The 60,948-nt window shown below is 38.2% G+C and overlaps 1 protein-coding gene across 1 annotated transcript; it reads right to left on the bottom strand.

Annotated features, from left to right (window-relative positions):
* Positions 1-560: 560 nt before the first annotated feature.
* RP2 (RP2 activator of ARL3 GTPase) lies at positions 561-45,726 on the bottom strand. The gene is made up of 5 exons (XM_082610013.1): positions 45,427-45,726; positions 24,304-24,969; positions 19,806-19,920; positions 2,460-2,545; positions 561-1,084 (listed from the first exon to the last, which is right to left on the bottom strand). Exons 1-5 carry the CDS (start codon positions 45,526-45,528, stop codon positions 1,001-1,003), a joined length of 1,053 nt encoding a protein of 350 aa, XP_082466139.1. The 5' UTR covers positions 45,529-45,726; the 3' UTR covers positions 561-1,000.
* Between the last annotated feature and the right edge of the window lie 15,222 nt (positions 45,727-60,948).

Below are 60,948 nucleotides of genomic sequence, written 5' to 3'. Positions count from 1 at the left end.
CTCCCCTGGTCCCTGGTAAATTATTATGGTCAGGTTGATCTGGAAAATAATGTTTTAAAGCAACCAAAATAATTTTATCATACTTGAACATTGATGGATAGAAGTGGCATATCTAATGAAAATCAAGTTTATCTAGCTTGTTAATAATATGCATAGCTTATCACTATGCTTAAGTATTTCTTACCTAAATGTTGCAAGGCTTTGTTTTAATTCTAATAGCTCATAAGAGCTGATAAAACAATGATCACTTTTTTGAACTGCTGGTGATTGGGCTTCTATAGTTTCAGTGTTGCATATACCTTTTCTTACCAGGAAGCAGAAGAGTCATCTAACAGTTGTATTCAAAAACTAAACAATGTGGAATTTATTCAAATAATCATACTACTCACAAAGTAGTCTTTAAACAGCTATACCAACATCAGTTAGTAGAGTTACTTGCAAAACTGGTTATCAAATACCTATTAATTTAAAAATCTTAATTTACGAAGTATTATGTCAACTCTGTATACAAAATTTCATTTGCCATATTATGCAACTAGGAAACAAATATTTAACTGGATGTATATACATGAAAAAAATGCACATAGGTTCATTCTAACTGATCTGCTAGTAACGAATCCTTCTAAATTAAAAAAGAAAATAAGCAATGGAATATATTCTCAAATATCATGGAGTACTGAGGAAAGTGTAAATTAGAGATTTGAAAGAACGTTTAATTAGGACTAAAATCATGAACTGTTAGCCACTTCTATTTTCTAATAACAGTATCATATGCAGAGAAACAAAACCTACAAGCTCACTGAACTGGGTTAAATGGTTTTTAAGCTGATTAAAACTACTTAATTTAAAATGAACTCTTTTTGAACCTCAAGTAAATGATGCAGTATTCAACAATTTATTTTAAAAATGACTTTAACAATTTTAGCATCAGTAAAAAAAACATTGCTAATACACAAATTGAAAAGGGCTTAAAATCAAGTCCTTGGTTCCACATTGCATTTCATATTCCCATTTGTATATCAGCAAAGTTGTAGAAGCTGTCTATATCTCCAGATGCCGCATCCTTGCTTTCTGACACAAACATCTATGTTAAACATAAAAGAGACAAAAAATACATGCTAGTAATCCCCAAATTCCAAAGCCCACATTCTTCACAGAACAGTCACAGGCTTGCTATTTAAAAGAAATTCAAGTACATCATTTATAATATTTGTGGATTTTCTGTAGAATTCATGCAATATAGTTTCAAAAGCTATGATGTAATTGAGCTCTTTTAAAAGCACTTAAGATATAATTAAGATCTTTACTTTCATAATACTTAAGTTGTATTTTATTACACTTGGAATTTCAGTTTTTAAAATATGTAGCAGTCAATATTATGAAAGCTACGAATAAAGAGGTTTATTTAAAGAACTCTTAATTTCTTCTATTTTCTAAATAAGAATCTCAATAGGCTGAGAAGGAAAACTTGAGATTATCTTTTTCAAAGCTGCTAAAGATATATTACTAATTTTAAATTAACTATTTTCCAAACATCAACAAAGTAGTACTCAATAGAACCCTTCAAAAACAGCTTTTATAAATGTCAGCCAGAAATTAGAGGAGACCTGGGTTCTATTTAGCTTTATCATAAACTAGCTGTATGAGGCTGACAATTTAATAAACCTCTCTGGGCTCAGTTTCCACATATGTAAAATCAGAAAGTTGGATTAGATAATCTTTAACTCATTCAGATCTAAAAACTCCAAATCATATAATCATTTTCTCTCTGTTTCCTTTTCTATTCAATCTGATTTGCCTTCTCCCTTAGTACTGTTGAGATGATAAAATGAGACAAAAGACAAAGTACTTTAAATTATGCAAATTCAAGGGACCATAAGCCAAATCAGACTACAGAATCAAAAATTTCCTCTCAGATAGTTATCAAAAAACCCCAGTTATATATACTCATGTAGTCCTCTTATAATGTTTGGTTTTTAAGCTATATTAAGTTGTTTAAGTTTGAAATTTTCAGATACAGCAACCTCATCAACCATATCTAGAAAATACCTACATGTAGTGATTTCTAGATATAGCTCAACTTCAAGTTTTGACCAAGTATTACTGAAGCAAATGAAAATGAACACTGGGCAATAGGATTGTCCATCTAAAGTATACAGTCTTAGAGATATAACATTTTCAACATATCACTACTTTTAAAAAAGGAAGAACTTGAAGAGACATTTGGGTGAGACATTTTACTTTAGAAACATGTATTATTGAAGGTTTTTAATAAGTAGATACTTTGTAAATTTTTAACCTATTAAAATTTTAGTTTGGCAAGGAAAAACCAAAGCTTAGCTCCCAATTATTTACCATAAATTCTAAAAATCATGATGTGCTGAAAATACTATTTAATTGTAAGGAAAAGGAAAGGAAAGGAAAGGTTTGAATGAAATATAGTCAATAAAATCTTGTACCTTGGTCCCACTGAATATCTCGTTGACAATAAGTTGACATCCTTCTACAGCACCATCTCCATTGAACTCCAAGGCAATAACAGGACCTATAAGCAAACCCAAGAAGTGTTGTCTTAACATGAATATAAATCTATTCTCAAATTAATCTTTTTATTCTTCCCTGAAGAATCTTCAGCATCTTCTTTGGGGGTAAGAGAAAAGAAAGAAGGGAATAGACAGATGGGACACGTCACTTCAGCTACTTCCTACTCTAATCATAAAACGAATTAACATAGAGTCTCATCACATAACAAGTAGCTTCAGTGCCATTATAGGACTAGTGTCACACTTTTAAGTGTTGTAAATAGTCTGGCTTTTCTGGTATTCATACTTCTACGAAAACCATAAAAAGTACAAAAAATAGTTGATAAAATAACAAATAAGATCAGAAGCTATTCAAATCATTTTGCTAGGCAGCCAGTCTTGCTTCCAACTCTCCTACTTACCAGCCAAGTTCTGGGCCACGAATAATGAAGCTAAGCCAAGTAGGAATTGAGGCCAGGCACCAAAAGTAATGACCATCTGAAAGTATTTTTCTTGAATGTGCCATAATACTATATTCTAGAATCAACGACCAAGTTTTTATTTTTTAATTCTCCAAATAGGATATTTGTGCCTCCTTTCCCATATTTATTTGATTACTTATAAACCACCTGTACTTTAAATTCTGATACAAAGATTCATGATTCAGTTTGGCTTGGATTTAAATGTAGCATTGGAACTACTGGTGTCAAACTGTTGGCAAACATGGCTGTAAGTGAGCCAAACAAAACAAGCCTTTCAATTCAATTAAATTTTTTCCACTATCACTATATTCCTAATAGATTTGCTTTTTATCTCCTTCAGTAATGGAGAAGTCCTGACCTCCAGGAAATTACAAATTTCTTTAAAAAGACATAAATCTACAATCCTGCAGCCTCTGGAACAAAAACCACATTCACAGAAAGACAGACAAGATGAAAAGGCAGAGGGCTATGTACCAGATGAAGGAAAAGATAAAACCCCAGAAAAACAACTAAATGAAGTGGAGATAGGCAACCTTCGAGAAAAAGAATTCAGAATAATGATAATGAAGATGATCCAGGACCTCAGAAAAAGAATGGAGGCAAAGACTAAGAAGATGAAAGAAATGTTTAACAAAGACCTAGAAGAATTAAAGAACAAACAAACAGAGATGAACAATACAATAACTGAAAAGAAAACTACACTAGAAGGAATCAATAGCAGAATAACTGAGGCAGAAGAACAGATAGGTGACCCGGAAGACAGAATGGTGGAATTCACTGCTGCAGAACAGAATAAAGAAAAAAGAATGAAAAGAAATGAAGACAGCCTAAGAGACCTCTGGGACAACATTAAAAGCAACAACATTTGCATTATAGGGGTCCCAGAAGGAGAAGAGAGAGAGAAAGGACCTGAGAAAATCTTTGAAGAGATTATAGTCGAAAACTTCCCTAACATGGGAAAGGAAAAAGCCACCCAAGTCCAGGAAGCGCAGAGAGTCCCAGGCAGGATAAAACCAAGGGGAAACACGCCGGGACACACAGTAATCAAATTGGCAAAAATTAAAGAAAAACAAAAATTATTGAAAGCAGCAAGGGAAAAATGACAAATAACATATAAGGGAACTCCCATAAGGTTAACAGCTGATTTCTCAGCAAAAACTCTACAAGCCAGAAGGGAGTGGCAGGATATACTTAAAGTGATGTAAGGGAAGAACCTAAAACCAAGATTACTCTACCCAGCAAGGATCTCATTCAGACTCGATGGAGAAATCAAAAGCTTTACAAACAAGCAAAAGCTAAGAGAATTCAGCACCACCAAACCAGCTCTACAACAAATGCTAAAGGAACTTCTCTAAGTGGGAAACACAAGAGAAGAAAAGGACCTACAAAAACAAACCCAAAACAATTAAGAAAATGGTAATAGGAATATACATATTGATAATTACCTTAAGCATGAATGGATTAAATGCTCCAACCAAAAGACACAGGCTTGCTGAATGGATACAAAAACAAGACCCATATATATGCTGTCTACAAGAGATGTACTTCAGACCTAGGAACACATACAGACTGAAAGTGAGGGGATGGAAAAAGATATTCCATGCAAATGGAAATCAAAAGAAAGCTGGAGTAGCAATACTCATAACAGATAAAATAGACTTTAAAACAAAGAATGTTACAAGAGACAAGGAAGGACACTACATAATGATCAAGGGATTAATCCAAGAAGAAGATATAACAATTATAAATATATATGCACCCAACATGGGGGAACCTCAATACCTAAGGCAACTGCTAACAGCTGTAAAAGAGGAAATCAACAGGAACACAATAATAGTGGGGGACTCTAACACCTCACTTACACCAATGGACAGATCATCCAAAATGAAAACAAATAAGGAAACACAAGCTTTAAATGACACAATAGACCACATAGATTTAATTGCTATTTATAGGACATTCCATCCAAAAACAGCAGATTACACTTTCTTCTCAGATGCACACGGAACATTCTCCAGGATAGAACACATCTTGTGTCACAAATCAAGACTCAGAAAATTTAAGAAAATTGAAATCATATCAAGCATCTTTTCTGACCACAACGCTATGAGATTAGAAATCAATTACAGGGAAAAAAAGTAAAAAACACAAACACATGGAGGCTAAACAATACGTTACTAAATAACCAAGAGATCACTGAAGAAATAAAAGAGGAAATCAAAAAATACCTAGAGACAAATGACAACAAAAACACGATGATACAAAACCTGTGGGATGCAGCAAAAGCAGTTCTAACAGGGAAGTTTATAGCAATACAAGCCTACCTAAAGAAACAAGAAAAATCTCAAATAAACAATATAACCTTACACCTAAAGGAACTAGAGAAAGAAGAACAAACAAAACCCAAAGTTAGTAGAAGGAAAGAAATCATAAAGATCAGAGCAGAAATAAATGAACTAGAAACAAAGAAAATAATAGCAAAGATCAATAAACCTAAAAGCTGGTTCTTTGAGAAGATAAACAAAACTGATAAACCATTGGCCAGACTCAGGAAGAAAAAGAGGGAGAGGACTCAAATCAATAAAATTACAAATGAAAAATGGGAAGTTACAACAGACACCACAGAAATATAAAGCATCCTAAGAGACTACTACAAGCAACTCTATGCCAATAAAATGGAGAAGCTGGAAGAAATGGACACATTCTTAGAAAGGAATAACCTTCCAAGACTGAACCAGGAAGAAATAGAAAATATGAACAGACCAATCACAAGCACTGAAATCGAAACTGTGATTAAAAATATTCCAACAAACAAAAGTCCAGGACCAAATGGCTTCACAGGTGAATTCTATCAAACATTTAGAGAAGAGCTAACACCCATCCTTCTCAAACTCTTCCAAAAAACTGAGGAGGAAGGAACACTCCCAAACTCATTCTACGAGGCCACCATCACCCTGATACCAAAACCAGACAAAGATACTACAAAAGAAGAAAATTACAGACCAATATCACTGATGAATATAGATGCAAAAATTCTCAACAAAATACTAGCAAATAGAATCCAACAACACATTAAAAGGATCATACACCAGGATCAAGTGGGATTTATCCCAGGGATGCAAGGATTCTTCAATATACGCAATATATGCAAATCAATCAATGTGATGCACCATATTAACAAACTGAAGAATAAAAACCATATGATCATCTCAATAGATGCAGAAAAAGCTTTTGACAAAATTCAACACCCATTTATGATAAAAACTCTCCAGAAAGTGGGCATAGAGGGAACCTACCTCAGCATAATAAAGGCCATATACAACAAACCCACAGCAAACATCATTGTCAATGGTGAAAAACTGAAAGCATTTCCTCTAAGATCAGGAACTAGACAGTCTCAGCACTACTATTCAACATAGTTTTGGAAGTCCTAGCCACGGCAATCAGAGAAGAAAAAGAAATAAAAGGAATACAAATTGGAAAAGAAGAAGTAAAGCTGTCACTGTTTGCAGATGACATGATACTACACATAGAGAATCCTAAAGATGCCACCAGAAAACTACTAGAGCTAATCAATGAATTTGGTAAAGTAGCAGGATACAAAATTAATGCACAGAAATCTCTGGCATTCCTATACACTAATGATGAAAAATCTGAAAGAGAAATTAAGGAAACACTCCCATTTACCACTGCAACAAAAAGAATAAAATACCCAGGAATAAACCTACCTAGGGAGACAAAAGACCTGTATGCAGAAAACTGTAAGACACTGATGAAAGAAATTAAAGATGATACCAACAGATGGAGAGATATACCATGTTCCTGGATTGGAAGAGTCCATATTGTGAAAATGACTCTACTACCCAAAGCAATCTACAGATTCAATGCAATCCCTATCAAATTACCAATGGCATTTTTTTTTTTGGAACTAGAACAAAAAATCTAAAAATTTGTATGGAGACACAAGAGACCCCGAATAGCCAAAGCACTCTTGAGGGAAAAAAAACAGAGCTGGAGTAATCAGACTCCCTGACTTCAGACTATACTACAAAGCTACAGTAATCAAGACAATATGGTACTGGCACAAAAACAGAAAGATAGATCAATGGAACAAGATAGAAAGCCCAGAGATAAACCCATGCACCTATGGTCAACTAATCTACGACAAAGGAAGCAAGGAAATACAATGGAGAAAAGACAGTCTCTTCAGTAAGTGGTGCTGGGAAAACTGGACAGCTACATGTAAAAGAATGAAATTAGAACACTCCCTAACACCATACACAAAAGTAAGATCAAAATGGATTAGAGACCTAAATGTAAGACTGGACACTATAAAACTCTTAGAGGAAAACATAGGAAGAACACTCTTTGACATAAATCACAGCAAGATCTTTTTTGATCCACCTCCTAGAGTAATGGAAATAAAAACAAAAATAAACAAATGGGACCTAACGAAACTTCAAAGCTTTTGCACAGCAAAGGAAACCATAAACAAGACCAAAAGACAACCCTCAGAATGGGAGAAAATATTTGCAAATGAATCAATGGACAAAGGATTAATCTCCAAAACATATAAACAGCTCATGCAGCTCAATATCAAAAAAACAAACAACCCAATCCAAAAATGAGCAGAAGACCTGTATAGACATTTCTCCAAAGAAGACATACAGATGGCCGAGAAGCACTTGAAAAGCTGCTCAACATCCCTAATTATTAGAGAAATGCAAATCAAAACTACAATGAGGTATCACCGCACACCAGGTAGAATGGGCATTATCAGAAAATCTACAAACAACAAATGCTGGAGAGGGTGTGGAGAAAAGGGAACCCTCTTGCACTGTTGGTGGGAATGTAAGTTGATACAGCCACTATGGAGAACAGTATGGAGGTTCCTTAAAAAACTAAAAATAGAATTACCATATGATCCAGCGATCCCACTACTGGTCATATACCCAGAGAAAACCATAATTCAAAAAGACACATGCACCCCAATGTTCACTGCAGCACTATTTACAATAGCCAGGTCATGGAAGCAACCTAAATGCCCATCGAGCAACGAATGGATAAAGAAGATGTGGTCCAAAAAAAAAAAAAAGATGTGGTACATATATACAATGGAATATTACTCAGCCATAAAAAGGAACAAAATTGAGTCATTTGTTGAGACGTGGATGGATCTAGAGACTGTCATACAAAGTGAAGTAAGTCAGAAAGAGAAAAACAAATATCGTATATTAACGCATATATGTGGAACCTAGAAAAATGGTACAGATGAGCCAGTTTGCAGGGCAGAAATTGAGACACAGATGTGGAGAAGAAACGTATGGACACCAAGGAGGGAAAGCGGTGGGGTGGTGGTGGTGGTGGTGGTGGTGTGATGAATTGGGCGATTGGGATTGACATGTGTACACTGTCATAAAATTGATGACTAATAAGAACCTGCTGTATAAAAAAATAAATAAAATAAAATTTAAAAATTCAAGAAAAAGACATAAATCTATTGAACAATATGGAACAAGTGAGAAAAATGAAGTATTAAGGAATGAAATACTAAGGTGAATGTAGTCATGTGCCACAGAACAAGGCACAAGAAGGAGAGAAAAGGCTTGTGATTTAATACAGACAACAAATATAGAAAAGGCAGGATATATCACAGTCAACTGTACAATTAGATACAGAGAACGAGTTAAGGTATGAGTTTTGCAGTATCACAGTATATAGATCAAGATGGGTACTGAGTAAAGAAAAGAAGGGAACTGGGGAATATTTTCTCAGAAGAATGGATGATTCTATGTCTGGGGCAAGAAATGCATAAGATCAACCTCAAATATCATGTTGAGCCAAAAAGCAATGAGGCTATCAAAAGGCCAATAGGGTTTTATCAAAAGGATACAGGAGCCAGCTTGAAGAGGCTCCTAATGACCAAAGATGAGACATGGTGAGATCAGAAGGAATAATGCCTGCAATTTATCAAAACATACGGAATATATAAAGTCATGAGCTCATAATGATATTCAGAAGAGACACAAACAAAATTCACTGAACACCACTATAGGTTGCTAGGGCACTGACTTTTTACTCTGAAAATCGATGCTTAATTATTTCTCCTTTATTTACTCTGCTTTTCTGATATGAAGCATATTTCAAGTTAGCCAAACAGCTCAGTGTACAAGAAGTTCTGTTAACATCCATTAATAAATGCAGAGGTAATGACACAATTAGAAAATGATCATTTTGAAACTCCTAATAAAATAACTGGATCAGGCAACAATCATCAATGGCTTTAGCATCTCATAGGGAAGACTGACAGGAAACTCTACAATAAAAAGACTGTCACCACCTGAGCCTAACAATATTGGCATCACTAGAAGTACAACAATCAAATATTATGTGCCATCTCATTATAGGAAATAGTACCACCTGTGAAATATTCCCCCCAAAAAACTAAACCTGAGTGTAAACAAGGCTTTGATTTAACTTCTAAGCTACAAGAACTATAGAGGAACAAATTAAACAAACCCATGCATACTACAGGACAACTGACCACATTTCTTTTACAAGACGAAGGCACGAAACAAACAGGGGAGGGGGAACACCTGTTTCTGGTTAAGAGCGATATAAGATACAAAATAACCACATACAGTGAGTGAGTGTGCCAGTTTTAGATCTGGATCAAATTAACTGTAAAAATACATAAAGAATGTTTTAGACAATTAGGGAAATTTGAACATGGACTAGTTAGTTGATGATATTAAGACACTGTTAACCATGTTAGATGTGATAATACACCCCACTTAAGAAAACATTTGTGTAGCTGTCAAATTGTTAATGGTATAAATCTTATGGTATATAAAATATATCTGAATAAAACTGTTATTAGAAAGCATTCATTTTTAACTTCACTTTGTTTAAGACACATACTGAAATATTTAGGGATGAAATGACAAGACGTCAAAATTTGATTAAAATATTTTAGCAAAAAGGAGAATATATAGATTATTTTTTAAAGTATGGCAAAAGGTTGATAAAACTGGGGGATGGGTACACATGGGGTCACTGGAAGCGACTTCTGAGTAGAAACAGTACATTTGGAAATTTGCAAAAAAGAGTTTAAAAAGCATTTCAAACCGAATAAATATTGAACTAAAAAGAAAAATTTGATAATGTAGGGTTTCCAGTTTTGCAGAGAGTAGAAAGTTTGAATTAAGGTAGAATGGAATATGCTTTTATTCAGGATCACTAAAAGAAATACAGTAGATATATCTTTTAAAGTCAGACATTTATTACTGAAAGTTCCTGTATTCTACAAAGACAGTATAATCTAGAATTCAGAAATACAATTTTGGTAGAATTACCCAAGTATGTAACTTGGTTGCTATCCTTTGAATAGGATATGAAGAACTTCCAATAAGTGACTTAATTTGCCAACAAAGAAACATCAACAGGGCTTCCCTGGTGGTGCAGTGGTTGAGAGTCCGCCTGCCAATGCAGGGGACATGGGTTTGTGCCCCGGTCTGGGAAGATCCCACATGCCGTGGAGCGGCTGGGCCCGTGAGCCATGGCTGTTGAGCCTGCGCGTCCAGAGCCTGTGCTCTGCAATGGGAGAGGCCACAACAGTGAGAGTTCCACGTGCCGCAAAAAAAAAAAAAGAAAGAAAGAAACATCAACAAAAAAGGTGGACAAGTGCATCAGTTTTGATTAACATGTGTGGACCCTAAATTAAAAAAAAACTACACCACCAACAATGTGCTTTTTAAGCAGTTCTATTTGTCTCTCTATCTAATGATAAGGACTACAATTACTTCAAAGTGCTTACTTCAAGTGACTATTTCAAACTGAATTATGAGGTCAACAAGATCACTGGTCATGTTTTTACTGTTTTAATGTGATTGTCTTATCAAATAGCTTGCAGTAGCTTTAAATCTAAATATTTGAACTGTCATGAAAAAATTGTGAGACTTTGAAGTAAACAAAAAAGATTTCTGGATATCCTATCTAATGAACTCTTCTGTGTTATTTAACATGACCTTGGAACAAGTCACTGTCACGTCTCAATTAGGTTACAGCAACAGCCTCCCAGCTGGTCTCTCTGTTTCTCCCTTAGAGTAACCAGAATGATAAAAGCTACATTTTAAAGGGACCATGGCATTCATATGCTCTAAAACCTCCAGTAATATGTCTGTATTTTTCTTATTTTTAATTGTTCTAAAAATAACTGACAGTTTAAAGTAATAATGTGAACAATGCATTAGGTGTTTATAGCATATGTAATAGTAAAATATATAACAGTGACACAAGGATGGGAAGGAAGATTTGAGAATATGATGTTATTAGGTCCTTATATACTACAGGTGATGTGTATAATATTATTATAAGGTGGACTCAAATTATTTACATATGTATACTGTAAAACCAAAGGTGACCATTAAATAAGATTTAGGAAAAGTGGTATAAATAGTAAGTCACTACGGGAGGTAAAATGGAATCATTACACAATACCCAATTAAACAGAAAAAGAGGTAACAAAAAACAAAGAACAAATGGAACAGAAAGCAGCTAGCAAGATTGTAGATATTGATCCAATGATATCAATCCCTTTCAATATGAATGGTGCAAACACACCAGTTAAAGACAGACTTCCCTGGTGGTGCAGTGGTTAAGAATCTGCCTACCAATGCAGGGGGTACGGGTTCGAGCCCTGCTCCGGGAAGATCCCACATGCCGTGGAGCAACTAAGCCCGTGTGCCACAACTACTGAGCCTGCGCTCTAGAGCCCACAAGCCACAACTACTGAGCCTGCGAGCCACAACTACTGAAGCCCGTGTGCCTAGAGCCCTGCTCGGCAACAAGAGAAGCCACTGCAATGAGAAGCCCATGCACCACAACAAAGAGTAGCCCCTGCTCACTGCAACTAGAGCAAGCTCGGGGGCAGCAACGAAGACCCAAGGCAGCCAAAAAAAAAAAAAAAGACAGAGACTGTCAAATTGGATTGAAAAGCAAGAACCAACTATATGCTGTCTACAAAAAATTCACTTTAGATACACAGACTTTGATAAGTTAAAAGAAAAGGGATAAAGTTTTATGATGAAACACTAACAACCAAACAAAAGCTGGAGTAGCTGTATTTCAGGCAAAGCAGATTTCAGAACAAGGAAGATTATCAGAGACAAAGAGGGACATTACATAATAATAAAGGATTCTTCAAGAAGACATAATCCTAGATGTGTATGCACCTAACGACAGAGTTTCAAAATTCACAAGGCAAAATCTGATAGAGTCTGAGAAAAGAAATAGACGAATCTACAATTACAGTTGAAGACTTTGACACTCCTCTCTTTAATTCATAGAGCAAGTAGGCAGAAAATCAGTAAGGACATAGATGACTTGAATAGCGCTATCAACCAAACCGACCTAGTGGACATTTATAGAACATTTCAGCAAACAAAAGCAGATTATATATTCTTCTCACCTGCGCATAGATTATTCACCAAGATAGACTATATTCTGTACCAGAAAACAAGCCTTAACTTATTAAAGAAAATAGAAATCATACAATGTGTGTTTTCAGACCATAACAGCATTAATCTAGAAATCAGTAATAGAAACACATCTGGACAATCTCCCAAATGTTTGGAAATTAAACATTATACTTCTAAATTATCCATGGATCAAGTGAAAAGTCTCAAGGGAAACTACTACATCAGGGGTCAGCACACTTTTTCTGTAAAGGGCCAGATGGGAAATATTTTAGGCTTAGTGAGCCATACAATGTCTGTCACAACTAATCACCTCTGCTGTTACAGTGCAATAGCAGCAAAACATAATAAATAAAAGAATGAGTGTGGCTATGCTCCGATAAAACTTCATTTAAAAAACGTACAGTAGGCCATACTTTGCCAAACCCTGAATTGAATGAAAATACATCATATCAAAACTGGCAGAATGCAGCTAAAGCAGCACTTAAAGGAAAATTTCTAACACAAAATACATATACAGTCAATCCTCATTATTTGTGGATTCCTTATTTGCTAATTGCTTACTTGGTAAAATTTATTTGACCAAATAGGTAAAATATTTTACTCAAAATCAATACTTGTCTTTTCATGGTCATTCATGGACACACACAAAGTGGCAAAAAATATGAGCTGCCTGACATGCATGTTTCCAGGTAAATTTGAACAAAGTGATGCTCTGCCTCCTTGTTTCAGCATTCATTCTGTAAACAAGTGGCCTTTTCACAGTCCATCTAGTGCCACATTTTTATACTTTTTGTTGGTAATATCAGTGTTTAAAATGGCCTTCAAATGTAGTGCTCAAGTACAATCTAATGTTCCTAAGCTTAGGAAACCTGTGATGTGCCTTACAAAGAAAATGTCTGTTAGATAAGCTTCATTCAGGCACAAGTTACAGTGCTGCTGGCTGTGCGTTCAATGTTAATGAATCAAAAACATATCTAAATGAGGTGTCTTTAAAGAGAAGCACACATACAACAAGGTTATACTGATTGGTTGAAAGAAATGTTGTGACCAGAGACTTGCAGGAACCTAGCCCTGCATTTCTCCTAGGAGTAGCAATTCAGTACTCACTGATTCAGTGTTCACAGCAACTTTATAGACTAGACCTACTGTGAATAACGAGAATCATTCTATTAGAAAAGAAGAAATCAGTAACCCAAACTTAAACCTTAAGAAACTAGCGAAAGAAGAGCAAATTAAACCCAAAGCAAATGAAAGGAAGGAAATAAATATTAGAGCAGAAACCAATGAAACTGAAAAGAGAAAAACAATAGAGAAAATCAATAAAACAAAAATCTGCTTCTTTGAAATTATCAATAAAGTGATAAACCTCTGTCGAGGCTAATGGGAGAGGGAGAGGCCTCAAATCACCAACAGGAATATAAGAAGGACATCACTACTGATCCTACATACATTAATAATAAGGAAATACTATAAACTCTACACCTATAAATTTGATAACTCAGATGAAATGAAACAATTTCCCAAAAGACAAAAATTATCAAAATTCACCCAAGAGGACAAATATATCTTGAAGAGCTCTCTATGTAATAAATAAATAAAATGTATGGCTAAAAATCTTCCCCCCAAGTCTTCAGGCCCAGATGGGTTTCACTGGCAAATTCTACCAGATATTTAAGGAAGAAATGATACTAATTCTCTATAATCTCTCCAAGATCACAGAAGAAGAAGGATACTTCTCAACTCATAAAATGAGGCCAGCATTACACTAATATCAAAGCCAGAGAAAGATACTACAAGAAAAGAAAACCACAAACCAATACACTTCATGGACAAAGATGTAAAAATCTACAATAAAATATTAGCAAATTGAATCCAGCAATATATTAAAGGGATAAAACTTCATGATCAATGGGGTGCATCTCAGGAATACAAGGTTGGTTCAACATTCAAAATTAACAAAAGTCACTCACCAGATTAAATGACTCAATAATAAAAAAATGACCATCTCAATAAATACAGAAAAAGCATTCAACAAAATTCAACATCATGTGTGATAAGAAATCAACAGGGACTTCCCTGGTGGTCCAGTAGTTAAGAATCCACCTTTCAGTGCAAGTGATGCGGGTTCAACCCCTGGTCAGGGAACTAAGATCCCACATGCTGCGGGGCAACTAAGCCTGAGCGCCACAACTACTGAGCCTGCATGACACAACTACTGAGCCTGCATGCTCTGGAGCCCACATGCCACAACTAGAGAGAAGCCCATGCGCTGCAATGAAGAGCCCGTGCACCGCAACGAAAAGATCCCACGTGCTGCAACTAAGAACTGACACAGCCAAAAAAACCCAAAAAACCAAAAAAGCCCCTCAACAAACCATGAATAGAATGAAACTCCCTCAGTCTAATAAAAGGTATGTATGAAAAATTTACAACTACCATCATTCTTAATGGTGAAACTGAACACTTTCACTCTGAGGTCAGAAACAGGGCAAGGATGTCCTCTTCTCACTATTCTACATAGCATAATAGTGGAAGTCCTAGCCAACATAATAATGCAAGAAAAAGAAATAAAAGGCATGTCAAAGAGACAGAGGAACTAACCTAAAAGAGCTCCCAAAGGCTAAACTGGAACAATTTGATAGTATTGGACTATAACCCAAAGAATAAAATACATATCTATGAGTCCCTACTGATAGACATAAATGACTGAATAAATAAATGGGAGAGAAGGGACAAATCTTTCTTACAGAATTCCAAATAATGTATGTAGATACTCCCCTCTCTAGGAGGTGGAGCTTAATTCCCTCTCCTTGAGTGTAGACTGGTCTTAGTGACTCAACTTCCAAAGATCATAGAAGGAACTTCCAAAGAGTATAGAAAGGGGAAAAAAGGAAATTTACAGTGTTCAAGAAACCTGGCAGATACCACCTGAACCAAGTCACTAAGGTCAACATCACCAGCATTAAGTCATGTTGCTATCACGTGCCCTATGATGTTATGTGATGTGACGTGATGAGAAGGGCACTTCGCCTCTTCTCCAAAACCCATAACCCCAGTCTAACCAGAGAAAACACCAGACAAACGCAAACTGAGGGACATTCTACAAAATAACTTACCAATACTGCTCGAATATTTCAAGGTTATGAAAAACAAGGAAAGACTAAGGAACTGTCACAGATTAGAAGAGATTAAGGAGATATGATGACTAAATGCAATGTGGGATCGTGGATTGAATTCTGGAACAGAAAAAGGACATAAGTGAAAAATACCTGGTGAAATTTGAAGAGAGTTTATAGTTTGAGTAAATAGTATTTTACCCATGTAAATTTCTTAGTTTCAACAAATGTATCATGCTTATGTTAACATAAGTGGAAGGTGAGTTTCAAAACTCTCTGTACTACCTTTGCAATTTTTCTGAAAATCTAAAATTATTCCAATGTAAAGAGTTTATTTTAAAACAAAAATGTCTAGTAGATTCTCATCTCACTCAAACTAGAAGCCACAGTCTCTACAGTGGCCTACAAGGCCCTATATAATGATTCCTCCTTTACTACTTCTCAGATCTCATCTATGTTTGTAGAATAAATGAATATGACCCTCTAAAACAAAGGAACCCAAATCTGACTAATCATCAGAACCATCTGGGGAACTTCTTTTTTTTTTTTTTTTTTTTTTTTTTTTTTGCGGTATGGGGCCTCTCACTGTTGTGGCCTCTCCCATTACGGAGCACAGGCTCCGGACATGCAGGCTCAGCGGCCATGGCTCATGGGCCTAGCCGCTCCGTGGCATGTGGGATCTTCCCGGACCGGGGCATGAACCCGTGTTGCCTGCAACAGTAGGTGGACTCTCAACCACTGCGCCACCAGGGAAGCCCTGGGGAACTTTTTAAAATGCAGATTCCAAGGGAATCTCTCAGAGATATTTGAATCAGTCTTTCTGGGGTGGGAGGTGGAAATTTAAATCTTTAACAGCACCCCAGACGGTTCTGAGAATCAGTCAGATTTGGAAGATTCTCAAGATGAAAAACACAAGGAATTCTCTCATTAGGTTGTCAAATAGCTTCATTAATTGAAGGGAAATAATTATGACTACTTTAACTGAAGAGGAAAACTTAGAGACTCTAAAGTATAAACTATTTGAAATAAAAGTGAATTTTCAAATGAATAAGTCCATCCCCCTGCTAAGAACAGTGGTTTGCAACTGGGAGCAATTTTGTCCCCCACAGAGCATTTGGCAATGTCTAGAAACATTTTTGGTTGCCATAACTGGGGCAGTGTGCTATTGGTACCTAGTCAGTAGAGGCCAGAGATGCTGCTAAACATCCTATAATGTACAAGACAGCCCACCACAGCAAAGAATTATCTAAAATGTCAACAGTGCTGAGGCTGAGAAACTCTCCTCAGAATGACTGATGGCCACTTTTACATAAGGACACAATCCATCCAACACCTGCTGGAATATCTCCACAGACAGCCTGCTCATTATTCTACATCCATCAATGCACTATTGGGCAGCTTAAAATTTTCCCCCAACTTTTCTTTTGAAAAATTCCAAACATTGTAGAAAAGTTGAAAGAATAACAAACATCCATCTGCTCTTCACTTACACCCATCAAATGTTAACATTTGGCCACGTTTGCTTTGCCACACACTATACACATACACACACATGCACACACAGACATGCACAAACACAATTTTTTGTTTTGCTGAGCCATTTGAAAATAGCAGACATCATAACACTTCAGCATGCATCTCCTATGTAACCACAGTACTACTATCATACTTAAGGATACAACAATAATTCCAAAATATCATCCTCAAACTTCCCCAGTTGTCCCCAAAATGACTTTTACAGCTTTAGAGTTCACCCCACCCTAATCCAAAATCCAATTAAGGTTCATTCCTTGCATTTAATTATTAGGTTTCTTTTAATCCAGAACAGTCCCCCATTGTTTTTGTTTTCCAGGACGTTGTCTGAAGAGTCCTAGCCAGTTATCTTGTAAAATGTCTTCTATTTTTGATTTGTTTCAGTTTCCTCATGGTGTCATTTAACATGTCTTCAGATTTCCTTTCTTTCCTATAAACCAGAAATTAAGTCTTGGCTCGATTAGATTCAGGTAAAATATTTTTGGCAAGAATACTTCATAGATGATGATGTGTATTTCTCATTGCATCACATTAGGAGAAATACAATGTCAGGCTGCCCTGCCATCAGTGATGTTAAGTTTGATCACTGGGTTAGTGTGATGATCATCAAATCTCTGCTCTAAAGGTACACTTCCCATTTGAATTAGAATATGTAAGTATCCTATGTTTTATCAACTTTTACCCCAATAGTTTTAGCATCCACTGATAACCTTTGTCTGAATTAATTATTACATCAGGGGTTAGAAAATGGTGATTTCTGAAGTCTATCATTCCTTCTACGTTTATTAGCTCAGAGTATTCTATAAAGAGCAGAAGAGCTTTCCTTATTCCCTCCCCCCCGCCCCCCTTTTTTTGGTGTTTAATACACATTTATTAACTGAATACATTAAATACTGTTGATTTTTCAAATTAGATAAAAAGCATGGGCTGATGAGTTTTATGGAGATATTTCTCAGATTATAAAAACAAATTTTAAACAAGATCTGTGACTACTTAGTTGAGAAACTGATTATTACTGTGAGCCAATTTGGGGTCTTGGAGAAAGGGTCATTTCAAGCTAATGGAAGAGTGCCTCTTTTAATAGAGGATAGGAAGCTTGTAGATCATGGGAATGTCTAGCAGTCATTCATGATATCCGTGTAGACCATATAGTTAGGTAGATTCCAAGCTGGCTGGGCACGCTGGTCCATAGTTCAGTGCCAATTTCATCTCCCCTCTTTTTTATTATCACTATGGATGCATGGATTTCTATTGTTGTTTAATCAATTCCCTTCATTATTGTTTTTGATGCTCAAATTGTCCCAAATTTGGCCAGTGGAAACTTCTTGAGACTCCTTCAAGCTGGCTCCTGTGACCCTTTGACATGACTTCATTAGTCTTTGACCACTTCCTATGGACATCTCTGGTTTTAAAAGCTGTTTATATGATATTTATTTGCTGAAATTCCTATAACATCTGTCCATTGGTTTTGGTTCTACTTTTTTCAGGAACAGAACATTTTATTTCTTCCATGTGGAATGTTATGTGACTTAAACACATATTATGGTTGGGTTGGAGCAATTCTGTGAAACCGCTTCACTAACATTACACAAGTATATAAATCATTAATTTGGGCCTACTCATATGCTCACTTCATCCCTAATCCTCATACTTTAGGATGTCTATTACACACACTTATTACTTAATTCAGTTTCTGAAAGCTGCTGAGAGTTTAAAGATTTGTTTCCAATGTTCCATCAAATTTTCCCATATCAAAATGGCTGCATCAAAGGAGCCGGGTCATAATTTCCTATATATGATCTGGGATAGATTCATGCACTGGTTGGAGCCAGTCCTTGGTACTACTAGAGTAACCACTAAGGTATATGAAATACTGCATTACTACTTAAGGGCCAAATCGCACCCAGCATTAGTTATTAAAGTTATCCTAACAATCCTCCAATATTTTCATACAGGTTTTTGCATTTTATTACAACTTATTTATACATAAAGAGCATGTAAATGCAGATGTGCCTTCTTTCTACGGTATATCCAATCAGCATTACCTATTACCATATATATTTGCTCAGGCCGGTCAAGAAAAGCCTGATGAGCCTAGAGCAAAAAATGTCCCTGCCCTAATAGATGAATGGTACTCTGTCTTCTAGAATACATAGAGGCAAATAGCAACACTTCAGGAGGGCACAGGAACTCTAGTTCCTCTGTTTGTAGACATATTTCCGGTATCTGACAACTTAATCAGATCATGTTAAATACACAGAATAGTATACTGTTTTATTTATATTTCTTATTCCTTTTCCAGTATGGTCAAAGCACACTGAAGGCAGAAAGAATCCTTATCAAGTGCTTTGTAACTCTGGGCAGGGAGAAGGAAATGGTCACTCACTATAGTACAATAATAATAATAAAATAATAAAATACATAATAATAAAACGTGACTTTCAAGAACGAAGGTGATAGAACAGGGAAAAAAAACCTAATGCCTAATGTCTAGGTAATTACATATGGCTTTTCGAAGGATGTGAAATTTTGACATTTCTGAATAGTAATAGGAAAAACATAAAACAAATGACAAAGAGAAGACAATGTAAGAGAAATACTAAAGGCAAGAGTAAATCAAATCAACAGGTCAAGGGAAAAACCACAAAAGTATACCAATCATCCAGAAGGTACCTTTGTTCAGAAGAGGAAGGAAGTCAGGTGCTTTTTCCCGAAAAACCCTTTGAGCATCTTCAGCTTTCAATGACACCTCCTTTGTCTGAACCAGGAAAAAGCCTTTACCAACCAGCTGTGGGAAACAAAATTTCATTTACATTTTAAAATGACCTGAGACTAAAACAATATTTTCCAATTCTACAATTTTTCTGTATAAAATGCAACACAGTGCTCTGATTTTTGTTTTAGTTATAACTGTAATTAATTCAGGGTGTTTGCTATAAACAAGTTTTCACATACACAAGATTCTTTCTTCCAGATGGGTGGTTCTGATTAAGAATTAGTACTGCCACTCCAATAAAGACGTTAAAAAAAAAGAATTAGTACTGCCTACTGTTACAATTAAGGGTCAAATAAATGTAAATTAGCCCTCAAAATTTTAAACTTTATTAAAAAATTTTTGTTGACTGAAACTAACAGAAGCTTTAGTTTGGTGATACTGTTCAGTGAGAGAATGGTTAAGTAAAGTATGGTACATTCACAAGACAAAATACCATAGTTTGTTAAATATAACAAATAATGAAAGGGGGAAGCTTATATAATACTGTTAATTTTAAAAAGCATGATTCAAATTTATATACTATAGCACAATAATGCTAGAATACATTTATGGAGTACTTACTATGTGCCAGGCAGTTTTATGTGTTCTACATGTAAAACACGTTTAACCCTCTCACGAGGCAGGTATTATTATTACTCTCATTTTACAGATGAGAAACTAAAGCACAGAGTGGTTAAGAAATCTGCCCATGGTCACACAACTATTAAGGGACAGAGCTGACTTGAACCCAATTAAACTGATTACAGACTAAATAAATTAAAAATTATTCCTACAAAGACAATTCAAGGTACAGCACATTATGGATGATTTTTAAACTTATTTCTACTCTTCTTTATTTCTACAGTTCTCTACAATGAGTATACATTAATTTTTAAAATAATTATGAAAGTAGTTTTTAAAAATGCAAAGCGATTCAACCAATTAAAGCCTATTGAGTTTTTAATTATAAAAGTAACAAATAGGCTCAATATAGAACATTTATTTTTTTAAAACATTAAAAAAATAAAAAACAGAAACAAAGAAATATCAACCAAAGTGCTACCACTCAAAGATGCCACTGCTATACAGGTATACTTCCTTTTCTTTGGCCATGCTGCATGGCTTGTGGGATCTTAGTCTTAGTTCCCCTAACCATGGATGGAACCCATGCCCCCTGCAGTGGAAGCATGGAGTCCTAACCACTGGACCACCAGGGAAGTCCCGGTATACTTCCTTTTACCCTTCCAGTTTTCATTTTCCCCCATTACAGAAATAATACATGTTTTATGTAAAATCCATAGAGCTACGAACAAGTAAAGAAAACCCTGCTCTTAATCCACTTCCTAAAAAGAACCACAACTCTCAACATTTTAGTATATATAACTCTCCAGACTTATCTACTTTAAAAAAAATCAGATACGTAATATTCTACAAATTTTCACTTACTCGGTTGTGAACATTTTCCAACTATTCTACTATAAAATCAGTTTTAATGGTTGATAGTATTTCATTCTATGGCTACGTTATTCCATACTATTTCATCAAATTGGATTCAAACTCAAATCCTTTTCCAGAGCCCTCAATGCTGCCTCAAAGAGAAACATCCATAAAAAAGTAGCAGAAAATTACATAAACATCACTGCCAGATAATGACTGCAAAGTTACTTAAATTATGAGAAACAATCCCACATCTGTTTCTAATTCTCTAGACTGCTCAATACCTCTCATTTTATAGTCAGACACATAAACTGACAAAAGTAAGATGATTAATTCAAAACACTGTTACCTAAAAACAATGAACTATGAAACTAGTATATTTATTTTGATATTTCACTGCAGACATGTGAAGAGACTCTTTTTCATGAAAATTCTTCTACTTTTAAAGACTTGAAAATAGAGGTAACTACCCAACTTAAATTATACAATACTTCCAAACAATTCCAACTACTTTTACTTTAATTTATCCTGTGCTTATCTGTGATATAGTTAAGAGGCAGCAAGAAATCTGATTTTTAGGTAAGAAAACCGAGGCCTAGTAACTTCTCTTGACTCCTATGGAATGTACTTTCTGGTTTGCCCAGTTTTTCTGGACTTCCTACTCTCTAAAGTTTTACACTTCCTACCTTAAAAAATCATTATGATATGTTTAATTTACGAAAACACTATGAAACAAAATTCTGTGCTAGTCCTAGGGTTTAACAAAACCAGAGTTAGCAATCATAGTTCCAGTCTAAGCTGTTCTAAGACATTTGTGTTATGATACGAGAAAAGACTCAAGTTTCATTTTTTTCCGTCTCAGCATTAACTAGCTTCTACACATATTTTCCAGGGAACTCGAGCTTCATTTTTTAAAAAATATGTAATCGCTCTCTTGATATGTAAGTTACCAGTCTTTCAGCACGTCGTGATACCCTCTTCACGTGTACTCAGCATTTCCTTCTTTTTGTTCTCTTAATTCTGTGATTTCAGAATTAGTCAGGATAACTCTAGCCAAAAAGTCCCAGGGTTTTTCCTTCTAGGCTGGAGGGTAGTATCTGCCTTGCCTCCACACATTTTCAGTCATACTCCAGCTCCACCAGGCATTTATCAACTTTCCTTTACCACTGAGGCAGCATAATAGCATCATGCTTAAGGGTTAAGACTATGGCCTACAAAGCCAAACTGCCTGGATTTAAATCATGGCTCTGCTACTTACCAGCAAGTGACCTTTTGCAAGTTACTTACCTTCTCTGTGGCTCATTTTTCTTATCTGTATAAAGAAGAACAATGGCACCTATTTCATAGGTTATTCCTGAATTAATTCACTTAAATACTGTACAACAGTCACCTGACATATAATGAACACTATATTAACTGTTAGCTATTATTATTATTGTCATCATTTTTGTTACTGTTATTGCTGGATTTTTATTTAAATTATTTTGTAATCCAGAAGGACATCTAAAGAACATCACTCTTCCTGGTCATATTGCAAAAAGTGCACACAATGGTGTCATTTTGTACAACAGATATCAAAAGTTAAAAGGTTAAGAACATCTGGTGACTCATGAAGAATGACAGTGTTTGTTTTGATGGCTTTTTTCTTTAAACGTACTGTACATTCTTTATGTCCTCTCCTCATTATCTACCAAAAAGGAGTTTAACCTGAATAATTACCTCTGCTTTTTAAAAAAATCACCATACAGTATAATGAAAATGTTTAGCTCTCAGATGTTGGATTAACATGTGATTAGATAGCTCAAAGGCCAGAGCACTTTTTCTATATCTCACCAGATCCATAGCACATTTTTATCAGATTGGCATAATCAAGAAAGAAAATATCAAAGTCTTAAGATTATACTTGGCTTCTGTTGTTTTGAAAACTGGACCTCAGATATACTTTGTGGATTTCAGACATGGGTTTTCTACATTGTAGAATGTATAAGCTACAGAGAGGTGGTCATTTTTCTAGTTTTTTTTTTCTAAAACCATTCCTTTTGACAGAAGTATTACAACTTAAAAAAAATCCATTCAAAAAGAGTTTTCCATTCACCTCTCCATTTCTGGAAGTTTGATTTTTAAATTGAAGACTCTTTCTGAAGAAAGCCTGATAAATGACTAATCAATACATCCTACTGCTGCCTCCCCACTGGAGGAACTGCTGCTTCTGGAGCCCCTAACCTCCACATGCCCATTTATTTTTCAAGTGAAAGCTGCTACCCAAAGAACCCTTCTCTACTCCTGAAAGCACTGAAAGCTCCTGCTCGTGAGTCCACAATCTCTGCTGTCCCAGCTGCCACCTCATTGTTTCACACCAACTTCCTCTTCATGGCAATAGGGCAAAGGAAAGTAATGTGGAGGTTGCTCTCAGTCAAAGCGGGCTCCAAAAGTTGTATGCCTAAATGCCTTTCCCACACCTTAAACAGTTCAAAACTCCAAATAAATTTCCCCACTAAATAATTATAAAAGGTCATGCTTTACTTTGCAGTACTACTTTTGTGAGCTCCTGTGGAAATCAGTTATGATAAAGAATGGAAGTTCTTTGAGGGCAGAGAATTTTGTCTATTTATCTCCAGTCCCAGCATATATTTCATCAGCTCTAAACTGCCATCAATTGTAAGATGCATTTCAGAGGAGCAAAACTGTGGAAAACAAAGGTGCATCCTATAATCAATGAAAGACGGTGATAGAGTAACCTGCACACAATGAGTGCTTAACAGATGCTTCCTGAATTGAATTGTTTTTAAAAAGTTTCTTTGGGAAAGTATTTGAGGCCTAAGCAACTAGCTTACAGATAAATCTGTAGGGGGCAGAAGACTATAATTTAAGGATTGCCTGTATTTCTAATAGCCAATTTGAAAAGAATGGACGCTCTCCAGAAAGTGGTGTGTTTCTATGTAGGTGTATGTCTGTTTCTCTTCTCTCTCTTCTCCTTACCTCATCAATTAGTTTCCTGGCATTTGCGATAGTATAATCACCAGCAAATAATACCACTAAGCATGACTCATCACTGTTCTTCTGTCTCTGACCCCGGGACACTGGAACGATACTTCTACTGGCTTCTGTGGAAAGGCGGACAGCTTTGAGCTCTTCAGTAGTAGGTAGAGGAACATGGTCCTGAATGACAGCATCTTCTGGAAGAAGGCTCCAATTGAGTTCTCCTGACACAGGTGTAAAGTCATGAATGTTACTCCAGGTATTATTGAAGATACTGAGCCCTGCATCTTTGAACTGGAAAGCTAATTCAGGGTAGTACCATTGAAAACAGCCAAACTTGATATTCGTGGAAGACTCAATAATGGGCTGAGTGGCACAGCACAAAAAGACTTCCAGCTTTCTACAATCCCGCACACGAAACTGTTGGCAGGCTAATGCGCACTTGCAATCTCTGCAATTCCGGAAAAACACACTGCCTTTCACCGGTCCCAGAAAAATGACACAGTTAGTACAGTCATCAATAGTAACTGTAGCAGAGTGATCAAAAATATAGATGTTACAGTTCTCACAGTCTTGAATGAGAAACTGTTGTCCTGCCACTTTCCCAGGTAAGCGACCTACTGTTTCATCCTTCAGTCCACTGAACATGTAGTCTTTCGGATCAACCTGCAGGAACAAAACACAGATCTTGAGTATTATTGACATTATTCAGCAAACATTAATTGTCTACTGGGAGTCAGGAACGATTTTTATTGCTAAAATAATATGTTCCAACTCTTACTGACTTTGCGACATAATAAGAAAATGAGCAGGACAAAAAACCTTTTTTTTAATAAATACATAAAAGGCATGGGGGGAGGAAAGGGAGAGGAAACTGTTATAGATAAAGAAAGACTCAGGACGTACCAAGCAAATGATGTGTGGACATTGTTGGATCCTGTTTTAACATATCAACTGTAAAAGTACTTTTTGGAAACAATTGGGGAAATTCTCATACATACACACAGCATACTGGATGATATTAAGGAATATTTCAGCTTTGAGCCTTTTCTTTTTCTGATGCTTCACTTTTAAAAAACTTCTGCGTCCTTAAAACTTCTGAACTTGGAAATACACCCAGATTGGAATATGTTTCTCTATCTTTCCATAAATTGATGCCTGGGTCTTAGTTTCTAAACCCTGACTGATTTCTGCAATATGCTACAGAAAATGGAAGCACCTGAAGGCCCAAGAATCACTATATGTCAGAATTTGCATCTACAAATTTGATTGAAACATTTACTGAGCTACTCCTACAATGTAAAATTTTCAAATTTCACCATTTCCATCTTTAGGCATTTTAAACTAAAGCTCACAGAATCTTTTAAACAGTGTGCCTGGAATCTGTTACATTATTTTTTAAATTTTAGCTGACCTCTCAAAATATAGTCATTAAGAGACCATTTTGATTTTTCTAAATTACTTTTAAATCTACTTGTACTGTCCTAACCTCTTTGTGAATATTAAATTTCATACAAAACTATTCATGTACCAGAAACAGGCTCCCATAGGTAAGGTACACAAAAACTTGATTATTTACAAAGGATAATTTAATCATCTTAATCGTTAGCAAACTAGCTTAAAGTGACTTATTCAGTATTACACAATAAATGTTGTACTCATCAGTTTTACACAATGTACTAGAAGTAGTATTGGTCTGTAGCATGAGGCAATAAAAGACACAGTACAGTCATCAATAGTAACTGTAGCAGAGTGATCAAAAATATAGATGTTACAGTTTTCTAGTCTCAATTTTGTCACCTATGAGCAACATGAATGAAAAAGGCACTTTAACTTTCTAGATTTTCATTCAACCATTCAGCCATTTGAACACCCAATAGGAGCCAGACATTGTTTTAAGCACCAAAATGAATATGACCAACTCTTTCCATAAAAGAAGTGAACACTAACCTAAACAAATGATTTTAAAACAACCTGGCTGTGTAATGAGAGATGCTCAGAATATTCTGGAAATACAGAGGAGGGACACCAGGTGCAGGGGAGGTAGGGGTGTAAGACTTCCTGTGCAGACACCAGAAATACAGCTACACGTGGAACAACTCCTACAGAACACCTACTGAACGCTGGCATAAGACGCCAGACCTCCCAAAAGGCAAGAAACTCCCCACATACCTGGGTAGGGCAAAGCGGAGAGATCCCCACACAGAGGATCGGTGCCGAGCGGCACTCACCAGCCCGAGAGGCTTGTCTGCTCGCCCGCCGGGGCGCGCAGCGCTGGAAGCTGAGGCTCGGGCTTCGGTCAGAGCGCAGAGAGAGGACTGGGGCTGGCGGAGAGAACTCAGCGTGAAGGGGGCTAATGTGCCACAGCTAGCCGGCAGGGAGTCCGGGAAAACTCTGGAGCTGCCGAAGAGGCAAGAGACTTTTTCTTCCCTCTTGGTTTCCTGGTGCGCGAGGAAAGGGGATTAAGAGCGCTGCTTAAAGGAGCTCCACAGACGGGCGCGAGTCGCGACTGAAAGCGCGGAGCCCAGTGACGGGCGTGGGATGCTGGGGCTGCTGCTGCTGCCGCCAAGAAGCCTGTGTGCGAGCGCAGGTCACTGCCCACACCGCCCTTCCGGGAGCCTGTGCAGCCCGCCACTGCCGGGGTCCCGGGATCCAGGGGCGGCTTCCCTGGGAGAACGCACGGCGCGCCTCGGGCTGGTGCAACGTCACGCCGACCTCTGCCGCTGCAGGCTCGCCCCGCACTCCATGCCCCTCCCTCCCGCCCGGCCTGAGTGAGCCAGAGTCCCCGAAGAGGCTGTTCCTTTAACCCTGTCCTGTCTGAGCAAAGAACAGACGCCCTCCGGCGACCTACACGCAGAGGCGGGGCCAAATCCAAAGCTGAGACCCAGGAGCTGTGAGAACAAAGAAGAGAAAGGGAAACCTCTCCCAGCAGCCTCAGAAGCAGCGGATTAAAGCTCCACAATCAACTTGATGTACCCTGCATCTGTGGAATACATGAATAGACAACACATCATCCCAAATTGAGGAGCCAGGAGTCAGTGCTGTGCCTCTGAGGTGGGAGAGCCAACTTCAGGACACTGGTCCACAAGAGACCTCCCAGCTCCACATAATATCAAACGGCAAAAATCTTCCAGAGATCTCCATCTCAACACCAGCACCCAGCTTCACTCAACGACCAGCAAGCTACAGTGCTGGACACCCTATGCCAAACAACTAGCAAGACAGGAACACAACGCCACCCATTAGCAGAGAGGTGGCCTAAAATCATAAAAAGTCCGCAGACACCCCAAAACACACCACCAGACGTGGACCTGCCCACCAGAAAGACAAGATCCAGCCTCATCCACCAGAACACAGGCACTAGTCCCCTCCACCAGGAAGCCTACACAACCCACTAAACCAACCTTAGCCACTGGGGACAGACACCAAAAACAACGGGAACTACGAACCGGCAGCCTGCAAAAAGGAGACCCCAAACACAGTAACATAAGCAAAATGAGAAGACAGAAAAACACACAGCAGGAGAAGGAGCAAGATAAAAACCCACCAGATCTAACAAATGAAGAGGTAATAGGCAGTCTACCTGAGAAAGAATTCAGAATAATGATGGTAAAGATGATCCAAGATTCTATTTCCCAGATCCAAAATCTTGGAAATAGAAAAGACAAAATGCAAGAAACAGTTAACAAGGACCTAGAAGAACTAAAGATGAATCAAGCATCGATTAAAAACACAATACATGAAATAAAAAATACTCTAGACGGGATCACTAGCAGAATAACTGAGGCAGAAGAACGGATAAGTGAGGTGGAAGATAAAATAGTGGAAATAACTGCTGCAGAGCAAAATAAAGAAAAAAGAATGAAAAGAACAGAGGACAGTCTCAGAGACCTCTGGGACAACATTAAACGCACCAACATTCGAATTGTAGGGGTTCCAGAAGAAGAAGAGAAAAAGAAAGGGACTGAGAAAATATTTGAAGAGATTATAGTTGAAAACTTCCCTAATATGGGAAAGGAAATAGTTAATCAAGTCCAGGAGGCACAGAGAGTCCCATACAGAATAAATCCAAGGAGAAATACGCCAAGACACATATTAATCAAACTGTCAAAAATTAAACACAAAGAAATCATATTAAAAGCAGCAAGGCAAAAACAACAAATAACACACAAGGGAATCCCCATCAGGATAACAGCTGACCTCTCAGCAGAAACTCTACAAGCCAGAAGGGAGTGGCAGGACATAATTAAAGTGATGAAGGAGAAAAACCTGCAACCAAGATTACTCTACCCAGCAAGGATCTCATTCAGATTTGATGGAGAAATTAAAACGTTTACACACAAGCAAAAGCTGAGAGAGTTCAGCACCACCAAACCAGCTTTACAACAAATGCTAAAGGAACTTCTCTAGGCAAGAAACACAACAGAAGTAAAAGACCTACAATAACGAACCCAAAACAATTAAGAAAATGGGAATAGGAACATACATATCGATAATTACCTTAAATGTAAATGGACTAAATGCTCCCACCAAAAGATACAGATTGGCTGAATGGATACAAAAACAAGACCCATATATATGCTGTCTACAAGAGACCCACTTCAGACCTAGAGACACATACGGACTGAAAGTAAGGGGATGGAAAAAGATATTCCATGCAAATGGAAATCAAAAGAAAGCTGGAGTAGCAATTCTCATATCAGACAAAATAGACTTTAAAATAAAGACTACTAGAAGAGACAAAGAAGGACACTACATAATGATCAAGGGATCGATCCAAGAAGAAGATATAACAATTGTAAATATTTATGCACCCAACATAGGAGCACCTCAATACATAAGGCAAATACTAACAGCCATAAAAGGGGAAATCGAAAGTAACACATTCATAGTAGGGAACTTTAGCACCCCACTTTCACCAATGGACAGATCATGCAAAATGAAAATAAATAAGGAAACACAAGCTTTAAATGATACATTAAACAAGATGGACTTAATTGATATTTATAGGACATTCCATCCAAAAACAACAGAATACACATTTTTCTCAAGTGCTCATGGAACATTCTCCAGGATAGATCATATCTTGGGTCACAAATCAAGCCTTGGTAAATTTAAGAAAATTGAAATTGTATCAAGTAATTTTTCCGACCACAATGCTATGAGACTAGATATCAATTACAGGAAAAGAGCTGTAAAAAATACAAACACATGGAGGCTAAACAATACACTACTTAATAACGAAGTGATCACTGAAGAAATCAAAGAGGAAATTAAAAAATACCTAGAAACAAATGACAATGGAGACACGCGACCCAAAACCTATGGGATGCAGCAAAAGCAGTTCTAAGAGGGAAGTTTATAGCAATACAATCCCACCTTAAGAAACAGGAAACATCTCGAATAAACAACCTAACCTTGCACCTAAAGCAATTAGAGAAAGAAGAACAAAAACATCCCAAAGTTAGCAGAAGGAAAGAAATCATAAAAATCAGATCAGAAATAAATGAAAAAGAAAAGAAGGAAACGATAGCAAAGATCAATAAAACTAAAAGCTGGTTCTTTGAGAAGATAAACAAAATTGATAAACCATTAGCCAGACTCATCAAGAAAAAAAGGGAGAAGACTCAAATCAATAGAATTAGAAATGAAAAAGGAGAAGTAACAACTGACACTGCAGAAATACAAAAGATCATGAGAGATTACTATAAGCAACTCTATGCCAATAAAACGGACAACCTGGAAGAAATGGACAAATTCTTAGAAATGCACAACCTGCCAAGACTGAACCAGGAAGAAATAGAAAATATGAACAGACCAATCACAAGCACTGAAATTGAAACTGTGATAAAAAATCTTCCAACAAACAAAAGCCCAGGACCAGATGGCTTCACAGGCGAATTCTATCAAGCATTTAGAGAAGAGCTAACACCTATCCTTCTCAAACTCTTCCAAAATATAGCAGAGGGAGGAACACTCCCAAACTCATTCTACGAGGCCACCATCACCTTGATACCAAAACCAGACAAGGATGTCACAAAGAAAGAAAACTACAGGCCAATATCACTGATGAACATAGATGCAAAAATCCTCAACAAAATACTAGCAAACAGAATCCAACAGCACATTAAAAGGATCATACACCATGATCAAGTGGGGTTTATTCCAGGAATGCAAGGATTCTTCAATATACGCAAATCAATCAATGTGATACACCATATTAACAAATTGAAGGAGAAAAACCATATGATCATCTCAATAGATGCAGAGAAAGCTTTCGACAAAATTCAACACCCATTTATGATAAAAACCCTGCAGAAAGTAGGCATAGAGGGAACTTTCCTCAACATAATAAAGGCCATATATGACAAACCCACAGCCAGCATCGTCCTCAATGGTGAAAAACTGAAACCATTTCCACTAAGATCAGGAACAAGACAAGGTTGCCCACTCTCACCACTCTTATTCAACCTAGTTTTGGAAGTTTTAGCCACAGCAATCAGAGAAGAAAAGGAAATAAAAGGAATCCAAATTGGAAAAGAAGAAGTAAAGCTGTCACTGTTTGCAGATGACATGATACTATACATAGAGAATCCTAAAGATGCTACCAGAAAACTACTAGAGCTAATCAATGAATTTGGTAAAGTAGCAGGATACAAAATTAATGCACAGAAATCTCTGGCATTCCTATATACTAATGATGAAAAATCTGAAAGTGAAATCAAGGAAACACTCCCATTTACCATTGCAACAAAAAGAATAAAATATCTAGGAATAAACCTACCTAAGGAGACAAAAGACCTGTATGCAGAAAATTATAAGACACTGATGAAAGAAATTAAAGATGATACAAATAGATGGAGAGATGTACCATGTTCTTGGATTGGAAGAATCAACATTGTGAAAATGACTCTACTACCCAAAGCAATCTACAGATTCAATGCAATCCCTATCAAACTACCACTGGCATTTTTCACAGAACTAGAACAAAAAATTTCACAATTTGTATGGAAACACAAAAGACCCCGAATAGCCAAAGCAATCTTGAGAACGAAAAATGGAGCTGGAGGAATCAGGCTCCCTGACTTCAGACTATACTACAAAGCTACAGTAATCAAGACAGTATGGTACTGGCACAAAAACAGAAAGATAGATCAATGGAACAGGATAGAAAGCCCAGAGATAAACCCACAGACATATGGTCACCTTATCTTTGATAAAGGAGGCAGGAATGTACAGTGGAGAAAGGACAGCCTCTTCAATAAGTGGTGCTGGGAAAACTGGATAGGGACATGTAAAAGTATGAGATTAGATCACTCCCTAACACCATACACAAAAATAAGCTCAAAATGGATTAAAGACCTAAATGTAAGGCCAGACACTATCAAACTCTTAGAGGAAAACATAGGCAGAACACTCTATGACATAAATCACAGCAAGATCCTTTTTGACCCACCTCCTAGAGAAATGGAAATAAAGACAAAAATAAACACATGGGACCTAATGAAACTTCAAAGCTTTTGCACAGCAAAGGAAACCATAAACAAGACCAAAAGACAACCCTCAGAATGGGAGAAAATATTTGCAAATGAAGCAACGGACAAAGGATTAATCTCCAAAATTTATAAGCAGCTCATGCAGCTCAATAGGAAAAAAACAAACAACCCAATCCAAAAATGGGCAGAAGACCTAAACAGACATTTCTCCACAGAAGATATACAGACTGCCAACAAACACATGAAAGGATGCTCAACATCTTTACTCATTAGAGAAATGCAAATCAAAACTACAATGAGATATCATCTCACACCAGTCAGAATGGCCATCATCAAAAAATCTAGAAACAATAAATGCTGGAGAGGGTGTGGAGAAAAGGGAACACTCTTGCACTGCTGGTGGGAATGTGAATTGGTACAGCCGCTATGGAGAACGGTATGGAGGTTCCTTAAAAAACTACAAATAGAACTACCATATGACCCAGCAATCCCACTACTAGGCATATACCCTGAGAAAACCATAATTCAAAAAGAGACATGTACCAAAATATTCATAGCAGCCCTATTTACAATAGCCCGGAGATGGAAGCAACCTAAGTGTCCATCATCGGATGAATGGATAAAGAAGATGTGGCACATATATACAATGGAATATTACTCAGCCATAAAAAGAAATGAAATTGAGCTATTTGTAATGAGGTGGATGGACCTAGAGTCTGTCATACAGAGTGAAGTAAGTCAGAAAGAGAAAGACAAATACTGTATGCTAACACATATATATGGAATTTAAGAAAAAAAATGTCATGAAGAACATAGGGCTAAGACAGGAATAAAGACACAGACCTACTTGAAAACAAAAAACAAAAAAACAAAAAAAAACACGACTTCCTGTGCAAAGTGAGAATGAATAAGCTGAAGTTCACCAGGTAAAAGGGGTAGGAGTAAAGGATCCTCCCTTCCCATATCAGGCAAAAGTGAAAGAATGAAACAAAATAAAACTCTTCAGGGAGTGTGAGGAAAAGTGAACATGGTTTGGTGTTACCAGTGATACTGCAATGGGAGCAAATGAAGCTGGAGAGGTAGGAAGGGGCCATATTATGAAGCTTGGAAGTTTTCTGTGGACAAAGGGCTACCACAGAATGATTTAAATAAGCAAAATTTACATTTTAGGAAGATTATTCTGGTAAGAATAAGGACAAGTGGCGTGTGGATCAGAGAGGCGGTTGCAGTCATCCAGAAAGGGCTGGAACTAGAGCAGTGGTTAGCAGGGAAGAGGAAGATGGAATGAATTTGAGAAATACTGAGGAAGGAGAATCAGCCGATTTAGTAATTCAATGGCTGTAGGAGGTAAGGCAGAAGGATGGGTCAAAAATGATTCCTAGTTCTCTAGTCCAGTATTTTTCAACCTTTTTGACTACAATTCACATTAGTAGATTCTCCAGCACAGCCCAGTACCTGTATTTATGAGTATCTGTACATGTACACATACCAATGAAAGAAAAGTTTCACAAAATAATACTTACCCTTATTTTGTGTTAAACCCCAAATATTTTCTATTATCCCACCCACAGGTTTGAAGAAACACTGCTCTGGTTTATGTGATTGGATGTTGGTAGTGCCACGCACCAAAAAAAAAAAAAAAAAGAAAAGAAAAAAAAGAAAAAGAAAATATAAGAGGCAGCACAGGTTTAATGTGGGAAGAGGTGTTCAAGCTATTCCATTTCTAGGATTTTACAGGTGACACACATATATAAAGGTACAGTGTTCCAGTTTGGTCTCTGTCAAGATACTGAACTAGCATAGTTGCTGGTTCCCAATTATCCAAGATCAATCTCAAACGGACCAAGTAAGAAAAATACCAAGAAAAGGGGAAACTATGAGACACCCCTGTAGTGGGTGTGGGAACAGAAGACAGAAAAGGAAACTCAGATTTCTTCTCTTGTTTCTCCCTTCCCCAAATCTTGAGACAACAATGCTTCCCCTACACCTGCTAGGACTCAGACCTCTGGTCCAGATTTCCCTGGGAGCAAATTCCGGGCAGGGCAGAAACCCTGTGCTGGCAAAGAGCTGAGAAAAATGGGTGGGGATTAATTTTGACAGTGGTTCAGGACCTCTCCAAATCCTCAGAACTGGCAAATTAAAATCTAAGAAGTGTCTTCTAATGCTGCTTCTCAAGTACTGACTGGTCAAGTGAACCAAAAAAAAAAAAAAAAATCAACAAGGGTCTAGGAGATCCAGACCACACAATGAATGTTTGAGTTCTGCACCCAACTAGTAGAGTATACTCACATTTTTTTCTCAAGCACACATTGAAGGATTTTTTAAAAAATCATGTACTAGTACTAGAGCATAAAGAAAGCCTCAACAAATTTTAAATAATAGATAACTTACAGGCTATTATATGCGACCAAGATGCAATTAAATTAGAAGTTAATAACAAAAGATACTTTAAAAAATCTTTGCCTATTTGAAAATTTTAAAAACACACTGCTAAATAACTCAAGGATTCAAGAAATCATAATCAAAACCTAAAAATACTTAGGATTAAATGTTAAAAATTAAAACACCAGCTATGGAATGCAGCAAAAAATGGTGCTTAAATAGCTACAATAAAACTCTCAAATTAATGAGTTAAATGTCCATCTTAAGAAATTAGACAATAAATAGAATAAACCTACTTTCTGTAGTAGAAGGAAAAAAGATAAAAATAATGGAGAGATTAATGATTTAGAAATCAAATATACAATAGAAAACATCAGCAAAGCCCCAAATAGGTTTTTTTGGGGGAGAAAAACTAAAATTTGGGAATTCCTTGGTCGTCCAGTGGTTAGGGCTCCACACTTCCACTGCAGGGGGCATGGGTTTGATCCCTGGTCGGGGAACTAAGATCCCGCTAGCTGCGCAGCATGGCCAAAACAAACAAACAAAACCAAAAATTAGGCAAACTTCTGGCATGAATGATCAAGAGAATAAGAACAAAAACAGTATGAATGAAAGGGGTGTATAATTATAAATAAAGAAGTTAAAAAGAGAATAACAACAACTATATACCAACAATTTAAAAAACATTTTGTCCATGAAATGAATGCATCTCTTAAAAAATAACTTACCACAGCGAATTTGAGAAGTTAAAAGCTTAAATAAAAAGCTATTACTACTAGGGCTTCCCTGGTGGTGCAGTGGTTGAGAGTCCGCCTGCCGATGCAGGGGACACAGGTTCGTGCCCCGGTCCAGGAGGATCCCACATGCCGCGGAGCGGCTGGGCCCGTGAGCCATGGCCGCTGAGCCTGCGCATCCGGAGCCTGTGCTCCGCAACGGAAGAGGCCACAACGGGGAGAGGCCCACGTACAGAAAAAAAAAAAAAAGCTATTACTACTAAAGAAATAGAAACAGTGGCTAAAGTGTTCCCACAAAGAAAACACCAGGCCCTGATGGTTTTATAAGCAGATTCTAGTTTTATTCATCCCAGTTTTATGCAAACCTTTAAAGACAATAGAAAAAGAAGCAACAGTCCTAATTCACGCTACTAGTCTGTCCAGCAAGAAATAAGAAAAACAAAGACATAACAAAAGAAAATTTTAGGTCCATTTCACTCATGCCTATAGACGTTTTGAAAAAATTGTCAATTAAATCAATCCTATAAGAAGAGAAAGCACCACAACCAAGTTGGATTTATCTCAGGTTGTTAAAAAATGGTTCATTATTAGAAAATCTTTCAATGTAAGTCACTACTATGTGATATCAACTCACATTTTATTCCTAACTCCTGTCACCCTCCTATGGGAACTTTATTCTTCAGTAGATCTGACGCACTTGCTGTAACTTGTCTATGCCCTCTGATTCTCCTTTGCCCAGAAGGCTCTCTCCTAGTTCTTCTACTTGTCCACCTGTCACACTTTTCCTGTGACGCTTTCCAGTTCCCTCAACCAGAAGTCTGCTCTCCTTTTTCTAGTACCTACATTACATTAAATACCAATCTACATCCCCTTATGTATCTAAAACTTTGGGCTTGAATCCTGTAACCAATGTATTTAAAACAGAAACACCTCCTCCAATAATATTACCTCTTTACCCTTCTTTATTTTTCTCCAAAGCACTTAGCTTCTTTTTAACACACTATATATGAACTGTATTTATTGTCAGTCTCCCTGCTGCCCTCCATTAGAACATAAACTACATGAGCGAAGGGATTATCTGTTTTGTTCACCTGTTTTCCCCAGCACTTAGAAGAGTGCCTGGCACCACAGAGGCCCTGCACACATACTTATTGAACCCATTTTAACTATTTAATCTTCATTACCTCAGAGTATAACCAGAAGTAGGTGGTCTCCAGGTATCTCTTGAATAAACAAATATGAAGGGTAACTGAGACTGATGATTATACACTTCTCCACACCCCATCTCTCTACTTCATCCCCAAAGAAGACAGACTCTGAAATGTATTTTTAGGGACATTCACTTAGGTCACTGTTCAAGTTAGCCAACTTCTGAGTAGGAAGATAATTATACACAAAGCCAGGCAGAGGCACTCCTTTTAATGTCAGTCATGGGTCTCTCCATTTTACATACTCTTCTGTCCCTACCTGCAGTAAAAGGAGGCCGAGGCTGCCTTCCACTTGGTAGAGCCAGTGGAAGGGGATGGGAATGTGGTCATGGAGTAGGCTAATGGGATCTTGATCTAGTCAGGAACATGCAAGAGTGGTTTAAGTTGGTTCTGCTTTAGGCCTTAAGGAGGATAAAAAACGTTCTCTGGTCTTCTTCAGCTTGTCTTCTCAGCACCAGTCTACCTCCCACAGTGGGAGTGAGATGATCTAGAGTGCCACCAATAGGTTTTTTTGAAAAGGAGTCCAGGAGTTGGCCTGTCTCTACCAAAGCCTCAAACTCAATGAGCAAGGGGAATCTTCAAGCTTCAGTTTATGGTTTCTCTCACTGTACCAGAAATTCCTTAAAACTTTTATGTAAAATTTTGTGTGTATTTTCCTGGAGAATTGATTTGGGCTTCAAGATTCTGGCCAAATTATCCTTGCCTAAGACACAGACAGCAAGTTCAAAAGTTTGCAAGCATATTTATCTCAGAATTAAATAGGAAACAAACCACTGTTTGGATAAAGATAAAAAATAAAAGTTAATACTTCTTACTTAAAGGAATTCAGCTAATTTTTTGGCATGGGAAATGATATATATTATAAATGTACAGTATTAAACAGAAATTTCAACTATATTAATTATAATATATTATAATTAGTACTATATTAGTAGTTGTAGTTGAGACTTATTGCAAATGCAGAAGGAAAATCTATTCTTAACTTTAAAATTACTGAGCTGCTGTCTTAGTCTGCTTGGGCTGTGTTATGGACTGAATGTTTGTGTCCTCTCAAAATTCATATTTTGAAGCTCTAACCCCCCAATGTGATGGCATTTGGAGGTGGGGACTTTTGGAGGTAATTAGATTTAGATGAGGTCGTGAGGGAGGGGCCCTCACGATGGGATTAGTGTCCTTATAAGAAGAGATCTCTCTCTCTCTCCATGCAGGCAGGCACTGAGGAAAGGCCACGTGAGCACATGGCAAGAAGGCAGCTGACTACAAGCAGGAAGCAGGCTTTCACCAGTAAGAACTGCAGAACTCTTGGCACACTGCAAGTCAGTCCAAATCCCTGCACTAACAGACTTGACCAAACTCTAGCATGGCTCCTACTAGCACAAGGCTTTGCCCCTAGAATGACCCCAGGTCCCCATTAAAATGCCTGCCTGAGGAAGCTCAACTCCGCAGGAAATTTTACTATTTGTTCTAGCCAACATCTAATGATAGGCCACTGACCTCCCTTTCTTAAAGCGTTTACTAAAAAGGGCTTACAACTGTGACTGTATCTCTTACTAATAAGAAGTGTCCTTCTCAAGGACCTGAGATCCATTCCTATGAAATGTAATTATTAGGAAGGATAGGGCCTCTGTTTACCAGTCTCTGTGGGAGGATAAGATACTAACTTCTAAAACTGCCAGCTAACACGACTGGCCTAATCTTATTTACACGGACCAACTTTGTAATTTTTCACTTCTCTGACTCTACTGAGTCCCTGCTCTCCCCGCTCCCTCATTCTTCCTTAAATGGCTTAAGTCACCTCTGCACAAATCAGAATGGAGCTCAGCTCCTTCGCCCATCAGTAGTTACTGAAAAAAATCTGTTTTCACTGCTTTAACTAATGTCCAGCTGTATTTATCTCTGACACCAGACACTGGATCTGTTGGTACCTTGATCTTGGACTTCCCAGCCTCCAGAACTGTGAGAAATAAATTTCTGTTGTTTAAGCCACCCAGTCTATGGTATCTTGTTACAATGGCCTGAGCAGACCAAGACTGGCTGCCATAACAAAATAATACAGACTGGGTAGCTTAAACAACAGAAATTTATTTCTCACAGTTCTAGAGGCTGGGAAGTACAAAATCAAGGTGCCATTGTGGTTGGCTTCTGGTGAGACCTCTCTTCTTGTCCTGCAGATGGTTGCCTTCTTGAATTATCCTCACATGGTCTTTCCTGGGTGGGTGCATGGCAAGCTTTCTGATACCTCTTCATATAAGGACACTAATCCTATCAGATCAAGGCCCCATCGTCATGACCTCATTTAATCTTAATTACTTCCTTACAGGCCCCATCTCCAAATAGAACTACACTGGGAGTTAGGGTTTCAACATATGAATTTGGAGGCGGCTGTGGGGTGGGACGGTGGTGGGGAACCACAAACATTCAGTCCATAACTGCTGCCAATGCTGAGGAATTAAATGTGATTTACGACTCTACATATTTTATCTAGACACCTTAGTTCTCGTAGTTCACTGGGTGAAATTAATCCTATAGCTAACGAGTTCTATGGTATAAAATTATTTGGACTATCATTATGACCTACAAAGGAGAAACTTAGGATTTACGTTGCTGTACTTACTTTCTCAACAATTCCTGAAAGCTCTTCAAAACAAAAAGTGATAATAAAAAACTTGAAGCTTAGTACTATAATAATTTTGCAAAAGTTACTAATTCTCAAAGTGCCCAAAATCACAAACACGAAAGGTGATATTTTTAAACTACTTTTTCACAAGAATCACTTATGAAGTGAGCTTAGTTTAGGTCATATTTCTAACTACAATCCTTGAAAGGTAGTGGATATACTCTCAAAAATCAAAGAAACATTTCAGGAGTTGGAATTCACCTGTTATAGCTAATAAACTAAGGTAAGTATTATTTTCCTAACAGAAGACAAAAGTGAACATCTTATTCTTTCACTGAGCAGTTATGCAAATTTTTCATTAAAATTCACCTCCACAGTTAAACTTCCATAGTGATAATCTAAGATGAAATAATGGCATTTGTTAGTTTTAATGGAAATCTGGTTTGGGTAGAAGTTCAAAATAAGACTCAGGAGTATAAGGAGCACTATGTAGGCACCAAGCACCATTCTAAGTGCTTTATAATCATTCACTCAATCCTCATAAAAACCCCTATGAGGGTTGTATACTATAATTATCTCTATTTTACAGATGAGAAAATTGAGGCACCCAGAGGCTAAATAACTTACCCAAGGTCACACAGTAAATGCTTGAGCTGAGTCTCAGACCTAGGCAGTCTGGCTCCTAAGTATATTCTCTTGGCTGCTTCTTCGTATTCAACCATATTCAAACAGAAACCAATGTTTACTAGGTGAATAAATCAATGGAACAGAATTCAAAAACAGACTTATGTATATATTGACAAAGATGCAAAGGCAATTCAATAGAGAAAGGATAATCTTTTCAACAAATGGTGCTAGAACAATTAGACATCTATATGTAAAAAAATAAAATAAAGAATCTCCCATACCTTGTATCATATTTAACAATTAACTCAAAATGGATCATAGAACCTAAATATAAAACCAAAAACTCTAAAACTTCTACAAGAAAACAGAGGAGAAAACGTTTGTAATCTTGGTTAGGCAAAGATTTCCTAGATGTGAAACCAAAAACATGATCCATAAAAGAAAAAACTGAAAATTGGACTTTTTATCTAAATTTTGAAAACTTTTGTTCTTCAAAAGACACTATTAAGGGGCTTCCCTGGCGGTCCAGTGGTTAAGACTCCGAATTTCCACTGCAGGGGGTATGGGTTCGATCCCTGGTTGGGGAACTAAGATCCCGCATGCTGCATAGCAAAGAAACAATAAATAAAATGTGAATCTTAAAAAAAAAGACACTATTAAGAGAAGACAAGTCATTATTTGGGAAAAAATATGTGCAAGACACACATGACAAGGGACTTGTATCCAGGATATATAAAAAACTCTCAAAACTCAATAATAAGAAAACAAATAACCCAGTAAAAAAATGGGCAAAAGGTTTTAATAAACATTTCACCAAAGAAAATATACAGATGGCAAATAAGTACATGGAAAAATGCTCCACAAATAATTAGTCATTAGGGAAATGCAAATTAAGCCACAATGAAATACCACTACACTCCTATTAGAATGGCTAAAATTTTTTTAAAAACTGACCATACCAAGTGCTGGTGAGGATGCAGAGAAACTGGATTTCTCATACATTACTGGCGGGAATGCAAAATAGCACAGCTGCTTTGGAAAAGGGTTTGGCAGTTTCTTATAAGGTTTAATATACAATTTCCATATGACTCAGAAATCCTACTCCTAGGAATTCACTCAAGTGAAATGAAAGCTTATGTTTATTCAAAAACCTGTATGCAAATGTTTATGGTAGTTTTATTCATAATTACCAGAATTTGTAAACAACCTAAATGTCCTTCAACTGGTGAATGGATAAACAAATGTGGTAAATCCATAAAATGGACTACTACTCAGCAATAAAAAGGAACTCCTGATACATGCAACAACATGATGAATCTTAAATGTGTCATGCTAAGTGAAAGAAGCCAGACTCAAAAGGTTACCTACTACATGATTCCATTTATAGGACATTCTCAAAAAGATAAAACTATAGGGATAAAAAACAGATCAGAGGCTGGAGGCAGAGTTGACTACAAAGGAGCATGAGGAAATTTGGGGGGGATGATGGTACTGTTCTATATCTTGATTATGGTGATAGTTACATGACTGTATTTGTCTGTCAAAACTCATAGAACTGTACACTTCAAAAGGGTAAATTTTACATTATGTAAATTACACTTCAATTAAACAAATTATTTAAAGCTTAAACATTGCTAAGTCAGTTTCAAGGCAAATAGCTATGTAGCTGAAAGGTAATTTCATGAGTGAAAATAACAAATACCAGTACCTTGATCTTATATACATTGATGACAAGAGAAGGTGAAGTATTATATTTATATAACACACCATGTTGCTAAATATATAACCACAAAATAGAATTATGAAATTTTAGGATTAGAAAGGATTTTTCATATCTAATTCATTTTTAATCTAATTTTACATCCTATCACATTCTCTCTGTTCATTCAGATTTGCCTGAATGCTTCTATCGATGCTTACCTCTTCTCTTAAGATGCTCAAAGAATTAAAGAACTGGAAGGGATCTTAGGAAATTGAGGGCTGGAAAAGCTAAATGACTTGACCAGTGAGATACAGTACAGGGCAGAATGCAAATTAAAACCCCAGTCCCATACACTTTCCACTCCACGCACTTTTCCCCTTTTCCCACTTTATATGAGTGAAGAAATTGGAACCCCCATACACTGTTGGTGAAAATGTAAATGGTGCAGACACTTTGAAAAACAGTGAGGCAGATTCTCACAAAGTTAACCACAGAGTTACTATATGACCCAGGAATTCCACTCCTAAGTATACATCGAAGAGAAATTAAAACATATGTCTACACAAAAGCTTGTACACAAATATTCATAGCAGCATTATTTGTAATGGCCAAAAAGTGGAAACAAGCCGAATGTCCATCAACTAATGAATGGATAAACAAAACGGACAGTAAAATAAATAAAATTTATTTATAAATAAAATGAAATAAAATATCTACTCTGTTAATGTCATTCAGCAATAAAAAGGAATAAACTACTGATATATGCTATAATATGGATGAATCTCAAAAACATGCTAAGTGAAAGTAACAAAAAGACCACATATTGTATGATCCCACTGATAAATGTCCTAAATAAGCAAATCTATAGAGATAGAAAGTAAAACTGTAGTTTCTAGGGGCTAGGAGGAGTGAGGGGTAACTACTTATGGATCTGGGTTTCTTTTGTGAGGGATAAACATGTTCTAAAATTAGATCATAGTGATAGTAACATAACCCTGTGGACTTGCTGAAACTATTGACTTGTACACTTTAAATTAGTAAACTGTAGGGCATATGAATTATCTCAATAAAGCTATTTTTAAATGAATAAACAAAGAACTAGTTACTTCCTTTAAGCAGCAACAACTTTATGTAAAGGATTTAAAACATGTCAACAAGTTTGACACTTCTCCCATCAAGAGGTCCCCTCCTCTTGGACGCAGGTGGACATCTGTGATTGCCTCAACCAACAAAATATAGCAGAAGTAATGCTGCATCACTTAAGATGTAGTTAGAAAAACTAGTTAGAAAAAGCCATGCAGCTTCTGCCAGTCTCTCTTAGGACACTTGCCCTGGGAACCCAGCCATCATGCTGTGGGGAAGCCCAGGCTACAGGAAGAGGCCTCTGGCCCTTAGCCCCAGCTGAGCTTCCAGCCAAAAGCCAGCATCAGCTTGCCAGCCAGCTCTGTGATTAAGTCATATTGAAAGCAGATCCTCCAATCCCCAGTCAAGCTGCTGCAGCTGATGCCAGATAAAGCAAAGAGCCAACCTGGCTAAGCCCTACACAAATTGCAGAGTTGTGAGCAAAATAAGTACTTGTCATTATTCTATGCCATTAAGTTTTGGGGTGGTTTGGTATGCAACAATGGATAGCTAGAATACCTCACGTACTTAAAAGGCTAAAAACAGCATCTAGCCCCCTACTCAATGCAGACACTTCTTTCTAGTAGGTCTCCATCCAACCTCTGCCTGAATGTTTTGACCAATACGGAGATCAGTTCTTCACAAAGCCACCCTTTCCACTGAAGAACAACTCTGGGAATTATGATCTGCCTTATACTAAGACTGGTTCTGTCCTGCCCAATCTCTGGCCCAAGTTCTATCCTCAGAGGTGACCAGTACTGTCTAACCCTCTTTCTCAGGACAGGCCTTTACCTTATTAAACAGTAGAGAAATTTTTACCAGGTTTGATTTTATAACTGAGGAACCTGAATGGACACAAGATGTGTTGTCCATACTCAAAATCACAATTTTCATACCTATGCCATCATTTCTATTGTCTAGAAAGAGTATTGGTATGAATAACTAGAAAATGAAAGCTACTTTTCTGTACTACTCATCTTCCCTTGATACTTAAATATTTCCTGTTTTAACTCAAAAAAGCCAGTCAGCTCTTCAAGGGCAGGGAAAATAATTCTTATAATTTTGAGTTTTCCTTGGTGTTTGAGAACATATATATTGAATAATTTGCCTAGCTATGGGAGGCAGCATACAGATAACAAGGATAAAAGCATTTCCTTCCAAATGATTTAAACACAGATCTTGCAATCCAAAAATATTTCTCATCATGTCAATGTAGTAATTGTACAATAAGCTTTTTTTCCCAAGTCAGCAATAGAAAATGAGCTTCTTACGCTGTTGATTACAGTATACCAGTTGTCGTGACAACGGAGTCCCCAAACATTCTTTCTAATTGAGACAATTTCTTCTAGCTTCAGTCCCCTAAGACTGACCCAATTACACAAGTCAAAACCCAAAACCCAGAGGGTGCCTCTCAATAAAGATACTCTGATTACACAACCTAAGGAAAAATCTAAACATCACTTTTCCAAGTTGCAAGGAAACTTTTCAGGCAATGCACTTTACTTTTTTTTTTTTGGCACTTTCTTTTTACAGCTAAGTCTTACAAGTTGAATGGTAATTGTCTGATATAACTTTAAAATTGTTTATGTTATAGTCCATGATCACATTAGAGACCTAAACTTTTAATACAAACCATTCTGTTAATATACATCCAACGTATCTCATTTATGTTCTCTGGGCTGCATTTGCATCCCATTCCTTTTAAGGTACAATTAAAATCTTCTAGGAGCAAGCAAGACCATGCTAAACTCAGTAAAAGTATCACTGGACTAATACAGAACATTTGCACACAACCCATACTGACCTCATGAGAGCTAAGGAGCTAGAAAAAAATCTTTAAAATCACATAAAATTTAGCAGGCTATCATAAATTAGAGGTACCCTAGAGTGAATTCTTAGTAATTCCAGAAGAAAAAGAAAAAATTCCCAAAAGAAAAAGCAATGTTGGGAAATGTGGTATCTCCACTGTCTCAAAATGTAAGCTGGTAATTCTTTCTCTAATAGTCTAGGAGAATTTTTAAAAGGGTTGTTTTCAGACAGAAAATATAGTATTTTCCACTCTTACATTATAAAATGCTGCTATCAAATATGGATAAAAGAGAATTAATAAACAGACCATGCAACCCTGTGTAACAGGGGCAGAAAGATGGGGCTGAGAAGTCTGTAAAAAGCGTCCAATTTTTAAAATCTGACACTTGGAGAACCGAGTTTATGTGAATACATTCTGCTGGGGACTGGAAATCATGTGGGATGGTCTATGAAATCAAAACATTAGTAAGACATTTACTATAAAGTAGTCATGGATACAGATATGTTTATTAAGCAAGGAGTTAACTGTTCATAACACTCATTTAAAAGTCTTTCTTTTCGTTTGGATGAGAAAAATAATTGATGGATCTATCAACGTATTTTACTAAACACAAATGGAGAACTATGTAGAAAGAGGAAGCATTATGAAATTTATGACTAAGTGCGCTTTGTGTAAGACTAGTGGACGTGTTCAAAGCTTTCTCGTTTCTGGCTATATAGAAAAGTAAAAATAAGGGCATTTTCATTCATGAAAGCAACAGTAAAATATTGCCTGGCTTATGCTGGTTATTTTCATCTTACGGTCTTTACACACATTCCAAGGCTGATTACATTTTCATTATTCTTTTCGGGTAAGTGGAAGAGGAGGTCATACAAAGCTGTATGTCAAACGGTCCACTTCGTCATTGAGAAAATTCAGCAGTGTAATATATCAGGAGGCACCAAAGAGATTTACTGGCTAGGGCAGACAAAAGAGAAAACAACCACAGAAAGAACACAAGCCGCGAAAGAGATGAGATCAGTCCCATGTGTAACTCGAGGACTGGACAAAACCCCGCTCGGCTCTGCGAGCGAAACGAGATGTGAGATTTGGGGCATTCCGGGTTCTCCTTCCTTCCCTGGAGTCCATCCTTGGACCGGAGGGCAGGGTGCACAGAGGAGGAAAAGCCCGAAGGGTCCATCTGCTTGGACAATGAGCTCTAGGGCCCCTTCCAGCGCTGCACCGCCCTCCGTGGAGCCCTCTCTGACGCTGAATTTCACGGCTCCCCCAAAAGTCATTCACTCCGACTTCAACTACTCGCGGGAGAGAGCGAGCGCGCAAGAGCGGCAGCTGCTGGGTCCACCCCCTCAGCGCTGCCCGGCCGCTGGGGACCCTTGCCGAGCGGCTCGGGAAGGCTGAGACCAGCCGCTATGGGACGTTGGTTACCTTCTCGCGCTGGTCCCAGCTGTACTGCTTCGGCCGCTCCTCCTCGCCCTCCGGCTGCGACTCCTTCTCAGCCTTCCGCCTCTTGGAGAAGAAGCAGCCCATGGTCCCGGCCCGCGGGGTCCCACTAGCCACTACTCCTCGCCGGCGCGCTGGCTCAGGCACCTCCTGGAGTTGTGGCGTGAACCCCGGAGGTCCGGGCCCCGCAGCTCTCCAGACACCGCCCCGCGGAACCGCCAAGCCGCCCGCAGCCTCGGTTCGCCTGCCAGGCCCCAAACCCCTTCTCTTTTTCCTCTCAGTCGCCTTGACGACCCACCGCAGCCAATGACCGCTCAGCGCCCTGGGAGCCAATCCAAGTCCCGCGAGCAGCCCTGCGCGGCCTATGAAGAGAGTCCGACTTACGCACACAGCCAATCCACGCCCGGCTCCTGCGCCAGCCCCCAGGGGCGGGCCCGGTCGGCCCAGATGCACTCACAGCCGACCCCGCCCCCAATCCTGCCCCACCCCTCCTAGGAGTCAGCGGGGCTGTCCAGCTGCCGGAGTGCAGCCTCGGCAGCCAGGTCTTTTTGCCCTAGGTTCTCAGTTTCCAAGTTCTAGACTCGGGAGGGCTCCGTAGTTGAACATTAGACTTAAGTTTTGTGGTGCAATTGGGAGGGAACAGGAATTCCTGCTGATGCAGGAAGGGCCATAAGATTCGTATGCCTCACTCTTCGTCACCCATTCCCCGACCCCACGTCTGGCCAGTGTCACCTCTTCGGGAAATTTCCCCAAAGACCTTCCCGAACCTCCTTGCCCTCTCTTATGTGCTTTCTTAGAATTTCCACGAATGACTCTAAAATTGAACAAGAACTTAGAAAAATAATTATTTTTGTATCGTCTCCTTATTGGAACTGTGAATTTCTTGAGACCAAAAGCCCTGTCTTTTTCTTTTATTTAATCCCCCAAGCCTTGCTCAACTCCACACTAGTTGCTCAATAAAACGTTTGTCGAATGAATGCTTGCACACTAGTGAAGGAAACATTTACAACCTTTCCCTATTCTTTCCCAAAGAAAGTGACTAAAGTGGGGCGGAGGTGGTGGGATGGCGGGAAGAGTAATGGTAAAGGGATTCTCCTCATGGAGTTTATAGCCTGGTGGAGGACACAAGCACTGCCATATAAACTATCAGATCTGTTCTCAGCAAATGGTATAGGGTTTGTCTGAAGATATTTTTAAAAATATATACTAAATATTAGCATTTGCTATACTTGGGTTGAATGTTACTACAATACACATGTATTGCTTGTGTAATAGAAAAGGTAAGTTGTTGGTTTAATTCTCTGAGCACAGTATTTTGGCATTTGGTCAGACATCAAATGCAGATTAGTTTAGGCTCAAATTTGGTTATCTTTCTGCTTTCCCACACTAATTCACATCTAGTGTATGTCCTAAATGAGCCTCTGACTTAACTCGAGCATTAAGAATGTTCCCCTTTTCACTTCCTGCCTTTTATTGCACAATCAGGAAGAAAAGTGCATGTGCTCAAGTATTAGAAATTACTGTAAATTTAAGTTCCAGATCTTAGGCAACAGAGTCTTCACCCGGTACACACTTTTTCTTCCTCAGAGTGAGATGAAAAGTCTATGTGAGGATGTTTTGGATAAGACCCTTAGAAGACCCTTAGATGTTTTACATTCATAGAAGGTTAAAATTGTGATCCATTGCTTCATAGTACAGTGGAGGAAACAGAGGTCCACAGCGGTGAAGGCACTAACTTGTGGTCACAATGAGAGTGGTTAGACAGGTTCTATAAAAATCCAGAGCCTGTGCTGTCCATTGCTCCCTCCTCCTAAATTTGTTCCTTTCTGATTCATCTGAAAGAAAGAAGTACCTGCTTAGGCCTTCTGATGCCTATGGAGCTCTGTCCCACAGTGATGTTGTTCCTCTTAATGAACAAACAACAAAACTAATTTTAGAGAAACAATCCCTAAAACTCTTGTAGTTTTGAAGTATTCATTAATGAGAGACAAACCTAAAACAAAATCTATATCCAACAGTGATCTTTTCAGGGACCCTTAAACAAAAGTGACGATAAAATCCCCTTTCTGTTAAATCCCATCCCACCATCACCCCTGACGAAAAGCATATGCATAGCTGAGAACAGTCATCCCACCCTGATTCCTCATGGCCTTTCTGTCCAAGTGCATACTACAATTTCTTCATATCTTAGTTCAGATTCTCAAGGGAGATAACCAGATAAACTGCTGGCCAATCAATAGAATGGTTACCCACCGGTCAACTGTGCACCCCCTGGTCTAATTGCTGCAGCCATAAGGATGAGTTCTATATTGCAAACACAAGTGGGAAGCAGGTCCTGGAAAGGGCACACGTGCTGGAGCCCTAACTCCGCAGAGTCCAGACAGAAGTTGGTCGCTCCTTCTGCTTATATTCCTCCTCCTACTTATACTCTTGTGACTTCTTTTCTATAGAAAGCTGCTCTTCATGATCAGCCAAACAGGTAGATGTTCATCTGTATTAAAAAGTTGGGTTGTGGGTTTGCACCTGACCACAGGCTCCAGACATGGTCTGGGTCCCCTGTGTTTCTTGACCACAGAAGTGACATTGTTACCTCTCAGAAGACAGTCCTGACAACATATATCTTCACAGCATGAATAAGCCAAGTACCCCAGCAACAGTGGCTGGAAAAGTCCCTTTTCTTGAGTTGACCTGACACAGGCTTGCTCACTGTGCACTCACCTAAGGAAACACTTCGCAAGTGAAGGAGAAAGGAGGAGAGGAGTGTTTCCATGATCCATTGCTGCATAACAAACTTAATGGCTTAAAACAATGATTATTTATTTTCCTCATGAATCTGCAATTTAAGCAGGGCTCAGTGGGGACAGCTCAACTCTGGTTTCATGTGGCATCCAAAGCCTCAGCCAGGATGACTCAAATGGCTGAATCATTCTACATGAAATCTCAGAGCCTCTCCATGTGATCTCTCTAGCAAGGTAGCCTTAAGTTAGTCATATTTCATACACTATACTGAAGGCTCCAAGAATAAATGTTCCATGAGACCAAAGCAGAAGCTGCAAGGCCTCTTATGATGTAACTTCAGAAATCACACATCACTTCCACTGGATTCTATTGATCACACAGGGCTGGCCCTGACTCCCTCAGGAAGGGAACTAAACAAATGCATGAATACTGGAAGGCATAGATCTTTGGGGTGTCATCTCAGAGGCTGGCTACCATAGCGGGAGTCGGTTCTGTCAGTAGTATTACATATGTACAGAAGAAGAGAATTGGGAGGTTGAAAAAAATTGTACAAGCAGATAACTTCTTTCTTTTAATAGATTTTTGAACCAACATCTCTTCTCATACTTTAACTTTTAGGTAGTTCTTACCGATTTTCTTTCACCCTCTTATCAACCAGTTCTAATGATTTTTTTAAGAGCATAAAAATTGTGTGTAATCAGGTTATAAAGACTGTATATTTTTCCGACTGCTCTTAGCATAGGGTATCTTGTTCACTGTTGTTGGTAAAATTCTTAATGTAAGCCAAGCAAAAAATATTTGGAAGTTAGTACAGAAAAGGAACAACAGAGGAAACAGACTTTTAACTCAAATAGGGATGGGGAGGGTGAAAAAGTCAAGAAAGGAGTCTCAGAAGTGAATGGTTTTAGCAGCATAAACTAAAAATCATTCCAGTAACTTTTTTTTTTTTTTTTTCTTTTTGCGGTATGCGGGCCTCTCACTGTTGTGGCCTCTCCCGTTGCGGAGCACAGGCTCCGGACGCGCAGGCCCAGCGGCCATGGCTCACGGGCCCAGCCGCTCCGCGGCATATGGGATCCTCCCAGACCGGGGCACGAACCCGCATCCCCCGCATCGGCAGGCGGACTCTCAACCACTGCGCCACCAGGGAGGCCCCATTCCAGTAACTTTTACACCAAAGCAGTTCCAATGGAAACTACTTTAAAAAATAGTTTCCGGACTAAAAAAATCTTTTTCTAGTGGAATTTCCATTTTCCAAACACTCATTTCAATACTTTTCAGGAAAGGGACAATCTGTGATAAAACTAAAACCTCAGAGTTAATCAGAGTGTGCTAGTTCATAAAATTTGTTTTTACCTTTGGGATTTTATTAATAAAAGAGCTACTTCCCATTTCACCCAAGCTAGGTTAGGGATTTTATTTCCTAATTTCCTCTATGCATGTAGATTAAAAAAAAATAAGCTCTCAATCTGACATCGAGAAGATCCCAACTCACAAAATTGCTACTCATCAACAGTTGTATAGTATACAATTCCAAAATAGTCAATAAGAAAGATTTGGGCAAGAAAACTGATGCCACAAGACAGAAGATTTAGTTAAAGGATATTTAATAACATTTCCTACATCTTACATGAGGAAGTAGTTAATATCATATAGATGGCCAACACCTAAGCAGACCTGAAAGTCCCTGAGACCTTTATAAGTAGGATTTCTTTCCTACTCACCCTTTTCCCTCTCTCCCGGTTCCTGACAAAAGTAAAAGAAGTCAGGGCTCATTCTAGATAAAATCTTCTGTGAGAGCTTCTTTGCTGGGTTTTGTACAATTCCCACCTCCTCACCTCCCCACCACAAACACCCAGCTGCACGAATTAGGGAGGAAAACATCACTTTAGCACTTCTTTCATTCATTCACTAATTCTCGTGGTGCTAAGTATAGCATCTAATCAGCAATAGTTCACTCTAAGAGGGAAATCCAGGATTTGTAGGGTTTGCAGTTTATACAATTTAGGTTGGGACTTTTCTAAGAAAAATGATGCAAATTATGAATACAAAATTGCTAGGGCCCCTCTTGGGGTACGTACAGGACCCATGCAAATGGAGGGCCCAAAAGTTTCCATTCCATTTGCTGTACTATAAGCCATTTGTCCAAAAGTATTAGGGATATTACTTCTTGGGGAGTCAGGATCTAAATTCACACATACTACATATTTTTCATATACTAATTGGCTTCAGAATGTATACATGACGGCACATGATACAGACAAAGGACTAGAAAGACTATATTTTCCTGAAAATGTTGCAGATCTGCCACAGTTAATGAAAAACCTCAACGGGAACGGAGAAACCCATAGGTGCAGGCTGATGAAAACCAATAAAAAATGAGCTACTGGAGTCAGATATGCAAAGAACAAAATTTCTAATGCAAATTTACTGACTGGTTAACAATCCACAGAGACAACTAGGTAACCAGACATTCAGATGACCAGAAGTGCAAATTTGGTCAAACTCTTTTTTAAAACTTTCCTATGAGAAAGATAAGTTAGAACCTTGAAATTTATATGTTGGCCTGGTATTTTAATTTTAAATTAGTATGACTACGAATTTTTCTTTTTCTCAAACTGTTTAGAAAACTGATGCTTACACTTCCTGTTGAGACAGTGTAACTTCATATCAAACCTGTCGTATCATGCTTCCCTGCTGGCAGAAATAAACTCAGTTCCTACATCTCTTGTCCAACTTTTAATTTTAACAATGACAACACTCTATTTTGTAGTTACTTACCCTACTGCCTCCTACTTGATAATCTTTGCTTGAAAAGGGTACTACCAAGGTATAATTTTCAAAATATTAAAAACATAATTCGGCTTCCCTGGTGGTGCAGTGGTTGAGAGTCCTCCTGCCGATGCAGGGGACACGGGTTCGTGCCCCGGTCCGGGAAGATCCCACATGCTGTGGAGCGGCTGGGCCTGTGTGCCATGGCCGCTGAGCCTGTGCATCCGGAGCCTGTGCTCCACAACGGGAGAGGCCACAACAGTGAGAGGCCCATGTACCACAAAACAAACAAACAAACAAACAAAACGCAAAAAACATAATTCCTAGACAAATTGACAATAAGCCAGTATCAAATTATTGATTTAATTCATTAGTAAGGAAGCCAAAATGTCAAGAAGTTGATTCAAAGAGGATATGAGAAGTGGGGCTTTATATAGTTAGTGAAGAAAAGGAATGTTGAAATAAGATTGCTACCGTGCATACAAAACTGGTTAATGTCCTAAGTGGCAATAAAACCATAAGCTTTGAGATCTTTTCTAATGATCAGAAAAGAAAATCATCACACAGGACCAGTTTTCTATTGGTTTACCTCTAACTTCACAGACTTATAAAGTATCTGAGTACTAATCAATAATAAATTGTATGTCAAGCAGGCAACATTCCCTTAGAGAGTCAGCTGAACCTTAGTCAGGCTTGTTGGACAGTGTTTTAGAACAGCATTAAAAGGCCATGAAGGGGCTTCCCTGGTGGCGCAGTGGTTAAGAATCTGCCTGCCAATACATAGAGAATCCCAAAGATGCTATCAGAAAACTACTAGAGCTAATCAATGAATTTGGTAAAGTAGCAGGATACAAAATTAATGCAAAGAAATCTCTGGCATTCCTATACACTAATGATGAAAAAGCTGAAAGTGAAATTAAGAAAACACTCCCATTTACCACTGCAACAAAAAGAATAAAATATCTAGGAATAAACCTACCTAAGGAGACAAAAGACCTTTATGCAGAAAATTATGACACTGATGAAAGAAATTAAAGATGATACAAGTAGATGGAGAGATATACCATGTTCTTGGATTGGAAGAATCAACATTGTGAAAATGACTCTACTACCCAAAGCAATCTACAGATTCAATGCAATCCCTATCAAACGACCACTGGCATTTTTCACAGAACTAGAACAAAACATTTCACAATTTGTATGGAAACACAAAAGACCCCAAATAGCCAAAGCAATCTTGAGAATGAAAAACGGAGCTGGAGGAATCAGGCTCCCTGACTTCAGACTATACTACAACACTACAGTAATCAAGACAGTATAGTACTGGCACAAAAACAGAAATATAGATCAATGGAACAGGATAGAAAGCCCAGAGATAAACCCACGCACATATGGTCACCTTATTTTTGATAAAGGAAGCAGGAATGTACAGTGGAGAAAAGACAGCCTCTTCAATAAGTGGTGCTGGGAAAACTGGACAGCTACATGTAAAAGTATGAGATTAGAACACTCCCTAACACCATACACAAATATAAGCTCAAAATGGATTAAAGACCTAAATGTAAGGCCAGAAACTATCAAACTCTTAGAGGAAAACATAGGCAGAACACTCTATGACATAAATCACAGCAAGATCCTTTTTGACCCACCTCCTAGAGAAATGGAAATAAAAACAAAAATAAACAAATGGGACCTAATGAAACTTAAAAGCTTTTGCACAGCAAAGGAAACCATAAACAAGATGAAAAAACAACCCTCAGAATTGGAGAAAATATTTGCAAATGAAGCAACTGACAAAGGATTGATCTCCAAAATTTACAAGCAGCTCACGCAGCTGAATAACAAAAAAACAAACAACCCAATCCAAAAATGAGCAAAAGACCTAAATAGACATTTCTCCAAAGAAGATATACAGATTGCCAACAAACACATGAAAGAATGCTCAACATCATTAATCATTAGAGAAATGCAAATCAAAACTACAATGAGATATCATCTCAATGGCCCTCATCAAAAAATCTAGAAACAATAAATGCTGGAGAGGGTGTGGAGAAAGGGGAACACTCTTGCACTGCTGGTGGAAATGTAAATTGATACAGCCACTATGGAGAACAGTATGGAGGTTCCTTAAAAAACTACAAATAGAACTACCATACGACCCAGCAATCCCACTACTGGGCATATACCCTGAGAAAACCATAATTCAAAAAGAGTCGTGTACCAAAATGTTCATTGCAGCTCTATTTGCAATAGCCAGGAGATGGAAACAACCTAAGTGTCTATCATCAGATGAATGGATAAAGAAGATGTGGCGCATATATACAATGGAATATTACTCAGCCATAAAAAGAAACGAGATTGAGTTATTTGTCTTGAGGTGGATGGACCTAGAGTCTGTCATACAGAGTGAAGGAAGTCAGAAAGAGAAAATCAAATACCGTATGCTAACACATATATATGGAATCTAAGAAAAAAAAAGTCTTGAAGAACCTAGGGGTAAGATGGGAATAAAGACACAGACCCACTAGAGAATGGACTTGAGGATATGGGGAGAGGGAAGGGTAAGCTGTGACAAAGTGAGAGAGTGGCATGGACATATATACACTACCAAACGTAAGGTAGATAGCTAGTGGGAAGCAGCCGCATAGCACAGGGAGATCAGCTCGGTGCTTTGTGACCGCCTAGAGGGGTGGGATAGGGAGGGTGGGAGGGAGGGAGATGCAAGAGGGAAGAGATATGGGAACATATGTATATGCATAACTGATTCACTTTGTTATAAAGCAGAAACTAACCATTGTAAAGCAATTATACTCCAATAAAGATGTTTAAAGAAAAAAAAAAGAATCCGCCTGCCAATGCAAGGGACACGGGTTCGAGCCCTGGTCCGGGAATATCCCACATGCCGCGGAGCAACTGTGCGCCACAACTACTGAGCCTGCCCTCTAAAGCCCGCGTGCCACAACTACTGAGCCCACGTGCCACAACTACTGAAGCCCACAGGCCTAAAGCCGGTGCTCCGCAACAACAGAAGCCACCGCAGTGAGAAGCCTGTGCACCGCAACGAAGAGTAGTCCCTGCTCACTGCAACTAGAGAAAGCCTGCGTGCAGCAACAAAGACCCAACGCAGCCAAAAATAAAACAAATTTATATATTAAAAAAAGGCCATGCAATTATGTTGCTTGTTTCCACGTTCTGTTTAATTTTTCTTACACTACTCCTAGGCAATATGATTGCCACTATTTTTGAGTAATTTACAGCTAAATCATAAGATTTGCACTTTGGCATTAGCATTCCCCTCAAGAATTTTGGTCTGGAGTTTGAAGCCTTGTTGGTTCCCTTCTTTGGGTTTCAGAGCTGTAAAAAATGTTACTTCATGATTCGTTCTTCTAATCTCTTAGTCTAAGAGTGTACTGCCAAATTAGCCAAACTGAGCAATGGCTCTGAGCGTCAGAACAAGCAGGAAAATCTTAGGCTATGTTATGTGTTGAACTGTATTCCCTCAAAACTCGTATGTTGACGTGCTCACCCTCAATACCTCAGAATGTGACCTTATTTGAAGATACGGTCTTTATAGAGGTAATCCAGTTAAAGTGAGGTCATTAGGGTGGGCCCTATTCCAATATGACTTGTGTCCTAATAAGAAGGGGAAATTTGGACATAGACATGCACAGAGGGAAGACCACGTGAAGAAACACAGGGAGAAGACAGCCACCTACAAGTCAAGAAGAGAGGCCTGGAGAGATCCTTTCCTTACAAGGAACCAACCCTACAGACACCTTGATCTGAGACTTCCAGCCTCTAGAACTGTGAGACAATAAATTTCTGTTGTTTAAGCCCCCCGTCTGTGGTATTTTGCTACAGCAGCCCTAGCAAAGTAATACAGGCTGTATGTGTGGGTTTCCTTTCTGCAATCACGTGGAATGATGATGTGGTTTTGTTTAGGCTTGTGATCAAAATGCAATATCTTCCTGTGTGAGAAGTTTGGAACACAGTTATCAACAGAGTAGTCACGGGATCTTTTAGACTGGCCTGCTGGGTTTAAAGAGTGTCCCAAAGGACAAGAAACATATTTTAACACTGGCTTTTAGTTCAGAAGAAACAGGGCTGCAAACAAAACAAAACAAAACCCCAAAAAACAAAAACCAACCAAACAAACAAACAAACAAAAACACCGAATAAGGATTTTATTTCAACTTCTGAAGTCCTGTTTCACTGCATTTGTAATGTAAATGTTTCAGTTAGCACATTAGCCATGCTACTTTATACGTGCCATCCCTCTTCAAGGTAAGTCCTAACATCCTCAATGCTCACTAGACCCAGGAATGTTAATGAGAATATCAGAGGCCTTTGTGAGACCAACGAATATGATGCAGTAATCTTGGTGTGGCTCCATGCACCTGCTTTCTGGGTCAGTTATGGCTCAAAGACACAGAAGCAGACATAGAAAACAATCTTATGGTTACCACAGGAGAGAGTGGGGGTGGGGTGAGAGATAAATTAGGAGTATGGGAGTAACAGACACACGCTACTATATATAAAACATATAAACAAAAAGGACCTACTGTATAGCAGATGGAACTATATTCAATATCTTGCAATAACATATAAGGGAAAAGAACCTGAAATGGAATAACACTCAGCCATAAAAAAGAATGAAATAATGCTATTTGCAGTAACATAGATGGACCTAGAGATTATCATACTAAGTGAAGTAAGCCAGGCAAAGACAAATATCATATATTGCTTATATGTTGAATCTAAAAAAAATGATACAAAATGAACTTATTTACAAAACAGAAACAGACTCATAGATATAGAATACAAACTTATGGCTACCAAGGAGGAGGGAAGGATAAATTAGGAGATTGGGATTAACATATCCACACTACTATATATAAAATAGGTAACCAACAAGGACCTAGTGTACAGCACAGGGAACTCTACTCAATATCTTATAATAACCTATAATGGAAGAGAATGTAAAAAAAGATTATCTATGTTTATATATATGTATAATGAATCACTTTGCTGTACACCTGAAACTAACACAACATTGTAAATCAACTATACTACAATAAAAAAAATTTTTTTAAGACACAGAAGGATCTGAGGAGGGTATAGCGTTAACCAGTTTCAGCAGCTGCTGATCCACAACATTTAGGATTTCCCTGGCAATAAAATAATCGCTATAGGTGCAAGTTTTTCATTGATCTTCTTGTGTGTAGTGAAGACAGTGGCCTGTTTGAAAATAATGAACTTTTCTCAAAACTCTGTTAGGTTGAAAAAAGGTCTAGACAGAATTCCAAGACTCCTTACCCACACACTGTAAAGGAGTAGCTCTGCCATGGTGCCCTGGTAACTTGTGTGTATCCACATAGGCTAGGGAGTCAAGGCTTGTACCACAGCTGGATCTAAGTCTTGACAGAATGCCTCTGATCCTTCTGGAACATGGAAGAGCATGGGAGACTTGTGAAGTGCTGCTTTGAAGCCATTTTCCCACTCACCTCCCTGTCTTCCCTGGGAGATATCAGCCTAGGAAGCTGTCATACAATAGTTTCCTTCTTTTTTTATGGAAATATATTTGACATATAATATTCTGTAAATTTATCAAATCAATATGTTAATTTGATACACATGCATTATAATATGCTTGCCATTGTAGTGATAATTAGCATTTCTATCACATTACTTATTTCTTTTTAGTGGTTGGAATAATTAAGTTCTAGTCTCTTAGCAAGTATGATGATTATGGTACAATACTGTTGTGTATATTCACTATACTGTGCATTAGATCTCTAGGACTTAGTTACTACTCATTGCAAGTTTGTACCCTTAAACAACATGTCTCCTATCTCCCACCCTCACCCCCTGGTAACTACCATTTTACTCTCTGTTTTTATGAGTTCAGCTTTTTTAGATTCCACATATAAGGGATACCATACAATATTTGTCTTTCTCATCTCACCTAGCATCATGTCCTCAAGGTCCAACCAAGTTGTGGAAACAACTTAAGTGCCCATCAATGATTGAATGGATAAAGAAGATGTGGTGTGTATATATATAGACTGTCACTCAGCCATGAGAAAGAAAGACATCCTTCCATTTGGGATAACATAGTTTCTTACCCTCTCCTGGGTTCTGATGGGTAAGAGGCTTTCTGCCTTGCTCCCTTAGGGCACAGCTGCAAGCGATGAAAACAATCGATGGCAGTCTAGAATGGACTCCTCAGCAATAGGGTGTCGTACTATCTGTGTTGAAATTATTTGGCCCTTTTTGTTTTAGTGCTGCCCTGCTCCAGGGCCATGGGAGCCCATACCTTTGACTGCCCTCCCGCCTTTCACTGTCTTTGTGATTAGTAAACTGTCTGAATCTAAAAGGGTTTGTTATTATATCTTTACCAATAGAATCTCTCAGGTCTGGCTTTGCCTCGTGCTTGACACAAATTTCACTGGCTATCCAGCCACATACAAAGTCCAAGGTGTTGGCAGAAGAGAGAATGTGGAAAAAGTTTACCTGGGGCAAATCAGAGTGTGTCTTCCAACTCCCAGGATCACAGCACCCTCATTTTCTTTCCCAAATTCCCATTCGCATTTCTTTAATATTTTCATATAGGTGGCATTTGATTAACATGAGCAGCAATTATATGGGCACAATCTTGGATATGCAATGAACTACTAAATATTGAAAATATTTTAATTTCACTAGTAATGAAAATATGAAGATTAAAACAATGTTAAATTAGCAAAGGCTTGTCAAGAGTATAGAGTGGGGCAAATAGGTATCACTTTTCTGGAAAGCAAATTGGCAATATATAAGAAGAGCTTTTAAAATGTCTGTTCCTGGGCTTCTCTGGTGGCGCAGTGGTTGAGAGTCCGCCTGCTGATGCAGGGGACGCAGGTTCGTGCCCCGGTCCGGGAGGATCCCACATTCTGTGGAGCAGCTGGGCCCGTGAGCCATGGCCGCTGAGCCTGCGCGTCCGGAGTCTGTGCTCTGCAGTGGGAGAGACCACAACAGTGAGAGGCCCGCGTATGGCAAAAAATAAAAAAATAAAATAAAAAATAAAATAAAATAAAATGTCTGTTCCTTTGATCCAATAACTTCATTTCTAGGAATCTGAATTGAGGAAATGACCATAAATGGGGATAAAAAATTATGAACAAATGTTTTTATTGTGATTTTTTAAACATCTTTATTGGAGTATAATTGCTTTACAATGGTGTGTTAGTTTCTGATGTATAACAAAGTGAATCAGTTATACATATACATATGTTCCCATATCTCTTCCCTCTTGCATCTCCCTCCCTCCCACCCTCTCTATCCCACCCCTCTAGGTGGTCACAAAGCACTGAGCTGATCGCCCTGTGCTATGCGGCTGCTTCCTACTACCTATTTATAATACGTTAGGTAGTGTATATATGTCCATGCCACTCTCTCGCTTTGTCACAGCTTACCCTTCCCCCTCCCCATATCCTCAAGTCCATTCTCTAGTGGGTATGTGCCTTTATTCCTGTCTTACCCCTAGGTTCTTCATGACATTCCTTTTTCTTAGATTCCATATATATGTGTTAGCATACGGTATTTGTCTTTCTCTTTCTGACTTACTTCACTCTGTATGACAGACTCTAGGTCCATCCACCTCACCACAAATAACTCAATTTCGTTTGTCTTTATGCTTGAGTAATATTCCATTGTATATATGTGCCACATCTTCTTTATCCATTCATCCGATGATAGACACCTAGGTTGCTTCCATCTCCTGGCTGTTGTAAATAGAGCTGCAATGAACATTTTGGTACATGACTCTTTTTGAATTATGGTTTTCTCAAGGTATATGCCCAGTAATGGGATTGCTGGGTCATATGGTAGTTCTATTTATAGTTTTTTAAGGACCCTCCATACTATTCTCCATAGTGGCTGTACCAATTCACATTCCCACCAGCAGTGCAAGAGTGTTCCCCTTTCTCCACACCCTCTCCAGCATTTACTGTATCTAGATTTTTTGATGACGGCCATTCTTACCAGTGTGAGATAATATCTCATTGTAGTTTTGATTTGCATTTCTCTAATGATTAATGATGTTGAGCATTCTTTCATGTGTTTGTTGGCAATCTGTACATCTTCTTTGGAGAAATGTCTACTTAGGTCTTCTGCACATTTTTGGATTGGGTTGTTTGTTTTTTTGTTATTCAGCTGCGTGAGCTGCTTGTAAATTTTGGAGATCAATCCTTTGTCAACTGCTTCATTTGCAAATATTTTCTCCAATTCTGAGGGTTGTCTATTCTTCTTGTTTATGGATTCCTTTGCTGTGCAAAAGCTTTTAAGGGGCCTCCCTGGTGGCACAGTGGTTGAGAGTCCGCCTGCCGATGCAGGGGACAGGGGTTCGTGCCCCGGTCCGGGAGGATCCCACATGCTGCGGAGCGGCTGGGCCCGTGAGCCATGGCCGCTGAGCCTGCGCGTCCGGAGACTGTGCTCCGCAACGGGAGAGGCCACAACAGGGAGAGGCCCGCGTACCACAAAAAAAAAAAAAAAAAGCTTTTAAGTTTCATTAGGTCCCATTTGTTTATTTTTGTTTTTATTTCCATTTCTCTAGGAGGTGGGTCAAAAAGGATCTTGCTGTGATTTATGTCATAGAGTGTTCTGCCTATGTTTTCCTCTAAGAGTTTGATAGTGTCTGGCCTTACATTTAGGTCTTTAATCCATTTTGAGCTTATTTTTGTGTATGGTGTTAGGGAGTGTTCTAATCTCATACTTTTACATGTAGCTGTCCAGTTTCCCCAGCACCACTTATTGAAGAGGCTGTCCTTTCTCCACTGTACATTCCTGCTTCCTTTATCAAAAATAAGGTGACCATATGTGCATGGGTTTATCTCTGGGCTTTCTATCCTGTTCCATTGATCTATATTTCTCTTTTTGTGTCATTACTATACTGTCTTGATTACTGTAGCTTTGTAGTATAGTCTGAAGTCAGGGAGCCTGATTCCTCCAGCTCCGTTTTTCGTTCTCAAGATTGCTTTGGCTATTTGGGGTCTTTTGTGTTTCCATACAAATTGTGAAATTTTTTGTTCTAGTTCAGTGAAAAATGCCAGCGGTTGTTTGATAGAGATTGCATTGAATCTGTAGATTGCTTTGGGTAGTAGAGTCATTCTCACAATGTTGATTCTTCCAATCCAAGAACATGGTATATCTCTCCATCTAGTTGTGTCATCTTTAATTTCTTTCATCAGTGTCATAATTTTCTGCATACAGGTCTTTTGTCTCCTTAGGTAGGTTTATTCCTAGATATTTTATTCTTTTTGTTGCAGTGGTAAATGGGAGTGTTTTCTTAATTTCACTTTCAGCTTTTTCATCATTAGTGTATAGGAATGCCAGAGATTTCTTTGCATTAATTTTGTATCCTGCTACTTTACCAAATTCATTGATTAGCTGTAGTAGTTTTCTGGTAGCATCTTTAGGATTCTCTATGTATAGTGTAATGTCATCTGCAAACAGTGACAGCTTTAGTTCTCCTTTTCTGATTTGGATTCCTTTTATTTCCTTTTGTTCTCTGATTGCTGTGGCTAAAACTTCGAAAACTATGTTGAATAATAATGGTGAGAGTGGGCAATCTTGTCCTGCTTCTGATCTTAGCGGAAATGGTTTCAGTGTTTCACCACTGAGGACAATGTTGGCTGTGAGTTTGTCATATATGGCCTTTATTATGTTGAGGAAAGTACCCTCTGTGCCTACTTTCTGCAGGGTTTTTATCATAAATGGCTGTTGAATTGTGTCGAAAGCTTTCTCTGCATCTATTGAGATGATCATATGGGTATTCTCCTTCAATTTGTTAATATGGTGTATCACGTTGATTGATTTGCATATATTGAAGAATCCTTGCATTCCTGGAATAAACCCCACTTGATCATGGTGTATGATCCTTTTAAAGTGCTGTTGGATTCTGTTTGCTAGTATTTTGTTGAGGATTTTGCATCTATGTTCATCAGTGATATTGGCCTGTAGTTT

This window comes from Mesoplodon mirus (genome assembly GCF_964341445.2).
Source record: "Mesoplodon mirus genome assembly, chromosome: X".
Classification (NCBI taxonomy): domain Eukaryota; kingdom Metazoa; phylum Chordata; class Mammalia; order Artiodactyla; family Ziphiidae; genus Mesoplodon; species Mesoplodon mirus.
Note: the sequence above shows the minus strand (reverse complement) of the source record. Positions and strands in the feature narration are given on the sequence as shown.

Bases quoted from the DNA above. Each gene is read 5' to 3' on its own strand.
- RP2 (XM_082610013.1), bottom strand. From the start codon at position 45,528: ATGGGCTGCTTCTTCTCCAAGAGGCGGAAGGCTGAGAAGGAGTCGCAG. The intron at 19,921-24,303 runs GTAAGGAGAAGA...TGTTTCCCACAG, and splicing joins CCAGGAAACTAATTGATGAG to CTGGTTGGTAAAGGCTTTTT. The intron at 2,546-19,805 runs GTACCTTCTGGA...GTTTGCTTATAG, and splicing joins CCTTCCTCTTCTGAACAAAG to GTCCTGTTATTGCCTTGGAG.